Source organism: Coregonus clupeaformis, unplaced genomic scaffold (genome assembly GCF_020615455.1).
Source record: "Coregonus clupeaformis isolate EN_2021a unplaced genomic scaffold, ASM2061545v1 scaf0908, whole genome shotgun sequence".
Taxonomy (NCBI): domain Eukaryota; kingdom Metazoa; phylum Chordata; class Actinopteri; order Salmoniformes; family Salmonidae; genus Coregonus; species Coregonus clupeaformis.
Window position 1 is genome coordinate 102,226 of NW_025534362.1, and position 72,089 is coordinate 174,314.

A 72,089-nucleotide genomic window follows, 5' to 3' on the forward strand; every position below is an offset into this window, starting at 1 on the left:
TTCTATCTATCTAAGTTTGTGTTATTAATTCCAACTTATCACTGTGCATGAAAAGTTGCAGTAGAACTGTTTCATGATGAACTGTTTCAATGAGAAGGTAGATATTATTTCATGCTACTGACACTTACATGGTTTGACACCAGTATTGCCAGCATTTGTTTTATTCACTGGGCTATCTGGAGTGATCAGAGAGTAGACTAAAGAAGTGAAGTAGACAAACTGCCAAATTTTTAAAGTTCTATTAAATGAGTCTGTGTAGTTACTAACCCTTGTGATAGTGAGTGGAGGATGATATGGCTTCTATATCTGCATTGCTTGCTCTTTGGGGTTTTAGGCTGGGTTTCTATAAAGCACTTTGTGACAACTTCTGATGTAAAAAGGGCTTCATAAAATACATTTGATTGACATGTATATCACACCAACTGACTGGTTCTTCTGATGTTGTTCACACAGGAGACCATGTTGAGACATTCTCTACATCCAGCGAGCAACAGCAGGAAGATCACAGAGCTAAGAGGTCTCACCACTGCCCACATTGTGAGGAGATTTTCCCAATTCTATCAAAGTTAAAAATACACCTTAAAATACACACAGGAGAGAATCTGTATTTCTGCACTGACTGTGGGAAGAGTTTCACAACATCAAAGGCTATGACAGTTCATCAGAGAGTGCACACTGGAGAGAAGCCTTACTCCTGCTCTGACTGTGGAAATAGTTTCTCTCGACTGGGCTACCTAAAAATACATAAACGTATACACACAGGAGAGAAGCCTTACTCCTGCTCTAATTGTGTAAAGTGCTTCAAAACATCAACTGAGCTAAGAATTCATCAGAGAACACACACAGGAGAGAAGCCTTACTCCTGCTCTGACTGTGGGGAAAGTTTCTCTCATCAGAACAACTTAAAACGACATGAACGTATACACACAGGAGAAAAGCCTTACTCCTGCTTTGACTGTGGGGCAGGTTTCTCTCAACCTGGCAACTTAAAACAACATCAACGTATACATACAGGAGAGAAGCCTTACTCCTGCTCTGACTGTGTAAAATGCTTCACAACATCAGCTGATCTAAAAGGTCATCAGAGAACACACACAGGAGAGAAGCCTTACTCCTGCTCTGACTGTGGGGCAAGTTTCTCTCAACTGGGCACATTAAAAAAACATGAACGTATACATACAGGAGAAAAGCCTTACTCCTGCTTTGACTGTGGGGCAAGTTTCTCTCAACCTGGCAACTTAAAACAACATCAACGTAGTCATACAGGAGAGAAGCCTTACTCCTGCTCTGACTGTGTAAAGTGCTTCAAAACATCAACTGAGCTAAAAGGTCATCAGAGAACACACACAGGAGAGAAGCCTTACTCCTGCTCAGATTGTGGAAAGCGTTTCTTTCAAATGGGCACCTTAAAAACACATGAACGTATACATACAGGAGAGAAGCCTTACTCCTGCCCTGACTGTGGAAAGTGTTTCTCTCAAATGGGCAACTTAAAAACACATGAACGTATACATACAGGAGAGAAGGCTTACTCCTGCTCTGAGTGTGTAAAATGCTTCACAACATCAACTGAGCTAAAACTTCATCAGAGAACACACACAGGAGAGAAGCCTTACTCCTGCTCTGATTGTGTAAAATGCTTTACAACATCAACTAAGCTAAAAGTTCATCAGAGAACACACACAGGAGAGAAGCCTTACTCCTGCTCTGATTGTGTAAAATGCTTTACAACATCAACTGAGCTAAAAGTTCATCAGAGAACACACACAGGAGAGAAGCCTTACTCCTGCTATGATTGTGTAAAATGCTTTACAACATCAACTGAGCTAAAAGTTCATCAGAGAACACACACAGGAGAGAAGCCTTACTCCTGCTCAGACTGTGGAAAGAGTTTCTCTCGACTGGGCAACTTAAAAAGACACCAAGGTAAACATAAAGGAGAGAAGCCTTACCACTGATCTTAATGTGGCAAGAGTTTATCCTGATTTGGGCAATGTAAAAACACACCAACGGATACACACTGGAGAGAAGCCTCATCACTGCACTGACTGGGAGAAGAGATTCTACAGATTGGGCCATTTAAAACGACACCAATGTATAAAGGTGAAATCCTCATCAGTTCTCTCAGACCAGCTAAGATTAGTCACTCCACTTAATTCTCATCTCATAAAAGAAGTGGTAACTGTTAATTGGATCAAATGAAGAAAGCGTAGGACACTAGTGTAATCCTATTGTTTCTCACTGTGAGAGAACTGTGCAGAGGAAAGGGAGTGTTATAGAATGTTAGCATCTCTTTACTTTACTGATCTGTGTGCACCTTGTCAGTTTTGGTGTGTTTTGTTAGCTTAGGGTTGAATATCCTCTTTTGAGGCGTCTCACAATGGAGTCTGATGGTTGACTGGGTGGTACTGATTCCTTCTGCAGTTTTCTGTGGGAATGAGCTGTTAGACACAACATACACTGTGTGTACAAAACATTATGGACACCAGCTATTTCCATGACATTGACTGAACGCTATGATCCTTAATGATGTAGTTTTTGTATTTATTATAGATCCCCATTAGCTTTCAGCAAGAAACTGCAGTTGCAGTGGGCTATGGAATGAAAACACTGGACACTGGAGAATTTGAAAAGCATTGCCTGATTTGATGAGTTTCGTACTGATGGAAGGACTAGGGTATGGGGAAAAAACATGAGTACATGCATCCATGCTGTCTGTCAGTGTTTCAGGCTGGTGGTGATGGTGTGTTTTCATGGCACATATTGGTTCTCTTGATAAAAGTGCAGCAACTTTTGAATGCCACAGGATATCTAAACATCATTGCCAATCAGCAGTCTATCCATCTGTAAATTAATGAGGAAAAATGTGGAATTGGAATTTGGGTTACTTTGTGAATTGACTGTAATTGAAATGGAATTGACCCTGACATTTGCTAACCCTTGTGATAGTGAGTGGGGGATGATATTGCTAATCACTTTCAGAGGGAAGTTGTTTTTTAAGTTTCTGTTCTATATTAAGAAAGATAAGTCAAACATATTTAACACCTTTTTTGGGCACTAAGTACTTCAATATTTACTTCCACAAATGTTTTAAACCGGTACCTGCTACCTTCAGACACTTGTAGGCGTCCGATAGCGAAACAACAGACATGAACTTGTTGGTGAGTCTCACCTTTAGATGTGTAGGCCAAACTTCTCGGACGCTACAGACAGAAGTCTCCTGGTCTGACAAACAACACTGTAGTTCTTCCACCGCAGATGAGGAAGGCCGACCTCAGAGGATGTGGTGGATTGAGACGCAGCCCATGCAAAAAATCCATCTCTAGCTTAAACAGACAGATTTTGATGGGGATTGTTATTATTATGCTAATTTGATTTCCACAGGGGTGCTCTAGGGTTTCTTAAAGCACATCAACGTATACATAAAGAAGAGATGCCGGTAACACTTCCTTTTATGGGGTCCTTATTACAGTGTAATTACACGTGTAACTACACTGTAAACAAGTATTGTAGTTAACTGTAATGACACATAGTTACAATGTAATAACATGTACCTGGTAGTAATTGTGGTCTGTGATTCCGATTTATTAACAACTGTGACAAAGGTTGGGATCCCTTGCTGATGCTCTGGGTGTCTGAGATATTATAGCCTATGCTCAATAGGCTCTAATTAATATTTGCCAGCAATATACTCCCCTGCATCACACTCCTAGCTAGCCTCTGAAGCTAAGCAGGTTTGGTCCTGGTCAGTCCCTGGATGGGAGACCAGCTGCTGCTGGAAGTGGTGTTGAAGGGTCAGCAGGAAGCACTCTTTCCTCTGGTCAAAACAAATAACACCCCAATGCCCCAGGGCAATGATTGGGGACATTGCCCTGTGTGCCGTCTTTCAGATGGGACATGAAACGGGTGCCCTGACTGTCTGCGGTCACTAAAGATTCCATGCCATTTATCGTAAGAGTAGGGGTGTTAACCCCAGTGTCCTGGCTGAATTCCCAATCTGGCCCTCATACCATCATGGCCACCTAATCATCCCTAGCTTCCAATCGGCTCATTCATCCCCCATCCTCTCCGCTGTAACTATTTCCCAGGTTGTTGCTGTAAATGAGAATGTGTTCTCAGTCAACTTACCTGGTAAAATAAAAAATATTTTACTTAAACATGAATGTGCACAGTTCAAAATATATCTCCAGTCAATGTTGTTGCTAGCACTTGCCTCCAAAATAAAGCATCCCATCTGGGTTAACTTGGTTGAGCTTATGAAAACAGATCTAATACAAGTGTCTATGTATGAGGATGACTCAACACTATACATGTCAGCTACTACAGAGACTGAAATGACTGCAACACTTAACAAAGAGTTGCAGTTAGCTTTAGAGTGGGTGGGAAGGAATAAGTTAGTCCTAAATATTTCTAAAACTTGAAGCATTGTATTTGGGACAAATGATTCACTAAACCCTAAACCTCAACTAAATATTGTAATAAATAATGTGGAAATTGAGTAAGTTGAGGTGACTAAACTGCTTGGAGTAACCCTGGATTGTAAACTGTCATGGTGAAAGCATATTGATACAACAGTAGCTAAGATGGGGAGAAATATGTCCATAATAAAGCGCTGCTCTACCTTCTTAACCACACTATCAACAAGGCAGGTCCTACAGGCTCTAGTTTTGTCACACCTGGACTACTGTACAGTCGTGTGGTCAGGTGCCACAAAAAAGGACTTAAGAAAATTGCAATTGGCTCAGAACAGGGCACCACGGCTGATTAATAATATGCATGTCGATCTCTCCTGGCTCAAAGTGGAGGAGAGATTGACTTCATCACTACTTGTGTTTATGAGAGGTGTTGACATGTTGGGTGCACCGAGCTGTCTGTTTGAGCTACTGGCGCACAGCTCGGTCACCCATGCATACCCCACAAGACATGCCACCAGAGGTCTCTTCACAGTCCCCAAGTCCAGAACAGACTATGAGAGGTGCACAGTACTACATAGAGCCATGACTACATGGAACTCTATTCCACATCAAGTAACTGATGCAAGTAGTACAATTTAGATTTTAAAAAACACCTTATCAAACAGCGGGGACTGTGAAGCAACACAAATATAGGCGCAGACACATGCATACAGACACACACGATAACATACGCACTATACACACACGTACACATGGATTTTTGTTCTGTAGATATGTGGTGGTGGTGGAGTAGGGGCCTGAGGGCACACAGTGTGTTGTGAAATCTGTGAATGTATTGTAATGTTTTTTAAATTGTATGAACTGCCTTAATTTTGCTGGATCCCAGGAAGTGTAGCTGCTGCCTTGGCAGGAACTAATGGGGATCCATAATAAATACAAGTCCCAGATGAAGAATAAGACACTATTTCAAAGCATAATACATGTAATGTTAGCCAAGTACAATGTAATTACTTGTTGTTACACAGGATTTAGCTAGTTAAAATGAAGTGTATCTTTAGGAGTACTTGTAATTAATGTGTACATTACCCATCCGGACAACCTGGCCCTCAATTTAAAGCTTGTGGAAGTGACATCCAAGTGGGAGAATTAATACACTAGTACACCACTGATAGAAGAATTTGGTAATTACTAGTTATTACACTCCGATTCTTTGTGAAATGTGTTAGAATCATAAAACTACAATCTGATAATGTGTTTAGCTTAGTTAGAAGTAAAACAAGGGCTTTGGCTTATTGTTTTATCTATGCAAGCAGAATGCAACTGTGAAACCAATAACAGAAAACAGGATGTGAAACTAGACACTGAGAAACATGTCCCCACTGTATGTGCCTGTATAAGATGCATATTTGCCCAGCAACAGAGTATTTGTGTCTTCTGAAAACAGTGTGAAATAGATACAGGAAGAAACAACTAGGTTGCTGTGCAGCTTACAGAGAAATGTGACAGTTGCCTAAATATGGGCTAGGAGCTTTCTCATTGGCCCACTTAGGGGCATAGTAGAGGTATACAAAACGTTGTGCATTGTATGATTTTCAGAGCTCTCAATGAATAAAGAATGACCATTGCAGTAAGGGGTCTGTTTAATTTATTTAAACTAGAGATTTATACCTCTGGGAATTATTCAAAGATTTAAGAAGTGTTTGACTTCAACCATTGAGATAACAAAATTCTCGTGACAACCACAGAGTATCTGTATAGGAAAATCATTAAGAGCAAACTGTGCTGCCAATCACAGTGTAGGGCGCGACATTTTGCGGGTATGGAGAGCTCATTAGAGGATAGAGAAAGCTTGCATTGAAGAGCTGGGCATCGTGTTATGACCTGCATTATCTGAATTAGGCCCACAGAATTATACCTACAGAGGAGCGGCTTCTATGGAGGAACATTGAATGTCTTTGAACTTCAGAGTTGGTTTAACGTTGGACCAGAGCAAATGTTAGCTAGCTAGCTAACAACCTTGTTTGTGCAGTGCAGCACTAGAATTAAAAACAGGTCTTACCTTTTTGTCGTTAATAAATCCAATGTGAAACGTGGTGACTATAGTATCCTTAACTGGCATTGAAAAAGTTCATCCATTCTTCTCAAATTAAACATATCTCCCTAATTTCTGAATCATGCTTGTAACGTTGTCAGTAGGATACAGTAACCTATGCTTCAGAGGGGAGGAGCAGGTAGTTTCCACACGTACACCCACTGGCAAAGGTTTCCATTTCAGCTGGAAGGCAGAAACTGGAATACGTTTCTAGAGTGAGCTTTCCCAGCTAACAAAATTACGTTCCAGGACGTGACACGTTATTTTACTCCCTACATAAGTCATGATAACGTTATTGTGAAACGTTCCTTCTAGCTGTGGTGTCCGCTTATGTCCCAAGTCTTTTCAGGACGTATAAATTTGGGGAATTTTAAACCGTTAAATATGTGTATTTTTAAGTCAACCTCATAATGTTGCTAAACGTCAGAAAGTACGTTGAGAGCCCCATAAAATGCAGTTTCTGGTAACATAACATACGTACGTAACAGTGTGATGAGGACAAGGACATTCCGGCTGGCCAAACCCTCCCCTAACCCGGACAATTGTGCATCACCTCATGGGTCTCTCCAGACAGGTATCGAACCAGCATCTGTAGCAATGCAGCTTGCACTGCGATGCAGTGTCTTAGACCACTGCGCCACTCGGGAGGACCCTTAAGACACGTCATTTAATCTACCCTGAACATATACACAGTGTCCTGTCGGTAGGTGTCCACTGACGAAATATGCAAAATGCCAGAAAATAAGTTCTTTTTTTACTTAAACTGTATCACAATAGATTCGTAAACAAAATCACAGCAATAAGCTCAAAATAACAAGTCAGTAAAAACATGAACACTGCACTCCAATCAAGAACTGTAAAACTGCTTAAAGCTAAAAGTGAATAACTATGTTATGTTTATTCAGGTGCTGCTGCTCCATCCTCATCCACGGTCTCGTCCTCGACCCGCTCCTGGAAGTCAAAATAACACAAACTGGTCATTATTTTCCTTAAACAAATGATCAAAATGCCGGTTTAACGTCGACTCCCTACTACATTCCTTTTTTACTAGCACAATCATTTAGTTAAATTGACCGACTGGATTAAAGTGAAGTAAAAAACATCTAAACAACCATAAAGTGTTATTTTTAATCATACCTTTCTCTTACTCTTGAGCCGAGCTGGTGCATGTTTGAGAGCGTCTGCTATTTTGTCATCTACCTCTTGGTAGGTAGCCTTGGGGTGTGCTTTCAGGGACGCTCCTATGTTGTGAAAAAGAATTGTAAATGGTACATTCCATGTCATATCATTACTTTTCCACCTATGCTGGCTGAGACAGAGATTGGGTATTGTCCCTCTCGTCCCCCATAGGCAGTTTTGGCCATGAGACCTCTCTCCTTCACCTTTCCTTTGTCCTCTCTCTCCGATCTTAACAGGTGGTAGGATTTCACATTCATTGGTAACTGCCTTGTTACTGATTTTAATTCATTTGAAATGTTAATAAAAACACATTTGACTTACCATCACTTGACCAATAATACTATCTACTAAATAATAATAAATGAGGATCTAAACTTGTGCATTTACTTACTTGTGACAGCATCATAGATTGATAGCTCATTAAAGGCCCTCTTCCCCTTCCTGCCCTTCAATCAATTCAATCAATCAATTTTATTTTATATAGCCCTTCTTACATCAGCTAATATCTCGAAGTGCTGTACAGAAACCCAGCCTAAAACCCCAAACAGCTAGTAATGCAGGTGTAGAAGCACGGTGGCTAGGAAAAACTCCCTAGAAAGGCGAAAACCTAGGAAGAAACCTAGAGAGGAACCAGGCTATGAGGGGTGGCCAGTCCTCTTCTGGCTGTGCCGGGTGGAGATTATAACAGAACCATGCCAAGATGTTCAAAAATGTTCATAAGTGACAAGCATGGTCAAATAATAATCAGGAATAAATCTCAGTTGGCTTTTCATAGCCGATCATTAAGAGTTGAAAACAGCAGGTCTGGGACAGGTAGGGGTTCCATAACCGCAGGCAGAACAGTTGAAACTGGAATAGCAGCAAGGCCAGGCGGACTGGGGACAGCAAGGAGTCACCACGGCCGGTAGTCCCGACGTATGGTCCTAGGGCTCAGGTCTCTCAGTTGGCTTTTCATAGCCGATCATTAAGAGTTGAAAACAGCAGGTCTGGGACAGGTAGGGGTTCCATAACCGCAGGCAGAACAGTTGAAACTGGAATAGCAGCAAGGCCAGGCGGACTGGGGACAGCAAGGAGTCAAGGAGTAGCCTGTCCACAGCTCCTCTGTTCTAATTTTTCTCATCATTCGTCTGATTCCTGAGCCCAGGTCCAGGCCACAGCAGAGGGTCAGGTATCGAATCTGATAAAAAATAAATAAAGAAATCCCACTCATTTGTGTGTTCCTCAGCTAAAACAGCTGGCCATACAGTTCTGATTGATAGTAATGAGAAATCATTTTTGTAGTGTATCATGTAATCATGGGCTAAAACTTGTGTAAACAGGCAGAGGGCTGATCGTTTCTTCTTAAGATAAGTTAAGTGTTAATTGGGAAATCAATCCAAACACTAAATAGGCATATGGCATATATGACAACTGCATTTCGTTGACATTAAGATATTTGGATTCAATAATATTGCAGGTTGCAATTGTCTCTCAAATCTGGACACATTCAAGGGGCTCTTGATAAACAGCTAACTTATTTTTGTCAATTGCTTTCAAAATACTTGATATAGATTTCCCATTTTTTACAAACAGATCCATTTTAAATGGCCATCCCTACCATTTCCCTTCAATAGTGGGAGTCTTTAAGTGTTTCACAGATATCCTTTAGTTCCTCATTTGTTTCTGCAGGGTTTTGCAGCATTTCAAGTTGCCCCAAGGACTCTGACTCCTTTGGCTGCCGGGCCTCTATGGCCTCCATAACTTGGTTCAGAGCAGTCCTGAACTCTGTACGGATCATCTCCAGTTCCACCATTATCCTCTATGGCCTCCATAACTTGGTTCAGAGCAGTCCTGAACTCTGTACGGATCATCTCCAGTTCCACCATTATCCTCTATGGCCTCCATAACTTGGTTCAGAGCAGTCCTGAACTCTGTACGGATCATCTCCAGTTCCACCATTATCCTCTATGGCCTCCATAACTTGGTTCAGAGCAGTCCTGAACTCTGTACGGATCATCTCCAGTTCCACCATTATCCTCTATGGCCTCCATAACTTGGTTCAGAGCAGTCCTGAACTCTGTACGGATCATCTCCAGTTCCACCATGATCCTCTATGGCCTCCATAACTTGGTTCAGAGCATTCCTGAACTCTGTACGGATCATCTCCAGTTCCACCATTATCCTCATCTCCACTGCTTGAAGATCTGCAAAATAATAAACACTCAACAGTTTTGCTGCAAGTAGCGTGACAATACAAGCCATGAGTACCAGGCAGGACATGGATCAAGGCCATGTGAAATACCTCCATCAAAATATCCACCCTTCATATATATTAGTAGTATTGATAACCATGTATCTGCTGACAGCCAAACAATTTGGAATTGATGTTGACAATACAAGAGAAGCAACATGTTTTAACATATAGGCTAGCATAATATACCTTTAATGTATCCAGCAGGCATCTCAGAAGCCACAGGCTCATCAAGCAGGGATGGCAGCTCTTGGTCTAAAATATAAGAACAAATCATGCTGTTATTTAACCTTTCTACATTTACGATTTCGAGATCAATATCTTGATGGCTAAAGAAACCTGATTTTGATGCTCTGTCTTGGCCAGCTTCTTCCTGGCTGCCATTTGGACTAACTGAGAAAACAGAAGGAAAAATATGAAGACATACTTTGCTTTTGAAACTGGCACAGAACCAAACGTGAAGGGATGTCAGTCAGGAGCTCAGTGGGAAGGTTAATGAATCCCAACAAAAATACATGCTAAGCATTATTTATTTATTTATTATGCTTTTAGTTTGATGGCAAATACATCCAGATATTTACAAACATGGCATCACACTTGTGTTTTACCCCAGAAGAATAGGGTGATTTCACTACTGTTGTAAATACAAGTTTCACCAGTACACAGCACCATAACTATTTGGAAAGTTCTAACAGTATGCACAAAGTAGTAATAAGACTTTAAATAAAGGTTTGTAAAACTATAATACTTCATACAATTCAATTGTTTACCCTAAAACTAATTGTTTACCCTAAAACTAATTGTTTACCCTAAAACTACAACCAGACACTTACTGTTGCTCTGGCTTGAGGTGGCACATGGCCTCAAGTCCTCTGCATCTGCAACTTCAGAGAATATCACAGATGTCAAACCGTTACCACATTTATAGTACACACTTAACAGATTTTCCTGTTCATCCCATACAGTTGGTGTCACGATCGTTACATGATGAAGCGGACCAAGGCGCAGCGTGATGGGCGTACATACTTCATTAAATGTACAACACAAACCAAAACAAACGATACGTGAAGTCCTAGGTTAAACAACAAACCTTACGGAACAAGATCCCACAAAACATACATGCCAAAAGGCTGCCTAAGTATGGTCCCCAATCAGAGACAACGAGCTACAGCTGTCTCTGATTGGGCACCATACTTAGGCAGCCTGTTGGCACTTTTGTTTTGTGGGATCTTGTTCTGTATAGGTTTGTGTTGGTGAACCTTTAGACTTCACGTATCGTTTGGTTTGTTGTTTTGTTGTTGGTGTAAAGTACTGTTAGAAATTGCGTAATTCAAATCTGGTATTGGAATAAGAATCAAGAGATCTTCAATCCAAGCTTAATTTATTATATGCAAAATGTATGTATGATAAGTATGAAGGTTCGTATATACGGGTCCACCGAGATACCACGCAGGGCACTCTGAGAACTAGAATTATTGCTCTAAGTTGTTCTTCAAATACTCTGACAGAAAGCCTCCACTTCTTCTGTTGGCCAACCAGAGCAAAGGACTGAGTGTGGTCCAGACTCCATTTCAGCCAATCCGTTCCATTTGTTGCCAGGCATAGTTGCTATGATAATAACCTGCGGAGTCAGCACCGAAAATACACAAATCCACTGTAGCCATGTTCAAGGACAGTTCACAGACAACAAAGAGAGAGTGTTCTTATCAGCCTGTTATGTGAAACAATCCATATCAGTACAGTGCTCCTCATTAATGCATTCCTTCCAAGCTATTCATCACATACAGATCCAATTAAAAAATAAAACCCGACAGTACTCATTAAAAGACGAACGCCTATCACGCTGCGCCTTGGTCCGGTTCCTATAACAATCGTGACAGTTGGTAGGAACAGAACTTTTAGAAAGTAGGCTTGTTAATCAGACTTGAAACATTATGTACCTTGTTGTAGGGTCTTTTCAAAGACACTGGCACTTGAAGTTACTAGGATAGCCACATTAGCAGCTAATTAGCTTTTCATTTTTGGGTGATAAATGCAGGTGAATATATTGATCAAAGTCACCTTGTCCTAGAGAGATTTACACTGTTAGCAAAACGTTACGCCAGGGTAAGCCTATCTTCCACCCAATGTAAAGCTGGGATACATAAGATTTTTGTTGTTTTCTGTCCCTCACTGTTCAAATAAACCTACCATTAAAATTATAGACTGATAATTTCTTTGTCAGTGGGCAAACGTACAAAATCAGCAGGGGATCAAATACTTTTTTCCCTCACTGTAAGATACCCCGTTAAAAAAAAAAAATCTAAAATGTGAAGTTTTGTCACACAACACAATGCCCAGTGGTGTAAAGTACTTAAGTAAAAATACTTTAAAGTACTACTTAAGTAGTTTTTTGGGTATCTGTACTTTACTTTACTATTTCTACTTTTGACAACTTTTACTTCACTACATTCCAAAAGAACATGATGTACTTTTTACTCCATACATTTTCCCTGACACCTAAAAGTACTTGTTACATTTGAATGCTTAGGACAGAAAAATGGTCAAATTCACGTAATTATCAAGAGAAAATCTGAGTGTTGGTGTGCCCCTGGCTATCCATAAATGCAATTTAAAAAAGAAAATGGTGTCGTCTGGTTTACTTAAAATTAGGAATTTTAAATTATTTATACATTTACTTTTACTTTTGATAGTAAAGTATATTTTAGCAATTACATTTACTTTTGATAGTAAAGTATATTTAAAACCACATACTTATAGACTTTTACTCAAGTAGTATTTTACTGGGTGACTTTCAGTTTTACTTGAGTCATTTTCTATTAAGGTATCTTTACTTTTACTCAAGTATGACAGTTGGGTGCTTTTTCTACCACTGACAATGCCACAGATGTCTCAAGTTTTGAGGGAGCATGCAATTGGCATGCTGATTGCAGGAATGTCCACCAGAGCTGTTGCCAGATAATTTAATGTAATTTCTCTACCACAAGCCGCCTCCAACCTTGTTTTAGTGAAATTGGCAGTATGCCCAACCACCCTCACAACTGCAGACCATGTGTATGGTGGTGTGTGGCCGAGTGGTTTGCTGATGTCAATGTCATGAACACAGTACCCCATGTTAGTGTCAGGGTTATGGTATGGGCAGGCATAAGCTACAGAGAAGGAACAAAATAGCATTTTCTTAATGGCAAATTTAATGCACAGAGATACTATGACAAGATCCTGAGGCCCATTGTCCTGCCGACATCACGTCATATTTCAGCATGATAAGGCACGGCCCAATGTCACAAGGATCTGTACACAATTCCTGGAAGCTGAAAATGTCCCAGTTCTTCCATGTCCTGCATACTCACATGACATGTCACCCATTGAACATGTTTGGCAGGGCTGGATCGACGTGTACCACAGCTTGTTCCAGTTCCTGACAATATACAGCAACTTCACACAGCTACTGAAGAGGAATGAGACAACATTCTTAGATTCCAGGCTATCACAACCGGCCGTGATTGGGAGTCCCATAGGGCGGCGCACAACTGGCCCAGCGTCGTCCGGGTTTGGCCGGTGTAGGCCGTCATTGTAAATAAGAATTTGTTCATAACTGACTTGCCTACTTAAATAAAGGTTAAAAAAAATAACAATCAACAGCTCCATCAACTCTATGCAAAATAGAAGTGTCCTGGACCAGGAAGCGGCAGATACCCAGTTCTGATGTAATGGGGTAGGGCCCAGTGGTGCCAATTTAGCAATTTTGTTGCTAGATTTAGCAACCTTTCAGACAACCCTGCCAACTTCTTTTTCAAACAGCACCTAGCAACAAATTTAGCTACTTTTAAAAACTTATTTGGAACTTTTAGCAACTTTTGAAAAGTGACTCAAACGCTAAAATGCACAAATGTTCTCTCTAAATTACACAAAAACGATTTTCTCTGTCACACACTCAGTCACAACACACGTGCCTGAATGCAAAAGTGCATTGTGAGTGACGTCAGCAGCAGGCGCTCAGCTCGTGCACAGGCAGCAGCAGGCCAGCCAAGCAGCACAACAACCTGGAGAGAGCTGGAGAGAGATGCCTAGCACACACATCATTATTTGAGTTAAGTTGCTTGTTCAATAAGATAGCATATATATCTTGTTATTAGCTTGTACCTATAATTGTTGATCAGTCAGGTAGCATGTTAACGAACTACCAATACACTGCTTGAAACTATAATTGTTCAGAATGTCTAGGTTTACTAGTTAATAAGAAAATAAATAAAATGTAATTGTTCAATAATCTGTAATGTGTAATTGTTCAATAATTCAATGTGTTATGTTTAAAAATGAAAAATATCTGATCATATAAAATGTTATGTGTTTATATTACTTGAAGGAATACAAATATGTGATAATAAACAAACAAATCTAAACTAACAAATGTCAAATCATATTTGTCGCTGAGATGCCAGTCAATTTGATTGACGTTATTGTGTATTCTACGTAATGACGCGTTATTACGTAATGACTTCATCACGCGCACATTTCTTCACAATAAAAAAAGCTCTGTTATCAAGGATATAACCTTTGTGTCCGTTTCTATTTATTACTACAGGTATGTAATAGCACGATTAAACTTTCTAATGTCGAAAGAACATGTCATACCATGCTAGTTAATACATCCGTTAAGGTATTATCACGTTTGGTAAAGGTTTGATGTGTTATTTTTGTGTCAAACCGAGTGAGTGAAAGAACGTGATAAAAACGATTTTACAAGTCACATAGCTAGAGATTTTGGGTTTGTCTGAGTGAATGTACATAATTGTATCATGTTAGTTTAATAAATAATCAATTTATTTGAGATTTCTGAGTTCGTTTAGCATATTATTGGTTTAGTGTAAAATTCCCAAGTTGGTAAAATGGCGGCTACTCTCGGTCAGCGTCAACGGACTTCAGTGAGGACAGTGCGGGTGCATCAGATAGAGACAATTTCACGGTCGGACTACTGTTTTGAAGCTGAATGTAATGATTATCAGTTTTCTACATGTGTACTAATATTCAGACACATTCTGTTGTTTCTGTCTTTATCAATAAATGTTGCTATTGTCGCGTCGGCTGCAGGTGCTCTTGCTGTAAAACAAAGGAGTCTGCCTATGCTGCACTTTGATTTAAAAAGTATTTATTCATTATCACAAGCTTACAGCATAAGTTTACAGACTCGCGTGGTCTGGAGAGCAGTGGCCTCGAATTATAATAACTGCTCTGTCCGTTATTGTCTAAACCCTTCTTATATAGACAATGCCAAAATAAGGGTTACCCCCTCTTCTGGCCAATCACCAGTCTCCCCTCGGGCGTCACCCTCCAAACGGCACATTTCAAATAAGATCATAAAACCTCCCCCCTCTGGCCTAGAATAACCAACATTCCATTTCTTCATGAAAAACATTTAACACAGACATAATCTCCATATACAACACTATGGTGTGAACAGGAAATAAAATTGGTTTTTGATTGAAGTAATACAGTGAAGACAAGGTTATTCAGGAACATAGTACATAGTGCTGCCTAAAACATACAGTAACTTTACTACATGGTTTTTAAGTCATTTATGTGAATTTGGGAAATCTACTATAGGTTAAGTACACTTACATTGTGTAGCCTAATTTAAAGTGGGTACTTTGTCTAATGTTGCAAGGCAAGGTTATTCAGGAACATAGTACATAGTGCTGTCTAAAACAAACTGTAACCTTGTACTAAATGGATTTTGTGTCATTTATGCATTTATCTACTATAGGTTAGGTATTAGCTCAAAAGTATTGTGGAGCTCCTGCACCTTAATATGAACAGTACCGGCACCCAAAATGAGTATTGGCACCTATTTCAGTCCAAGTCAAACACTGAATTAGATAATTGAACAAGAAAAAAGTGAAAATATTTTTAGAGAATAAAGAAAGTGCCAGAACTGTCAACACTAACTTTTGTGTCTGTGCTCTCTATATTACTACTGGCCGATTTCAGTCTGAGGCCGGTAACATCAACAGTGAGGACAAACCCAGCCTGCCTCTCTCCTTCCACACTGAGTTCAAACCTACAGTCACTGGGTCCTGATAGTGACAGTGGAGTACAGTTTGCACTGCAGGATCCAGAGATGGCATCAGTGAAGCTGGAAGACTGCAGTCAAACACTGGAGCTGAATGTCAATATTAAAGATGAAGAAGAGGAGGAGAAGATTGGGAAATCTGTTTCTCAGGGTAAGAGCAGGTTCTATCTAACTAAGTTTGTTGGACATGATTTGGAAAGGCACACACCTGTCTATATACAGTGCATTCGGAAAGTATTCAGACCCCTTGACTTTTTTGACATTTTGTTACGTTACAGCCTTATTGTAAAATTGATTAAATTGTTTTTTTCCCTCATCAATCTACACACAATACCCCATAATGACAAAGCAAAAACAAAAACAACAACAACTGAACAATCATATTTACATTAATATTCAGACCCTTTACTCAGTACTTTGTTTAAGCACCGTTGGCAGTGATTGCAGCCAAAGTCTTAATGTGTATGACGCTACAAGCTTGGCACACCTGTATTTTCATATCGAAAATAGCATCAGATATTTCAACGCCATCCAATTCCTTTTCCAGATCCAATTTAGTGTCTTCTGAAGTAGAGGGAAAATCAAGACCTGACTAGTTCAGTTCTCAGGAGATTCAGAGTTGTAAAGTGTGTTGTAGTAGGAAGCAAATGTTTGGTTTATTTCTACAGGATCCATTGATAATTCACCTTGTAAATTATGAATTGCATTAAAGGCTGAATTTTACTTCTTATTGTGCCAGGCCAGCAATTTACCAGGTTTTTCACCTTGATCATAGGACTGTTTCAGCCTAGTTAAGCTGTTTGCAGCCTTAGAGGTGGGAAGTTCTTCATACTGAGCTTTAAGACCAAATCATTCCTTGTTTACTTCTACTGAGTTATCCAAAAAAGCTTCCCTCTCCAATTCTCTCATTTTGATGTCCATCTCTCATTTTCTAATTTATTTGATTTGAAACTGGTAAAACGTATAATTTGCCCCCAAAAATGTGCTTTGAAAGCCTCCCATCTGGTTCTCGCTGACGTTTGGTGAGTGTTCAATGTCAAATAAACATCTATACGCACTCCAACGTAATGTCTGGGTCCTGTAACCATCTGAGATGCAAACGCCATCTAGAGGATCCTTTTACTAGTTTTGTATCCCTATAGAATAATCACACAAGGGAATGGCCATTCAAAACAATAGTATCATATCCATTTCCTGTTACATTGGGAAGCAATATGCAAGAAACTAAAAAGTAGTCTACATGAGAATATGATTTAAATGTTGACGAGTAACATGAATACTCCCTTTTACTCGGGTTCTGAGTCCTCCAAGGTTCATTTTTATTCATTTTAGAAACACTTAAAATAAGGGCTGTGTTTTGTGTAGGCTTAACCTGGCGTGACTTTTAGCAACATACTCGGCTCTATTTCCTCTCAGATTATAAAACACTAATTATCATCAAAGTAGACGTCATGAAAAACAACAAATCACTGCAATCTCCTGCACGTCATCTCTAGCTGACACCTTTGCTAACAGGTATTGTGTCAATTTAAAACTTGCACAAGACAGTTCACAGAATTGACCATTTAAATAAATGTAGCCTATTTATTCATTACTAAATTTAGCTAACATTAGATAGTTAACCCAGAGATCCTTACCTTTGACTTGATTCAGCAATTTTGTCCAGAATATAATAGCATTTGTAGTTCTTTATGATAGCCACATTAGCAGCTAATTACCATTTCATTTTTGTAGGGGTAAATACAGGCAAATATTTTGATAAAAGTCACCTTGTCCTAGAGAGATTTACACAGTTATAAAATCAATAAAAAAAGTGGAATGGGGGATTGCAGTGGGGGATGCACAAACCTTCTGGAAGATCTGATGAAGGAGAAGGTGGTGGATATGGACAAAGGAGAAAAGTGGAATATGTTTTGAGTGAATATGGAATGGAAGATCACACAGAACTTTTAGAAGAGCTACAGGAGGAAAGTGAACGTGGCGAGAGTGAGGATGAATTACCTGCGGTGAGGAACTCCGAGTTCGGGCCTCGTTCCAAGGATGATAAGGATGATTCTGGCCCAGTGGGAGTGAGATTTGTAGTGAGTGGTATCGGTGGAGAAAGTTCTGTGTGTTAGTTGTGGGGGTGCTAACGGGCTGGAGATCTGAGGTGTCAGGTGAGAGAAAGGCAGATTGAGGTTGCCAGGGTTACACTAGTACAGAAAGTGTTATATGCCGAAGCAGTGAAGAGAGTGGTAGAGGAAGATGGGTACAGGGTGAGGGATCTTGAGAGGATTCCTGTGAGTAGGCAGAGACCAAGAGAGAGTGATGGGAAGAATATGTGCTTCAGTAAGGTGGGAGTTTTAGCATTTATAGCAATGGTTGTCAATTGTACTGCAGAAATCGATCTAAAGTCCCAGAAAATAGAGGCAGTGGTGGCAGCGGCAGAGAACTACTTGGGATTGCGAGGATTTACAGCAGAACAGCTGCAGGGGGTGTTGAGTGGTAGTGGTCTGGCGTAGGACTAGATGGGGTTAAATAGTGGAATGGGGTGGTCGGTTTTTGTCGTGGAAAATCGGCACGAAGGGACTGAAAGTCAAACTTAAATGAATAATCATTTTTTATCAGCAAGCTGGAGAGGTTCCAACAAATTTAAAAGCACCATAGTACACGTCGGTCGGGAGCTCTGCCGGGGCAGTCCCGTTAGTTGTCCTATATACTGCTTACACAGACAAGTTATATTTGCATGATTTTAGCTTTATTAATAATTAATTCATCATTAACATTTGGTTCCTGCATGTGACCGACCAATACCTCACAAGGCTTCTTCTCTCCAAGCTGAGACCTTGAAACTGAGATATCCCTTTTGGATCCCAGAACAATGTTCTGGGCGTACTGCCAATTGGTCTTAGAAGGTCAGTCACCTGCTCAAACCAAGAACATTTTCCCTCACATTTTTTAGAGTGGGCTAATACTTGGCAGGGCAATTTTGTATTCATTACCGTATCAATGGATTTAATGTGTGTAGGCTGTGAATGGCCTCACACACCAGAACAGTAGGTGGCGGTGTATGCACCTAAAAGTTGGATGCACTTCGCCAACCAAATCCCAAAGAAGAAGAAGGATGCAAATGTACGTCGCTTGACCCGTATGGAGAATGTGAAAAAGGAGCAAAGTTCATCTTTATTATTGATGTTGGATGAAGAGTATCTACCACCCTATGTAAAGCTGGGATATATAATATACCCCATAAGAGAGTTTGTGTAAAACCTGATGCAATGCAAGAAATGTAAAAAGTTTGGCCACATGTCAAGTGTTTGCAGACGGAAGGAATATGTTATTGAAGAGCATGTGAATGTAAAATGTTGTAACTGTGGTGGGGGTCATATTCCTGAATTCCCAGAGTGCCCTGTTAGGGTGAAAGAGGTTGAGGTGTCAAGGATCAGGGCTGTACAGCCAATCTCCTATGTGGAGGCGGTGAAGAGAGTTATAGTAGCAAGAGGCCACAGTTCTGAAGAAGATATGGCGGTGGATGCACTGCAACCAGTTGCAAATGTTCCAGACACAAACTTATATCTAAAATGTTGTGCACAAATTTGTTTACATCCCAGTTAGTGAGCATTTCTCCTTTGCCAAGATAATCCATCCACCTGACAGGTGTGGCATATCAAGAAGCTGATTAAATAGCATGATTATCATTACACAGGTGCACCTTGTGCTGGGGACAAGAGTAGCTGAGTAGGTGCTTGGCAGCATCTAATGGGGATCCCTAACAAATACAAAAATGCCACTCTAAAATGTGTAGTTTTTCCACACAAAACAATGCCAAAGATGTCTCAAGTTTGGAGGGAGCATGCAATTGGCATGCTGACTGCAGGAATGTCCACCAGAGCTGGTGCCAGAGAATGTTAGGTTAATTTCTCTACCATTAGCTGCCTCCAGAGAATCTTGCAGTATGCCCATCCAGCCTCACAACTGCTGACCATCATGTATGGCGTTGTGTGGGCGTGCGGTTTGCTGATGTCAATGTTGTGAACAGAGTGCCCCATGGTGGTATCGGGGTTATGGTATGGGATGCCATAAGCTACAGATAACTAACACAATTGCATTTTATCGATGGCAGTTTGAATGCACAGAGATACCATGACAAGATCCTGAGGCCCATTGTCCTGCCATTCATCCACCTCCATCACCTCGTGTTTCAGCATGATAATGCACGACCACATGTCGCAAGGATCTGTACACAATCGAACATGCTGAAAATGTCCCAACTCACCAGACATGTCACCCTTTGAGCATGTTTGGGATGGTCTGGATCGACGTGTACCACAGCTTGTTCCAGTTCCCGCCAATATCCAGGAATTTTGCACAGCCATTGAAGAGGAGTGGGACAACATTCCACAGGCCACAATCAACAGCCTGATTAACTTTATAGAAAGGAGAAGTGTCCCGGAGGAGGCAGCGGCAGCTACCCACTTCTCCAGTGCTTCATTTGTAAATTGGGCGGTGCCGGAACCAAAAGTGAGCCCGAGAGGGGGGTGACCTGGGGGGCTCTGAGGTACCAGAACGGATAAAAACAAACAATCTTTATAACAAAGCATTGCATGCATTATCATGGCTTTCGCGTACGGGCATAGAGCAGTGGTCTGGAGACGCTTGCAGAAGTTACACACATGGAATATATTTTTTGTAGCCTAGAGTTTGGGAAAAACATGTTATTTTTATAAATTGATTTCATGCAATTCTACATCCTTTTAGATGACTGGAGACTTTCGCAGTATCTTTTTTAATACCTCACAAATGACCAAAATGACAGGCTACTTTGACACTGAGAATCTGAGATCAATTAAAACGACCTTGTCTTGAATCCATCAATAACCGAGGCCCCTAAGTGTGCAGAGAAACACATTGTACAATATGAAGAGGGAGATATTGTCCTGAAAAAGCTTTCCAGTTTCACTGACTCACCCAATGATGTGCAGCTCACTCACCGGCCAAAAGCTTATCTCTCTCTTGCTTTACTTTTTAAAACAATGCTGTTGGCTCAATAGGCCTATTTGGAAGTTGATAACTTGGTAACACACAGGAGGAGTTGGAGGGAGTAGTCGTGCTGTACTTCGCTCCGCAGGTAATATTACATTACATTACAACGGAACGATTTGATTAGTGTAATGTTAGCTAGCTACATAGTTGTCTTTGTTGTCTTTGTATCAAAGATAAAGGTGTAATATAGATTAACTATCGAGGTTAGCTAGCCAGCTACATTCGTTCGCAGCGACGCCATTTTCCATACAAAGTCAACACCGCAGCCACTGCTAGCTAGCCAACATTACCAGTTAGCAGTACTGTAGCAACTAAATACATTACAACAGAACGATTTGATTAGTGTAATGTTAGCTAGCTACATAGTTGTCTTTGTATCAAAGATAAAGGTGTAGTATAGAGATACTATCAAGGTTAGCTAGCCAGCTACATTTTCAAACAAAGTCAACACCGCAGCCACTGCTAGCTAGCCAACAGTACCAGCTAGCAGTACTGTAGCATTTTAGTCATTGAGAATTTTGCAACGTAAGCTTCACTTTCTGAACATTCGAGATGTGTAGTCCACTTGTGTAGCTAGCATGACTGACTTTGTGCTAGCTAGCCAACGTTTAATTACTTCTGCGTTATGAAAGGAATTAGACACGGACACGAATTATCCATTGGTAGTTTGTTGTAACCAAGTATTGGTGCTAAACCGTGTGTTATTGGATGCTAGCATGCTAGTTAGCTATGGCGTCATATGATACAGTGTCCTGGGCGGTTTTCACGGAAGAATACTGTACCAAGTTAGCTGAATAAACTAAGTTAGTCTATTCCTGGAAACATTGTTTACAAGAATTATAATTTCTAAAGTGGAAGCTGGAAGAGTTATATTTGAGTGTTTCAGTGAAAGTTTAGTGAGGGAGGCCCCGCTCTCTCGCTTCCCCAGATGTTTAGTTAATATCATTCCGATCTCCTTTGTATTAGTGTAGCCTTTTCTGTAGCCTGTCAACTATGTGTCTGTCTATCCCTGTTCTCTCCTCTCTGCACAGGCCATACAAACGCTTCACACCGCGTGGCTGCTGCCACTAACCTGGTGGTACCTGCGCGCACGACCCACGTGGAGTTCCAGGTCTCTGGCAGCCTCTAGAACTGCCGTTCTGCGGCCAGGCAGAGTTCATCTCAGCCTATGCTACCCTCCAGTCCCTCGACTTCTTGGCTCTGATGGAAACATGGATTACCACAGAAAACACTGCTACTCCAACTGCTCTTTCCTCGTCTGATCATGTGTTCTCGCATACCCCGAGAGCATCTGGTCAGCACGGCGGTGGCACAGGAATCCTCATCTCTCCCAAGTGGACATTCTCTCTTTTTCCCCTGACCCATCTGTCTATCTCCTCATTTGAATTACATGCTGTCACAGTCACTAGCCCATTCAAGCTTAACGTCCGTATCATTTCTGAAGCCTTCCAGGTTCCCTTGGCGAGTTCATCGATGAGCTTGACTCCTTGATAAGTTCCTTTCCTGAGGATGGCTCACCCCTCACAGTTCTGGGTGACTTTAACCTCCCTACGTCTACCTTTGACTAATTTCTCTCTGCCTCCTTCTTTCCAATCCTCTCCTCTTTTGACCTCACCCTCTCACCGTCCCCCCGTCCCCCCCTACTCACAAGGCAGGCAATACGCTTGACCTCATCTTTACTAGATGCTGTTCTTCTACTAATCTCACTGCAACTCCCCTCCAAGTCTCCGACCACTACTTTGTATCCTTTTCTCTCTCACTCTCCTCCAACACTACTCACTCTGCCCCTACTCAGATGGTAATGCGCCATCGCGACCTTCGCTCGCTCTCTCCCGCTACTCTCTCCTCTTCCCTCTGCTCAATCCTTCTCCCTCCAATCTCCTATTCTGCCTCCTCAACCCTCCTCTCCTCCCTTTCTGCATCTTTTGACTCTCTATGTCCCCTATCCTCCCGGCCGGCTCGGTCCTCCACTCCTGCTCCGTGGCTTGACGACTCATTGCGAGCTCACAGAACAGGGCTCCGGGCAGCCGAGCGGAAATGGAGGAAAACTAGACTCCCTGCCGACCTGTCATCTTTTCACTCCCTCCTCTCTACATTGTCTTCCTCTGTTTCTGCTGCTAAAGCCACTTTCTACCACTCTAAATTTCAAGCCTCTGCATCTAACCCTAGAAAGCTCTTTGCCACCTTCTCCTCCCTGCTGCCCGCTTGACCCCATCCCCTCCTCTCTTCTCCAGACAATTTCCGGAGACCTTCTCCCTTACCTCACCTCGCTCTTCAACTCATCCTTAACTGCTGGCTATGTCCCTTCTGTCTTCAAGAGAGCGAGAGTTGCACCCCTTCTCAAAAAACCTACACTTGATCCCTCCGATGTCAACAACTACAGACCAGTATCCCTTCTTTCTTTTCTCTCAAACTCTTGAGCGTGCCGTCTTTAGCCAACTCTCCTGCTATCTCTCTCAGAATGACCTTATTGATCCAAACCAGTCAGGTTTCAAGACTTGTCATTCAACCGAGACTGCTCTTCTCTGTGTCACGGAGGCTCTCCGCTCTGCTAAAGCGAACTCTCTCTCCTCTGCTCTTATCCTTCTAGACCTATCTGCCGCCTTTGATACTGTGAACCATCAGATCCTCCTCTCCACCCTCTCCGAGTTGGGCATCTCCGGTGCCGCTCACTCTTGGATTGCGTCCTACCTGACAGGTCGCTCCTACCAGGTGGTGTGGCGAGAATCTGTCTCCGCACCACGTGCTCTCACCACTGGTGTCCCCCAGGGCTCAGTTCTAGGCCCTCTCCTATTCTCTCTATACACCAAGTCACTTGGCTCTGTCATATCTGTCATATCCTCACATGGCTACGCAGACGACACACAATTCATTTTCTCCTTTCTGATAACCAGGTGGTGAATCGCATCTCTGCATCTCTGGCAGATATATCAGTGTGGATGTCGTATCACCACCTCAAGCTGAACCTCTGCAAGACGGAGCTGCTTTTCCTCCCGGGGAAGGACTGCCCGCTCCATGATCTCGCCATCACGGTTGACAACTCCATTGTGTCCTCCTCCCAGAGTGCAAAGAACCTTGGCGTGACCCTGGACAACACCCTGTCGTTCTCCGCTGACATCAAAGCGGTGACCCGATCCTGCAGGTTCATGCTCTACAACATTCACAGAGTACGACCCTACCTTACACAGGAAGTGGCACAGGTCCTAATCCAGGCAGTTGTCATCTCCTGTCTGGATTACTGCAACTCGCTGTTGGCTTGGCTCCCTGCCTGTGCCATTAAACCCCTACAATTTATCCAGAACGCTGCAGCCCGTCTGGTGTTCAACCTTCCCAAGTTCTCTCATGTCACCCCGCTCCTCCGCACACTCCACTGGCTTCCAGTTGAAGCTCGCATCTACTACAAGACCATGGTGCTTGCCTACGGAGCTGTGAGGGGAACCGCACCTCCTTACCTTCAGGCTCTGATCAGACCCTACACCCATAAGAGGGTACTACGCTCATCCACCTCTGGCCTGCTAGCCCCCCTACCTCTACGGAAGCACAGTTCCCGCTCAGCTCAGTCAAAGCTATTCACTGCTCTGGCACCCCAATGGTGGAACAAGCTCCCCCACGGCGCCAGGACAGCGGAGTCACTGACCACCTTCCGAAGACACTTGAAACCCATACCTCTTTAAGGAATACCTGGAAAAGTATAACAGTAATCCTTCTACACCCCCCACTCCCCCAGTGGTGGTTGTCCCACTGGCTATCCTAAGTTGAATGCACCAATTTTTTAGTCGCTCTGGATAAGAGCGTCTGCTAAATGACTTAAATATAAATTAGTCTTTTATTTTCAGCAGGATCCATTTGCTTTACAACCTGTTTTCCAGCGATTGTATTAGAAATATTTGCAAAACGCCTGTTTTGGCTGCATGCTGTTAACTGACAGATTTGCCACACGTTAGGCATGCCTTGTGATTTGGCTACACACAATCCACAGCTAGGCTATTTTTTAAAATTAGCTATGGATCCTCTGTGGCGAAGTTCTAGGCTTACTCCTGGTATAGTATTGGGAATCATTTAATTTCTTTCTGAACAGACTGCAGAGTGCTGCAGCACCTCCAGCACACTTCCCACAGCTATTATTCTATTAGGAGATAAATGATGAAGTGCAATGCTGGAGAGAAGAGAGTTGCCGGCTTATGTCTATAACAGCACAGAGAGGGAGAGAGATCATAGAAAGTGAATGTCATTGTATTTCTGTGAGAGATACGGGCGTGATTCTCTCTCTCACCACAGCAATGGCCACGCCTTGGTCTAGGCTACAATGTTGCGCAAACCATAAACCCAGGACGGCCCAACATTAACCAATTCTTAGAATATCATGCACGTTTTCACATTACGTTTTTTTAGGGGGCATGACAGAGGAATCTAAATGTAATTACTCTGATTGCTTTTATTAGGATTTTTACATTGCAAACAGTGGAAATTATTTTTCTTGCCACAAGAGGGAGGCTACCCGATCCTGGTAAATGGGTTCCGGAATCATAGACTACAAAACTGAGAGGTACCGGAGGATCCAGCTCAAATTAAGCACCGTCCTTCTCATATAATGGGGTAGGGCCATCCCAAGGATCCCTGAACGCACGCACGATTGCACCAAATATTTCTTATAACTAAACCAAGATAGACCACAGCTGGTCGTTTCCAATGGGAACAGATGAGTCATAGTGGGCAGATCCAAGCACGAGCTAGCGAGATCCTATTGGTGTGTTCTAGCACACATCTGCATATTTCTGTTAGGGAATGCCTCCTCTGTGAAGCGCTCGTGTGCAATAACTCAATTCGCCTTTGCGCTCCTTCTAAATAACGTGATTTAAAAAAATATTTGTCCACAAACTTAGTCCACTCTGTGCATAGCAGATTTTAGTCTTGGGAACAGAACTGTATTAAGATCAGATGTTTCATTGATTAGAACATTTGCAGAATGTTGGCCAAAATCCATCTCCTTCCATCTTCTCCCACTGCCAGCCAGTGGGCTTCCTCTCACTGCCATATTTGGTAGTGAGTGGAAACGCCAAGCGGATGCTTCACAATTATACATCCAGTGAAATATCTGTCTCATTGTTCTATCTGTGGCTGCACTGTGGTAGTGGGGGAACAGGAAGTTCCAGGCAGGCACGCACCATTCTTCAGTAAAAGAAAGCGCCAGAACTGTGATGTCAAGAAGATAACCTTTGTGTCCGTTTCTTTTTATTACTATAGGTATGTGTCATGACGAGTTTCTCTGGCATCAAGTAATTCAGTGTGCAAGAGAATAGTTCAACACTTAGATGGAGAGTTGGTTCAAAGTATTTAATATTACAGTACCAGATTCACATGACAAGCGGTACAGGCGTAGCCTATTGTCATCTGAATGACTTACATAGAAAACCTCTTAGTTTATATAATGCTTTTCAGAGCTAATTCCATCCAACAGTTGCCAACCATTATTGAGTGTCACTCCTCGCCACATATAGGATCACCCTATATGGTATCGTGTTGCACCCTAGTCAGGATATTCCATCACGTACTCCTTCTAAGATTAGCACCAGTGGCCCCCCAGCTATCTTGGCCCACATACCTTCTGGCACCCACCAGTGACAGAAATTAATACATGGAATGTATGTCATCCTCCAAATCCTTATGCAGCTCTCAATATTCCAAACATTAACTAATACTTTATAAAAGACGTAATATCAGTATGTAATAGCACGTTTAAACGTTCTAATATCGAAAGAACATGTCATACCATGCTAGGTAACAAATCCGTTAAGGTATTATCACGTTTGGTAAAGGTTTGATGTGTTATTTTTATGTCAAACTGAGTAAACCTGGTAACTATTTTTCAAGTCACATGGCTAGATACTTTGGGTTTCTCTGAATGGATGTACATAATTCCCTCAAGGTGATTTCATAAAGAATCCATTTATTTTTGATTTCAGAGTTTGTTTTGCATTTTTGGTTTTGTGTAAAATTAACGAGCTGGTAAAATGGCGCCGCCCACGCGGTCAGCATCAATGGACTTCAGTGCAGCAGAGAGACAATTTCAGGGTTGCACTACTGTTTTGAAGCTGAATGTAATGATTATAAGTTTTCTAATAATAATATAATATGCCATTTAGCAGACGCTTTTATCCAAAGCGACTTACAGTCATGTGCGCATACATTTTTACGTATGGGTGGTCCCGGGGATCGAATCCACTACCCGTTCGTTACAAGCGCCATGCTCTACCAATTGAGCTACAGAGGACCATGTGTACTAATATTCAGTCACATTCAGTTGTTTCTGTATTTATCGATAAATGTTACTATGGTGTGAACAGAAAACACAATTGGTTTTTGATTGAAGTAATACAGTGAAGACAAGGTTATTCAGGACAATAGTACATAGTCCCACCTAAAACAAACAGTGACCTTGTACTAAATGGTTTTTGTCATTTATGCATTTACTGTACCAGTCAAAAGTTTGGACACACCTACTCATTCAAGGGTTTTTCTTAAATTTTACTATTTTCTACATTGTCGATGTCACGGTTTCGGCCGAGACTGCTCCTCCTCCTGGTTCGGGCAGGCATCGGCGTTCGCCGTCCCCGGAGTACTAGCTGCCACCGTTGGATGTTTCATGTGTGTTTGCTTTGGTCTGTTTTGTACACCTGTGTCTGTTTGTGTGCTGATTGCGTGTCCTATAAGTTCCCTGTTTTGTAGAGTCTAGATTGTGTGTTGTTGTTCGCCTGTCGTTGTGATGCGTGTTTTGTTTCTTGTTTGTTGTTTTAGTGTTTTTACGCATGGTGCGTAAATGCTCGCCTCTGATTGTTTTGAGGACGTTTGTCATACCGTTTCCTTTTTGGATTATTAAGTAAACTCTGTTGGACTGAGCCTCGGTGTCCTGCGCCTGACTTCCACACCACTTACACCTCACCACATGACAGAACAACACACCATGATGGAGTCAGCAGGAGCAGTGGCGGCACCCAGGTCGTTGGAGGAGAGGATCAGCGACCAAGACACCATGATCCAGCGACTTGGGTCCGCCATGAATGAGGTTTCTAACATGCTGCGCCGTTTGATGACTAGGGAGGAGCCCACGCCTTCGCACACCATCCCATCACCAACGGCCAGTCCTCCTCTCTCAGCACCGGAACCCAGTGCTATTCGACTCTCGCTCCCGAGGGCATATGACGGTTCTGCAGCCGGGTGTCAGGGATTTCTGCTGCAGGTGGAACTGTACCTGGCTACTATACACCCGGCGCCCTCGGGATACGAGAGCGTCTCCGCCCTCATCTCCTGTTTATCCGGCAAGGCGTTGGAATGGGCCAACGCCGAATGGAGGGGAATAGACGCCGCAACCATCACCTACGCAGAGTTCTCCCGCCGCTTCAGGACTGTCTTTGATCATCCACCGGAGGGTAAAGCGGCTGGAGAGCGTCTGTTCCACCTCCGACAGGGGAAGAGGAGCGCCCAGGACTTCGCACTGGAGTTTCGGACACTAGCAGCGGATGCGGGGTGGAATGAGAGGGCCCTCATCGACCACTACAGGTGCAGCCTACAAGAGGACGTTCGTCGTGAGCTGGCCTGCAGGGACACCAACTTGTCATTTGATCAGTTGGTGGACATTTCCATCCGTCTAGACACCCTGCTGGCTACCCGCGGACGTCCCGAGTGGGGGTCGTCCATTCCGCCCTCCAGCACCTCCGAGCCGATTCCTATGGAGCTCGGGGGTGCTGGCGCTAGAGAGAGGAGAAGAGGGAACCCGAGGGGAGCCATCCCCTGCACCACCTGCGGTCGTGGAGGGCACACCGCGGCCAGGTGCAGGGGAGGGTCTCTTGGGAGAGGTGACAACAGGCCACGCACTTGGGAGTCATTTCAGGTGAGTAGGCGCCCCACTTACCCAGAGCTTTCTGTTGGTCACATGAGTATTCCTGTGAGATTTCCACCGGTGGCACCTCATTCCCAGCATAAGGCGCTAGTCGATTCAGGCGCAGCTGGGAACTTTATTGATCGAACATTTTGTTGTAGGTTAGGAATTCCCCTTCGGCCGGTAGAAACTCCATTCCCTGTCCATGCTTTAGACAGCCGGCCGTTGGGGTCGGGTCTGATCAGGGATGTCACAGCACCGCTAATTATGACGACGCAGGGTGGTCATGAGGAGAGTATTCAGTTTTATCTGATTGACTCTCCTGCGTACCCAGTGGTGTTGGGCCTTCCCTGGTTAAGTACCCATGATCCTACCATAGCGTGGCAACAGAGGGCTCTTATGGAGTGGTCTGCCCAGTGTGTAGGGAGATGTCTAGGTGTTTCCGTAGGGGCGACCTCGGTCGAGAGTCCGAACCAAGTGCCCGCACTGCGCATTCCCCCCGAGTATGAGGATTTAGCACTCGTGTTTAGCAAATCGAGGGCAGCACGGCTACCTCCTCATAGACAGGGGGACTGTGCGATAAATCTCCAGACAGGAGCAGCTTTTCCCCGGAGTCATGTGTATCCCCTGTCTCAAGAGGAGACAGCGGCTATGGAAACTTACATAGCCGAGTCCTTGGCACAGGGATACATACGACCCTCTACTTCCCCGGTCTCCTCGAGTTTCTTCTTTGTGAAGAAGAAGGACGGGGGATTGCGCCCGTGTATTGATTACCGTAGTCTCAATCAGATCACAGTGAAATACAGTTACCCACTTCCTCTGATTGCGACGATGACGGAGTCATTACGCGGAGCGCGGTTCTTCACAAAGTTGGATCTCAGGAGCGCGTACAATCTGGTGCGCATTAGGGAGGGGGATGAATGGAAGACAGCATTTAGCACCACCTCGGGTCATTACGAGTATCTCGTCATGCCATACGGGTTAATGAATGCTCCTTCAGTCTTCCAATCCTTTGTTGACGAGATTTTCCGGGACATGCATGGGCAGGGGGTGGTAGTGTATATCGACGACATCCTGGTGTACTCTTCCACCCGAGCCGAGCATGTAGCCCAGGTGCGCCGAGTGTTGAGAAGACTGCTGGAGCATGACTTGTATGTCAAGGCAGAGAAATGCCTGTTCTTCCAGGAGTCCGTCTCCTCTTTGGGTTATCGGTTGTCCGCATCTGGTGTGGAGATAGAGGTAGACCGGGTATCGGCCGTGCGTAATTGGCAAACCCCAACTACTGTAAAAGAGGTGCAGCGGTTCTTGGGTTTTGCTAATTACTACCGGAGGTTTATTCGGGGTTTTGGACAGGTTGCAGCTCCCATTACATCTCTGCTAAGGGGGGGTCCGGTTCGTCTGCATTGGTCGGCTGAGGCGGACAGGGCATTTGTCAAACTGAAAGACCTGTTCACCTCGGCTCCGGTGCTGGCACATCCGGATCCCTCTTTACCCTTCCAAGTTGAGGTGGACGCGTCCGAGACCGGTATTGGGGCAGTTCTTTCACAACGGTCCGGCACGCCACCTAAGCTCCGCCCCTGTGCGTTCTACTCAAAGAAGCTCAGCTCGGCGGAGCGCAATTATGATGTTGGGGATAAGGAGCTGTTAGCCGTAGTCCAGGCCCTAAAGGTGTGGCGGCATTGGCTTGAGGGGGCTCAACACCCTTTCCTCATTCTGACAGATCACCGTAACCTGGAGTACATCCGGGCAGCTAGGAGATTGAACACTCGTCAGGCAAGGTGGAACATGTTCCTAACCCGTTTTGTTTTTAAGATCACATACATCCCAGGGTCCCAGAATGGTAAGGCAGACGCTCTGTCCCGGCGGTATGACTCAGAGGAGAGGTCCAACGAGCCTATTTCCATATTGCCGGAGTCTTGTTTGGTGGCTCCGGTGGTATGGGAGGTCGATGCGGAAATCGAGCGGGCACTGCGTACCGACCCTACTCCCCCCGAGTGTCCTGTGGGGCGGACGTACGTCCCGCGCGAGGTTCGTGATCGACTTATTTATTGGGCTCATACATCACCCTCCTCTGGACATCCGGGTATTGGCCGGACAGTGCACTGTCTTAGCATGAAATACTGGTGGCCCACGTTAGCTAGGGATGTGAGGGTTTATGTCTCCTCCTGCTCGGTATGTGCCCAGTGTAAGGCGCCTAGACATTTGCCCAGGGGTAAGCTACATCCCCTGCCCGTTCCACAACGACCATGGTCCCACCTATCGGTGGATTTCGTAACCGATCTCCCCCCTCCCAGGGGAATACCACCATTTTGGTCGTTGTGGATCGGTTTTCTAAAGCCTGTCGTCTCCTTCCTATGCCGGGTCTCCCTTCTGCCCTACAAACCGCTGAGGCCCTATTCACCCATGTGTTCCGGCACTATGGGGTCCCCGAGGATATTGTGTCTGACCGAGGTCCCCAGTTCACCTCCAGAGTCTGGGGGGCGTTTATGGAACGGTTGGGGGTCTCGGTAAGCCTTACCTCGGGGTACCACCCAGAGAGCAATGGGCAGGTGGAACGTGTCAACCAATGCACACATTTTACCTCTAAATGACACTAAATGACCCTAAAACGATTTTATCTGTCACACACTCAGTCACAACACACCTGCCTGGAGGCCCTCTTCCCCTTCCTGCCCTTCAAGGAGTAGCCTGTCCACAGCTCCTCTGTTCTAATTTTTCTCATCATTCGTCTGATTCCTGAGCCCAGGTCCAGGCCACAGCAGAGGGTCAGGTATCGAATCTGATAAAAAATAAATAAAGAAATCCCACTCATTTGTGTGTTCCTCAGCTAAAACAGCTGGCCATACAGTTCTGATTGATAGTAATGAGAAATCATTTTTGTAGTGTATCATGTAATCATGGGCTAAAACTTGTGTAAACAGGCAGAGGGCTGATCGTTTCTTCTTAAGATAAGTTAAGTGTTAATTGGGAAATCAATCCAAACACTAAATAGGCATATGGCATATATGACAACTGCATTTCGTTGACATTAAGATATTTGGATTCAATAATATTGCAGGTTGCAATTTTCTCTCAAATCTGGACGCATTCAAGGGGCTCTTGATAAACAGCTAACTTATTTTTGTCAATTGCTTTCAAAATACTTGATATAGATTTCCCATTTTTTACAAACAGATCCATTTTAAATGTCCATCCCTACCATTTCCCTTCGATAGTGGGAGTCTTTAAGTGTTTCACAGATATCCTTTAGTTCCTCATTTGTTTCTGCAGGGTTTTGCAGCATTTCAAGTTGCCCCAAGGACTCTGACTCCTTTGGCTGCCGGGCCTCTATGGCCTCCATAACTTGGTTCAGAGCAGTCCTGAACTCTGTACGGATCATCTTCAGTTTCACCATTATCCTCTATGGCCTCCATAACGTGGTTCAGAGCAGTCCTAAACTCTGTACGGATCATCTTCAGTTTCACCATTATCCTCATCTTCACTGCTTGAAGATCTGCAAAATAATAAAGACTCAACAGTTTTGCTGCAAGTAGTGTGACAATACAAGCCATGAGTACCAGGCAGGACATGTATCAAGGCCATGTGAAATACCTTGATCAAAATATCCACCCTTCATATATATTAGTAGTATTGATAACCACGTATCTGCTGACAGCCAAACCATTTGGAATTGATGTTGACAGTACAAGAGAAGCAACATGTTGTAACATATAGGCTAGCATAATATACCTTTAATGTATCCAGCAGGCATCTCAGAAGCCACAGGCTCATCAACCAGGGATGGCAGCTCTTGGTCTAAAATATAAGAACAAACCATGCTGTTATTGAAACTTTCTACATTTACGATTTCGAGATCAATATCTTGATGGCTAAAGAAACCTGATTCTGATGCTCTGTCTTGGCCAGCTTCTTCCTGGCTGCCACTTGGACTAACTGAGAAAACAGAAGGAAAAACATGAAGACATACTTTGCTTTTGAAACTGGCACAGAACCAAACGTAAAGGGATGTCAGTCAGGAGCTCAGTGGGAAGGTTAATGAATCCCAACAAAAATAAATGCTAAGCATAATTTCTTTATTTTTTTATTATGCTTTTAGTTTGATGGCAAATACATACAGATATTTACAAACATGGCATCACACTTGTGTTTTACCCCAGAAGAATAGGGTGATTTCACTACTTTTGTAAATACAAGTTTCACCCATACACAGCACCACAACTATTTGGAAAGTTCTAACAGTATGCACAAAGTAGTAATATGACTTTAAATAACCTAATATGCAAAAATATGATGGTAATTGTATTCTATTGAGTGGCTTTGAAAGGTTTGTAAAGCTATAATACTTCATACAATTCAATTGTTTACCCTAAAACTAATTGTTTACCCTAAAACTACAACCAGACACTTACTGTCCCTCTGGCTTGAGGTGGCACATGGCCTCAAGTCCTCTGCATCTGCAACTTCAGAGAATATCACAGATGTCAAACCGTTACCACATTTATAGTACACACTTAACAGATGTTCCTGTTCATCCCATACAGTTGGTAGGAACAGAACTTTGAGAAAGTAGGCTTGTTTATCAGACTTGAAACATTATGTACCTTGTTGTAGGGTCTTTTCAAAGACACTGGCTCTTGAAGTTACTAAAAAATAAAAAAATAAAGAACTGTTACACTTTTGGTCACTAAATAATAAAGTATGTCAAGATCAGATGGGTGTGGTAATTTCTTGTCATATCAACTGTCATTAGGTCATGATTTCATGCCTTCTCAATTTAAGACTAGTACTTGCATTATCTGTAAGCTTTTCTTCACCCACATACTTGAATGTGTGTAAAACTTAGCATCAACTTGCTGATTATACATTCAATGACCTAGTAGCCTAATGCAGGATCTTACCACTAGGGGCTGGTGGAAGCTGTGGCACTGTACGCTGGGCTTGTCTGGGTTCATTTGTCTTTTTCTGGAGTGCTTCACTTCCATCATCATCTTACGAAGGACAATACAAAAAAAACCTCATTTATTTCATCTACTTCCTGATGCATGTAATACACACAATGGAATAAGAGCAGTTAAGAAATCCTCACCAGGTGGCTCTACACGGAATCTGATTGGTTTAGTCACCGCCCTCTTCGCTGGTTCCTCGTCAGATTCAACATTGGAGGTGTCAACCCCCCGTTTGGCTCGTTGCTCTGCCACAGAGTAATTGTCTGTACGTGCAATAAACATTGTCATAAATAGTTTCCTATTAACACTGGCAAACCGGCTATTGAGTATTTGTAATTCACATAGTAATACTTTCAGCCAATACATATAGTACTTAAGAGGGGGAAGTTCCTGACTCTACTGACCAGGAGTGGGTTGCACCAGTTAGACGATAAGGTGGAAGAGATAAGTTGGACCTACCTACGCCCGACGTAATGATTTAGAAAATTGAACAAGATGCGACATGACTAGTCATGAAACACTTACCTTGGAAACTAGTTATAGATATATTCTATACGTCTACCCCACATTACACTTGGTTTTTACACCCTGGCGTAGCAAAAGCTATTACTTACAACCAGGTGGTGACACAGGTTTACGCCTGGCTTAGAACATATTCTACGTTGTAACTAGCCTTACGTGTAGGAGTATGTTCAACTGATGCAACCTGCTCCAGAGCCACACAACCAAGCATACATGGCAATATAAACGGGAGTGGATGGACAGTAAAATATTATTTTACCAGTTGATGAAAAGATGGAAATTCTGTACTACTCCCATAATATTTTGTCAGGCCGGTCTCCTCTCTTAATGGCATTTCTTGGCCAGTAGCAACACAGGACCTGCAGGATATGAGACACTGTTTAAAGTGAACTATTTATCCATCTCTTTGCCTAAAAAGGGTAAACCATTTAACTGATCAACTCACCCCATCTCTCTTCTCCACCCACTGCTCTGGTACAACTTCAACATTGTTCTCTTTTACTAAATGTACAACATAATAATGCTGTATGCCCTGTGCAGAAAAACAAAACACCAATTCCACACTGTTCAGTCTCTTGATTTACCAGCCAAGATAGTTTGCATAACTAATACAGCTTGTGAACTTGGCTGTAGCTAAATGGGTCTTGCTACAGGCTGTGCAAGATGGTAAGCACAACACGAGTACCATGGTCCTCCTCAAGTATAATAGCTTGCTTAACAAGACTGCTCTTTGCAATGAGATGCATTTGTGTGCTCCTCGTAGTGGTGCGGAAAGTCCAATACAGTCTTGAGTCACAAGGACTCAGTGTGTAAGATTCCAGATGCTGAAACACCCTGCAGAGGTAAGTATCAGAGGCATCTTCTTGACCTATCATTAAGTATGTAGGCATTGTTTGGCCGTCTCATGTTGATGACCTGTTGGCGGGGAGAAGCTCTAACTGTTCGTTCTTGCACAAGTGGCCGCCTCCCTGAACGGACCATCTTCTTTAGTTGTTGCAAGTAGTTCTCAAACTTGAAAGCACTACAGTTGTCAAGGCAGCCAAGTTCTTCAGCATCAGCAGTGAGGTGTAGGAGGGAGGGAACATTATACACGAGAAATGTGTCTCCATACAAAACCCTTCCCTGCTCCACAAAGAAGTTCAGTAAAGCATGAGCATAGGCACTGTGGATTGAAGAAAGTTGAGGAGAAACCAAAATGCACATGGCCACACTGAAGGCCATGAAGTGTGTGTACTGTTCTTTAGACAAGATTCTTCTCAGCACTACTTTCCCAGTATAGAGTAGAAACTGTCTAAATTCCGTGGCCTTCCAACGGTCAAGGTCATCCAATCGCCGTTGTTTGCGAGCAAAGCAGTCTGGAATTGAATCCTTTAGTTGGTTTAGCTGTTGACTGACCTCCTTGACTTGCACCAACGCCAACCTGGCCCCAGTCTTTCCCCTAGTCCACATCATCAAGAGCTTCCGGGTTACTCCGAGGCAACAAAGGTGCATATAGTCAATTGGGAATGAATTCACCATATCAATGGGGAGGATGCAAAAAGGAGAGGTTTTCCCTTCATGGTGATGTTCTGGCTGTACCAATTCCCTAAAGGATTTGTCAGTTCTGAGACACAGGTGTTTTACCTGTGGGTACGTCATCCTCCCATCATACCTGCCTTTTTGTGTGCACCTGTCACAGCCATAGTAGCCAGAATACATCTTTATGCATTTTACCATGGCTTTTGCAGGTGCATCACATGTTACAGAACAAACTTTCACTTGCAGTATTGTGTCTCCCCACTTCAAGCCGGTCTGCATCAACTCTTTAAGCTCCAGCAAAGTGTCATTGAGGAATTCCAGGGAGCTTGGTTTCCATGATGCCATTGCAAGTGACAGAGGAAACACTGTGGGTGGTGAGAGATTGATAGAGCACAAAAGTGGCCATAACGACATATTGGTACTTTTGAACAAAGGGAGACCATCCAGATTAAGGGATATTTCTAAAAGATTCAAATCTCCAACCACTGATTTAGGATAGATGCTTAGATGTTTCACTAACTCCACCTTCACTTTAAATCTGACAAACTCCACATTAGACTTGACTTCAACAAAAACATTGGTGGTTTCTAGGAGAGTTCTAGCAGTGGAAGGCAAATCTGGGTGACCATTAGACTGCAGCATCTTCAGAAGTGCATCAACAGCATTGTGTTTCACTTGGGAATCAATTATCCAGGTTGCCAGGTCCTCTCTGAAGGTAGAATCTTTTTCAACATCATCATTGTCAGAGTCAGTTGTCTCCTGAATTGCACAACCAGCATTGACTTCAGTCTCTGAATCTATGTCACTGTGTGATGGCAGTCTTGGCTTAGTACCACCTACTGCCTCAAGCTCACCATCTGACTCTTCCTCAGCGAGTGTTGGCAGTCTTGGAGGAGTACCACCTACTGCCTGGAGTTCAGCATCTGACTCAATTTTGCTGTCAGATTCAGTAGAACTGGTATCTTCACTCTTGGTGTCAGACTAGCTGATGAGACTAGATCCACTTTCATTGTCATTGACTTCCTTCTCTACCCTTTTTTTCTTACAGTTGGTTTTCTCCCATGACAATTTAATCCAGATTCTCTCTTTCTTGAAGTACTCGACATCCGTATTACACCAGAGGATTTAACAGTCTGAAAATGATTAAACAATGATATGACAATGGCTCTACACATACAGTGGGGGAAAAAAGTATTTAGTCAGCCACCAATTGTGCAAGTTCTCCCACTTAAAAAGATGAGAGAGGCCTGTAATTTTCATCATAGGTACACGTCAACTATGACAGACAAATTGAGAAAAAGAAATCCCGAAAATCACATTGCAGGATTTTTAATGAATTTATTTGCAAATTATGGTGGAAAATAAGTATTTGAATAATGTTATGTGTTATAGAACGGATAAATTGCACTTTTCATTATCTGGATTGTTTAAATTTAGTCAGCCCTTTAGTAAAAATGTATCAAGCCGTAGCATGCATTATATATTTTTACGTGCTTATGCTAGTAATAGACCAATGTTGTTCTTCATCAGGACCTAAGAACACGATTACTCAGCCCTGTAACACAGGCAGTGGTTACACGCGGCACTATCCAAGTAACGTAGCTAGGCTAAACTATCTATTAGCCAACTGGCTAATTAGCTAACTGGCAAGCTTCCCCGCTAGTTAGATAGCCTGACATCATCAACATGTCTTTATCTGGGGAGCTGGGAGTACACTAAGTTACTTGGTTTAAATAGTACACGCCGGATAACTTACCTTTCGTAAAAACTTCCAAGAGGTGAACTGTGTTCGGTCAGTCGGTGTCAATGGCGTCTTCGCTGTTCAGCTGTGTTGTTTCACTTTTACCAATTAGTACGGTAGGTGTTTCTTTCTGGCTCCAGCCTCAGTATTGTTAGTTCCCACACCCACTTCTATATTTGCAATGACGGATAATGGAGTCAAAAGGAATATTCAGGTTGAACCGTCGTCGTGCCACCACTACTGCTAGCTGCTTTATAAAAATTATTATAGGCTACATTCAGAAATTAATATAATAAAAAAATATTATTTGTAGGTATCGTTCCCTCTTCCATAGGCCTATACTGAGGTCAAAATGACATTATTAATTTCCATACATTTATTAAATCGGTAGAATTATGGAAAAATATATTGCGGAGGGGAAGAGCTGGATCCACTTCCTTTATGCTGGCCCCAATATCTTGGGATCTAAAGTACTTATTTAGAACCTAACAAATGTTCCTACACACTTAGAAAGACAACGTTACAAGTGTACCACCACTTGACTTACAGACAACGTTACAAAATGTATTTCTATCATTCTGATTGTAACGTTACATGAAGACAAAAACCATAGCTCTAAATGTAACGTTATGAAATGTTCCTAATAACATGATATTCAGAACCTTTCATGGACTACCAAGGAACGTTTTTAAAGTTCCCATGATGTCCGTATAGCGACCAGATATTTATAACCTCTATAATACTTATTAGAAACGTTATGAATGTGCCTGTAATGTCCCAAACAGGCTATGACATTCAGTACCTCTGGAAGACTTAAGGGGAATGTTACAAATGTCTCAGTTACGGTCCTTGTTACCTGGGTTGTTGCGATTTTTGTGGGACTAGAGAACAAAATGCCAGGAAAGTAAAATAAGGTTATTACATGGATTCCATGCTTTTAAAATAACGGCTATTACTGAAAAGTATATAACACTTTAGTTTCCGGTTCATTTTCGGGAGAACCGGTTCAAACCCTAGATTACAACACATGTAGAAAACTGCTGGACTTTACATTCAGACAGCTTCAAAATAGTAGTGCAACCGTCAACTTCTCTCTCTCTCTAATGCATCCGCACTGTCTGCAGTGAAGTATGTTGATGTAAACGAACTCAGAAATCTCAAATGAATTGATTATTTATTAAATTATCTTGACGAAATGATGTACATTCAATCACGCAGACAAACCCAAAGTCTCTAGTTAGCTATGTGACTTGTAAAATAGTTTTTATCATGTTCTTCACTCACTCGGTTTGACACACAAATAACACATAGCTAAAACCTTTACCAAACTTGATAATACCTTGACGTATTTGTGACCTAGCATGTTATGAAATGTTCTTTATAAATTAGAAAGTTGAAACGTGCTATTACATAACTGTAGTAATACATTTGAAACGGACACAACAGCTATTGTCTTGACAGCACAGTTTTAGCGCTTTTTTCTTTATCTGAAGAATGGTGCCCGCCTGACCACTGAGGTATAAGAGGTAGAGACTGTCTCCAAGATGGCCGACCGTTGTTTTCAACGTAATCTACTCCCGTTCGCATCAGGCCAGGGTTCTGGTGGGGAAGTAGCCATCCTATGTACCTAGAGGAGACTGGCGGTAGGGTACTAGGTGGTAACTCGCCCCCCCTAAGAACAATGTCTAATTGCTGACACACACAAAAAAAAATAGGTGTGGGGGGGGGGCGGGGGATTATGTGGATGAAGGTCATGCTTAGGCTAATAAACTATAAAGGGAAATAAATTGCTACAGTTTACACTTTTTTAGTTATTTAATGAAATGTTGTTTTTAGAAAAGGGGCGTTTTTTTTAAGTCGCAGGATAAGTGCCCCCCTTGAGGCAGAAATCTTTCTGATTGAGAGGGGGTCAAATACTTATTTCCCTCATTAAAATGCAAATCAATTTATAACATTTTTGACATGTGTTTTTCTGGATTTTTTTTTGTTATTCTGTCTCTCACTGTTCAAATAAACCTACCATTAAAATTATAGACTGATCATGTCTTTGTCAGTGTGCAAACGTACAAAACCAGCAGGGGATCAAATACTTTTTTCCCCTCACTGTATACCTTGTTATTAGCTTGTACATATAATTGTTGATCAGTCAGGTAGCATGTTAACTAACTACCAATACACTGCTTGAAACTATAATTGTTCAGAATGTGTTAGTTTACTAGTTAATAAGAAAATAAATAAAATGTAATTGTTCAATAATGTGTAATGTGTAATTGTTCAATAATTCAATGTGTTGTGTTTAAAAATAAAAAATATCTGATCACATAAATGTGTTGCGTTTCAAATTACTTTTACAAATAAAAATATGTGATAATAAACAAACAAATCTAAACTAACAAATGTCAAATAATATTTGTAGTCAAGATGGCCAGTCAATTTGAATAACGTTATTGTGTATTCTACATAATGACGCAATTTTATGTTATAACGAAAAATGTATGCACTCACTAACTGTAAGTCGGTCTGGATAACAGCGTCTGCTAAATGACTAAAATGTAAAAGTAATGATGTCATCACGTGATGACATCACAACGTAATTTAGCAACTTTTAGCAACAAATTGACCTGCCTCTAACAACTTCCCCTGAAAATTAGTTGGCAACCCTGCAGGGGAGTTGCTCTTTCAACTTTCAAATTTCTCTTAGACTTTCCAACATAATAATAGCCACATGGGCACATCAGGAAATATACCACACATTTTGTTTTACAGGAAATTCTACCCATGACATACATTTTATTTCCAGTATGAGGGTGAAGAAAGAAATCCCCCTTGGTCATCACATTACAGTTCTCACAATGATTTGAGGGGAGGGTGGATAGGAAATGCTGTGGGGGAACATATTCATCTGCTCTTACTAGGCTGTCCTTTAGGTTTCTAGCATGTTTAAAAGAGAATCGAGAGATATTCTGAAAAGCCCAGCCCACAGAGGGATCCCAGTCCTAAATAGAAGTCAGAGATCAAACTCCTGGTTCTCCCCTGTTCCTTCCACACGCCCTCCCATTGTACTGTATGAACACATTTTGAACAATGGCTGCCTAAAATGCTGTGGTGCTTACAAACACAATAGGAAAGGTTGTGGTAGACGTGGGCCATCACAGGTGACTTCACAGCTCTTTTACTCTGAGCATTTATATAAATGACTCACCCTCAGATGGACCATCAATGCCAGAGTTCTACAAGACTGTTTACATAATCAACTGGGCATTTCAACAGTCTGTCCCTCAATATAGTCCTGGGCATATATTGTTTATCTTACTATTGTTATAACTGCTAACTTTTTAGCATTTGTGGCACAAATCCATTGCAAGTCAATGGTACGTATACAGTCACAGTGAAAGTCTACACACCCCTTTACATTTTGCAAGCTTAAATCTTAATAGAGATTCAATATAGTGTTTATCCTGCCGACCTACAAAAACTATTCCACATTTCCAAAGTGTAAGAAAATTGTAGAACAATTTTACTTCTACAGATATCCAGTAGTTTTGATTACATATATTTTCACACCCCATGAAAGAGTTCTACAGCAACTTTACATGTGTGTTGTGGCTTGTAACTTGCTAGGTAGCAGTTTAAGACATGGTTTGAATCCTAATCAACCCATCCAATGTGAGCACATGTTGAAGTACAGTAGATTAATAAAGCTACAGTACTGCAGCTGGTGACAAAGCTGCGTATATTGAAAAAGCTTGTTAGTGCATAGGTCAAATGTATCTTTGTGATGCTCATTTCAGGTCTTTTATCCAGCTTTAGACAAACACTAAATATTTAGCTTAAAACATAGTTTTGTTGTATTTAATGATAGAGAAGAGAAGAGTTTGACCAACACAGATTCATGTCCAATCTTTGAGGACGTGTCTACATTGTTAGAGTGGTCACATGCCAATCTGTTCCATATAATAGACAGTCTTTGGAACAGTGGAAAGCTGCATGGCCCCTTGGTTGTTGCTAAGCAGGCATTCTTCTTCTATGGTGTTTATTGGTGGTGTTCAGACCAACGTTAAAGGTGCATCACTGCCACATTCAGGGCTGGAGTGTGATAGAGACATGTGGTTCTGTCCTGGTGAGATCACAGGGTCAAAGAAAACTTGGTATGACTGTAGTCACTCCAGGCACTCAGTCCATGAGAACCATTCATACTGTCAGATCTAATATGGAAGAACTGAATACAACCATAAGAACCATTCTTACTGTCAGATCTAATATGGAAGAACTGAATACAAAAGAGAAGGAGAGGTTGACCAGTACAAATTAATGCACTAATGTTATTTTTCATTGGCAGATCAATGCAGTTTTCCAAACATAATCATCATCAGTTGTTTTGTAATATTTTAACTAACTGAACAAAAATATAAACACAACATTCAACAATTTTACTGGGGTACAGTTCATATAAGGGAATCAGTCAATTGAAATACATTCATTAGGCCCTAATCTATGGATTTCACATGACAGGGGCCCACCCATCAGCCAATAAGAATGATTTTCCCCCACTAAAGGGCTTTATTACAGATATAAATACTCCTCAGTTTCATCAGCTGTCCAGGTGGCTGGTCTCAGATGATCCTGCAGGTGAAGAAGCCAGATGTGGAGGTCCTGGGCTTGCACGGTTACACGTGGTCTGCGGCTGTGAAGCCAGTTGGACGTTCTGCCAAATTCTCGGTAGAGAAATGTACATTCAATTCTCTGGCAACAGCTCTTGTGAACATTCCTGCAGTCAGCATGCCAATTGTGCACTCCCTCAAAATGTAGACATCTGTGGCATTGTGTTGTGTGACAAAACTGCACATTTCAGAGTGGCCTTTTATTGTACCCAGCACAAGGTGCACCTGTGTAATGATCATGCTGTTTAATCAGCTTCTTGATATGCCACAACTCGCAGGTGGATTGATTATCTTGGCAAAGGAGAAATGCTCACTAACAGAAATGGAAACAAATTTGTGCACCAAATTTGAGAGAAATAAGCTTTTTTGTGCGTATGGAAAATAGCTGGGATCTTTTATTTCAGCTCATGAAACATGGGACCAACACTTTACATGTCAAGTTTATATATTTTTTCAGTATAGTTTTAGAAGACAATTAACTAAATACGTAGTCATTTCATTTTAATTGTCACATGCTTGGTAAACAACAGGTGTAGACTAACAGTGAAATGTTGACCAACAATGGAGAACACAATTAAACAATTATAATAATAGGAAAAAGATTGTAGTACGAGGAATTAATACACAATGAGCAATGGTAGCTTGGCTATATACATGGGGTGCCAATACCTAGTCAATGGTAGCTTGGCTATATACATGGGGTGCCAATACCTAGTCAATGGTAGCTTGGCTATATACAGTGCAATCTGAAAGTATTCAGACCCCTTGACTTTTTCCACATTTTATTACGTTACAGCCATATTCTAAAGTTGGTTAAATCATTTTTCCCCTTCATCAATCTACACACAATACCCCATAATGTCAAAGCAAAACACAGGTTTTTAGACATTATTCCTAATTTATTAATAAAAAATGGAAATATCTAAGTATTCAGACCCTTTACTCAGTACTTTCTTGAAGCACCTTTGGCAGCGATTACAGCATCGAGTCTTCTTGGGTATGATGCTACAAGCTTGGCACACCTGTATTTGGGGAGTTTCATTCATTCTTCTCTGCAGATCCTCTCAAACTCTGTCAGGTTGGATGGGGAGCGTTGCTGCACAGCTATTTTCTGGTCTCTCCGGAGATGTTCAATCGGGTTCAAGTCTGGGCTCTGGCTGGGCCAGGTGAACCTTCGCCCCAGTCTGAAGTCCTGAGCACTCTGGAGCAGGTTTTTATCAAGGATCTCTCTGTACTTTGCTCCGTTCATTATTCCCTCGATCCTGACTAGTCTCCCAGTCCCTGCCTCTGAAAAACATCTGCACAGCATGATACTGCCACGACCATGCTTCACCGTAGGCATGGTGCCAGGTTTCCTCCAGAAGTGACGCTTGGTATTCAGGCCAAAGAGTTCAATCTTGGTAACAACAGACCAGAGAATCTTGTTTCTCATGGTCAGTCCTTTAGGTGCCTCTTGGCAAACTCCAAGCGGGCTGAACTCTGGTGCTCTGTCAAAGTGATCATCGGGTTCTTGGTCACCTCCCTGACCAAGGCCCTTCTCCTCCGATTGCGCAGTTGGCCGGGTGGACAGCTCTAGGAAGAATCTAGGTGATTCCAAACTTCTTCCATTTAAGAATGGAGGAGGCCACGGTGTTCTTGGGGACCTTCAATGCTGCAGACATTTTTTGGTACCCTTCCCCAGATCTGTGCCTCATCACAATCCTGTCTCGGAGCTCTACGGACAATTCCTTCAACCTCATGGCTTGGTTTTTGCTCTGACATGCAATGTCAACTGTGGGATGTTATATCGACAGATGTGTGCCTTTTCAAACCATGTCCAATCAATTGAATTTATCTCAGGTGGACTCCAATCAAGTTGTAGAAACATCTCAAGGAATATCAATGGAAACAGGATGCACCTGAGCTAAATTTCGAGATTCATAGCAAAGGGTCTGGAATACTAATGTAAATAAGTTTTTGCAAAAATGTCTAAACCTGTTTCCACTTTGTCATTATGGGGTATTGTGTGTAGATTGATGAGGGATTTTTGTTGCTTTTGTTGTTTGTAAAAAAAAAAAATCATTTTTACAATAAGGCTGTAACTTATTTTTTGGTTGAAAAAGTCAAGGGGTCTGAATACTTTCAGAATGCACTGTATAGACACTAACTATTTCACTTTAAACACTTTGTTATATTTATGCACAAGAGAAGAAGAGGTTGCCCAGCACAAATTAATGTACAAACATGATTTTTCATTACATATTTGTAATTTAGCAGATGCTCTTATCCAGAGCGACTTATAGGACCAATTGGGGTTAATTGCCTTGCTCAAGGCCACAATGACAGCTTTTTGACCTAGTTGGCTCGGGATTCAAACCAGCGACCTTTCAGTTACTGGCCCAACACTCTTAACCGCTAGGCTACCTGTTAAATACATAACACAATACGTGACATAAGTAGAATACAGAACACTTGAAACATTACAGGACATTTTTCATGATGGAAATTTAAATATTAAAATGTGATTTAAAAAAAGCAGTGGGTAGTGGCGTTTCGCAGGCGGTTTGTACGGGCAGTTATACAGGACAGTTTGTGGCTGTTTCTCAGGAGCCTGGTGGTGCAGTTACCTCTTCTTGGAGGGAGCAGGTCATTCAGTGGATGGTCAAGAGTGTGCATGTCCTTCACCAGGTGCACTGCAGCCTGTTCTCGCCTGCTCTGCAGTGACGGGAGCTGTGGTTGGACTGCTCCACCTCTGGAGATGATCCTCAAGGCCCTCCTCTGCACCCTGTCTCATTGGGCCTGCTGCTTTTTACTGCATCCAACTAACAGCACTCCACCGTATTCCAGAACAGCCAAAAAGGCGATTCGAGGCCTTTCTCACTGGCTGCTCCACATGTCACCACTGAGGTTAGAGTCTAGATTAAAATCAAGATACTTGGTTGTTGTTACCACTGGTACTTCCTGTCCTCCTAGGATTAGTGGTGCAGGTTGTGGATGGTCCTCTGACCAAGGGCTAAATGTGCCAGTTGCCATCACCCTCTGCCCTCTTTCGGTGGTGTAGCTGTGGAGCCAGGCTAGTAACCTTGGACACAGTTCAATGTCAGACAGATGTTGCCGGAACCTTTTTTCCGCTGCACCTCTCTTCTCCCTCCTGATGTTGTGTTTGGAGAGAACAGCAGACATTTGTGATCACTGGATCCGAGAGGAGTAAGTACAGTGGGTTGTGTTGATCAGATCTAGGATGGAGTCCCCTCTGTGGTCTTGTCTTCGGCCACTTGTTTCATGTCTGGATGGGAGTTTGTCAGCATCTTGATGGGCAGGTGATTAAAGTCTCCACACAGGATGAGACCCATTTGGGGAGAGGACATCCTGATCACATGGACAGTGATTATGAGATAATCCAGTGTTCTGCTGCAGTGTTTTGTCATGTGCCCATGGTGGATGTTAGAGCACTCCACTACCAGAGATGAAACTGAGCTGGGGTGTTGTTTAGGACGGAGCTGAAGACACTCAAACTCTTCTTTCTCTAGGTCAGTTATTCTTCTCTTTGACTGCCAAGGTGCACACTGATCAGTAAAGAGATGCTAAAATTCTACAACTTTCCCGTTCCTCTGCACAGTTCTCTCACAGTGAGAAACAATAGGATTACAATAGAGTGTATCCAATCCACTACCACTTCTTATGTATACGTTGGTGTCTTTTTAAATTGCCAGATATGTAGAATCTCATCTTACAGTCAGAGCAGGAGTAAGGCTTCTCTCCTGTATGTATACGTTCATGTAATTTTAAGGGGCCCAGTTGAGAGAAACTCTTCCCACAGTCAGAGCAGGAGTAAGGCTTCTCTCCTGTATGTATACGTTCATGTACTTTTAAGGAGTCCAGTCGAGAGAAACTCTTCCCACAGTCAGAGCAGGAGTAAGGCTTCGCTCCTGTGTGTATACGTTCATGTAATTTTAAGGGGCCCAGTTGAGAGAAACTCTTCCCACAGTCAGAGCAGGAGTAAGGCTTCTCTCCTGTGTGTATACGTTCATGTAATTTTAAGTGGGACAGTTGAGAGAAACTCTTCCCACAGTCAGAGCAGGAGTAAGGCTTCTCTCCTGTGTGTATCCTTTGGTGCAATTTTAAGCCGTCCTGTCGAGAGAAATTCTTCCCACAGTCAGAGCAGGAGTAAGGCTTCTCTCCTGTGTGTATACGTTCATGTTTTTTTAAGCTGCCCAGTTGAGAGAAACTTGCCCCACAGTCAGAGCAGGAGTAAGGCTTCTCTCCTGTGTGTATACGTTCATGTCTTTTTAAGATGGAAAGTTCAGAGAAACTTAACCCACAGTCAGAGCAGGAGTAAGGCTTCTCTCCTGTGTGTATACGTTCATGTTTTTTTAAGCTGCCAAGATGAGAGAAACTTAACCCACAGTCAGAGCAGGAGTAAGGCTTCTCTCCTGTGTGTATACGTTCATGTTTTTTTAAGCTGCCAAGATGAGAGAAACTTAACCCACAGTCAGAGCAGGAGTAAGGCTTCTCTCCTGTGTGTATCCTTTGGTGCAATTTTAAGCCGTCCTGTCGAGAGAAATTCTTCCCACAGTCAGAGCAGGAGTAAGGCTTCTCTCCTGTGTGTATACGTTCATGTTTTTTTAAGCTGCCAAGATGAGAGAAACTTAACCCACAGTCAGAGCAGGAGTAAGGCTTCTCTCCTGTGTGTATCCACTGGTGTGATTTTAAGCTATCCTGTCGAGAGAAATTCTTCCCACAGTCAGAACAGGAGTAAGGCTTCTCTCCTGTGTGCACTCTCTGATGAACTGTCAGAGCCTTTGATGTTGTGAAATTCTTCCCACAGTCAGTACAGGAATACAGATTCTCTCCTGTGTGTACTTGTAGGTGTATTTTTAACTTTGATAGAATTGAGAAACTCTCCTCACAATGTGGGCAGTGGTGAGACCTCTTAGCTCTGTGATCTTCCTGCTGTTGCTCGCTGGATGTAGAGAATGTCTCAACATGGTCTCCTGTGTGAACAACATCAGAAGAACCAGTCAGTTGGTGTGATATACATGTCAATCAAATGTATTTTATGAAGCCCTTCTTACATCAGAAGTTGTCACAAAGTGCTTTATAGAAACCCAGCCAAAAACCCCAAAGAGCAAGCCTTGCAGATGTAGAAGCCATATCATCCTCCACTCACTATCACAAGGGTTAGTAACTACACAGACTCATTTAATAGAACTTTAAAACATTGGCAGTTTGTCTACTTCACTTCTTTAGTCTACTATCTGATCACTCTAGATAGCCCAGTAAATAAAACAAATGCTGGCAATACTGGTGTCAAACCATGTACAGTGAGGGAAAAAAGTATTTGATCCCCTGCTGATTTTGTACGTTTGTCCACTGACAAAGACATGATCAGTCTATTATTTTAATTGTAGGTTTATTTGAACAGTGAGAGACAGAATAACAACAAAGAAATCCAGAAAAATGCATGTAAAAAATGTTATAAATTGATTTGCATTTTAATTAGGGAAATAAGTATTTAATGGGCCTCAGGATCTTGTCATGGCATCTCTGTGCATTCAAACTGCCATCGATAAAATGCAATTGTATTAGTTGTCTGTAGCTTACACCATGCCATACAGTGGGGAAAAAAAGTATTTAGTCAGCCACCAATTGTGCAAGTTCTCCCACTTAAAAAGATGAGAGAGGCCTGTAATTTTCATCATAGGTACACGTCAACTATGACAGACAAATTGAGATTTTTTTCTCTCCAGAAAATCACATTTTATGATTTTTTATGAATTTATTTGCAAATTATGGTGGAAAATAAGTATTTGGTCACCTACAAACTAGCAAGACTTCTGGCTCTCACAGACATGTAACTTCTTCTTTAAGAGGCTCCTCTGTCCTCCACTCGTTACCTGTATTAATGGCACCTGTTTGAACTTGTTATCAGTATAAAAAGACACCTGTCCACAACCTCAAACAGTCACACTCCAAACTCCACTATGGCCAAGACCAAAGAGCTGTCAAAGGACGCTAGAAACAAAATTGTAGACCTGCACCAGGCTGGGAAGACTGAATCTGCAATAGGTAAGCAGCTTGGTTTGAAGAAGTCAACTGTGGGAGCAATTATTAGGAAATGGAAGACATACAAGACCACTGATAATCTCCCTCGATCTGGGGATCCACGCAAGATCTCAGCCCGTGGGGTCAAAATGATCACAAGAACGGTGAGCAAAAATCCCAGAACCACACGGGGGGACCTAGTGAATGACCTGCAGAGAGCTGGGACCAAAGTAACAAAGCCTACCATCAGTAACACACTACGCCTCAAGGGACTCAAATCCTGCAGTGCCAGACGTGTCCCCCTGCTTAAGCCAGTACATGTTCAGGCCCGTCTGAAGTTTGCTAGAGTGCATTTGGATGATCCAGAAGAGGATTGGGAGAATGTCATATGGTCAGATGAAACCAAAATATAACTTTTTGGTTAAAACTAAACTCGTCGTGTTTGGAGGACAAAGAATGCTGAGTTGCATCCAAAGAACACCATACCTACTGTGAAGCATGGGGGTGGAAACATCATGCTTTGGGGCAGTTTTTCTGCAAAGGGACCAGGACGACTGATCCGTGTAAAGGAAAGAATGAATGGGGCCATGTATCGTGAGATTTTGAGTGAAAACCTCCTTCCATCAGCAAGGGCATTGAAGATGAAACGTGGCTGGGTCTTTCAGCATGACAATGATCCCAAACACACTGCCCGGGCAACGAAGGAGTGGCTTCGTAAGAAGCATATCAAGGTCCTGGAGTGGCCTAGCCAGTCTCCAGATCTCAACCCCATAGAAAATCTTTGGAGGGAGTTGAAAGTCTGTGTTGCCCAGCGACAGCCCCAAAACATCACTGCTCTAGAGGAGATCTGCATGGAGGAATGGGCCAAAATACCAGCAACAGTGTGTGAAAACCTTGTGAAGAATTACAGAAAATGTTTGACCTGTGTCATTGCCAACAAAGGGTATATAACAAAGTATTGAGAAACTTTTGTTATTGACCAAATACTTTTTCCCCCACTGTACCATAACCCCGATACCACCATGGGGTACTCTGTTCACAACACTGACATCAGCAAACCGCACGCCCACACAACGCCATTACACGGTGGTCAGCAGTTGTGAGGCTGGTTGGGCAAAATTCTCTAAAACAACATTGGAGGCAGCTAATGGTAGAGAAATTAACCTAACATTCTCTGGCAACAGCTCTGGTGGACATTCCTGCAGTCAGCATGCCAATTGCATGCTCCCTCAAAACTTGAGACATCTGTGGCATTGTGTTGTGTGAAAAAACTGCACATTTTAGAGTGTCATTTTTGTATTTGTTAGGGATCCCCATTAGATGCTGCCAAGAACCTATTCAGCTACTCTTGTCCCCAGCACAAGGTGCACCTGTGTAATGATGATCATGCTATTTAATCAGCTTCTTGATATACCACACCTGTCAGGTGGATGGATTATCTTGGCAAAGGAGAAATGCTCACTAACAGGGATGTAAACAAATGTGTGCACAACATTTTAGAAATAAGTTTGTGTCTGGAACATTTCTGGGATCTTTTATTTCACCTCATGAAACATGGGACCAACACTTTACATGTTGCGTTTATATGTTTGTTCAGTGTATACAGTATTTCAAAAAAATCATACAAACTATCAATAACTATATTAAAATTGAACTAAATCAGCCTGCTTTTCTGTTCTAATCAGGTCCCTACACAGGCTCAGAAGGATCCTGTGAGGGTGGAACATTTTCTGGCTACAGTAGACCTTGCAGGGCTTCTGCCGTGAAGTCTTGGAGGCCCAAAAACTTCTCAGCTGCAGATATAATGATGTCCAGCTTCTTGGACTTATTGTGCAGTAAAATTAATAACTGTGGCTATAAATACTAAAAAATCCACCTTCAAAAATAAGTGTATTCAGATCACTTGATTGACGTACAAACTTTGCAACTGGTTGCAGTGCATCCACCGCCATATCTTCTTCAGAACTGTGGCCTCTTGCTACTATAACTCTCTTCACCGCCTCCACATAGGAGATTTGCTGTACAGCCCTGATCCTTGACACCTCAACCTCTTTCACCCTAACAGGGCACTCTGGGAATTCAGGAATATGACCCCCACCACAGTTACAACATTTTACATTAAAATGCTCTTCAATAACATATTCCTTCCGTCTGCAAACACTTGACATGTGGGCAAACTTTTTACATTTCTTGCATTGCATCAGGTTTTACACAAACTCTCTTATGGGGTATATTATATATCCCAGCTTTACATAGGGTGGTAGATAATAATAAAGATGAACGCTGCTCCTTTTTCACATTCTCCATCCTTCTTCTTCGGGATTTGGTTGGCGGAGCGCATTCAACTTTTAGGTGCATACACTGCCACCTACTGTACTGGTGTGTGAGGCCATTCAGAGCCTATATACATTAAATTCATTGATACGGTAATTAATACAAAATTGCAGTAATAGCCTGCTCTAAAAAATTTGAGGGTAAATGTTCTTGGTTCGTGCAGATGACTGACCTCCTCAGACCAATTGGCAGTACGCCCAGAACATTGTTCTGGGAACCAAAAGGGATATCTCAGTTTCAAGGTCTCAGCTTGGAGAGAAGAAGCCTTGTGAGGTATTGGTCGGTCACATGCAGGAACCAAATGTTAACGATTAATTAATTATTAATTAATAAAGCTAAAATCATGCAAATATAACTTGTCTGTGTAAGCAGTATATAGGACAACTAACGGGACTGCCCCGGCAGAGCTCCCGACCGACGTGTACTATGGTGCTTTTACGTTTGTTGGAACCTCTCCAACAAGGGACTCATTTGACTTGGAGTCCCTTTGTGGCGATTTTCCACGACAAAAACCCACCACCCCATTCCACTATTTAACACCATCTAGTCCTACGCCAGACCACTACCACTCAACACCCCCTGCAGCTGTTCTGCAGTAAATCCTCGCAATCCCAAGTACTTCTCTGCCGCTGCCACCACAGCCTCTATTTTCTGGGACTTTTTGATCCATTTCTGCAGTACAATTGAAAACCATTGCTATAAATGCTAAAAAGCCCACCTTACTGAAGCACATATTCTTCCAATCACTCGCTCTTGGTCTCTGCCTACTCACAGGAATCCTCACCATGTACCCATCTTCCTCTACCACTCTCTTCACTGCTTCTGCTACAACACTTTCTGTACTACTGTAACCCTGGCAACCTCAATCTAATAATAATAATATATATTTAGCAGACGCTTTTATCCAAAGCGACTTACAGTCATGTGCGCATACATTTTTACGTATGGGTGGTCACGGGGATCGAACCCACTACCCGTTACAAGTGCCGTGCTCTACCAATTGAGCTACAGTTGAGCTATAGAGGACCACAATCTGCCTTTCTCTCACCTGACACCTCTCAGATCTCCAGCCCGTTAGCACCCCCACAACTAACACACAGAACTTTCTCCACCGATACCACACATTTCTTCATCTCATGCCCTCCTGCACACTTGTCACATCTAGGCATCTCACGCCTACACACTGCTGCAACAGGCCCATAAACTTCACCCCTAAAACAGTGTAGTATTTACGGAACAAAATCGCTCACGGGATAACTGACACTTCCTACCTTGATCTTATCTGGCAGAGACTATGCATCAAAATCCAGCATGACAGATAATGTATTCTCTGTTTCCCCACGCTCTACACTGGATCTACGTCTCACCAAACGGAGGGTGTCACAGACACCTGGAATCTTCCATTTCAACTGCTCATCCTCAACACTTAAACCTAACCCCGTTATCACTCCTTTCAATGCCACACTGTTCCGGAGAGCAATTCAAGTCACAATTCCTGTCCCTAATCACGTAATCCGCAGCGCCCGCTCCCTCTGGACAGAGGAGAAACAATAAATCATCACGAGTCCACTCAGATACCTTCACCAACTCAACAGTCCCCAACCTCTTCTCCACCTAACCTGACACCACATATGGATCCATTCTCTCTACAAATCTCACTACCACTGGGCCAGAATCATCCTTATCATCCTTGGAACGAGGCCCGAACTCGGAGTTCCTCACCGCAGGTAATTCATCCTCACTCTCACCAGGTTCCATCTCTGAGCTACTGGAGGACGTATCCCTCTTTTTACACTAGACGATAACCTCCCTCAACAAACTGCTTCTCTCTACACTCAGCTCCTTCTCGGCGTTCATCACTGCACCTGCCACCACAGTTAATTCGTTTTAAATTGACACAATACCTGTTATCAAAGGTTACAGCTAGAGATGACGTGCAGGAGCTTGCAGTGATTTGTTGTTTTGCATGATGTCTACTTTGATGATAATTAGAGTTTTATAATCTGAGAGGAAATAGAGCCGAATATTGCTAAAAGTCACGCCAGGGTAAGCCTACACGAAACACAGCCATTATTCTAAGTGTTTCTAAAATTAATAAAAAGGAAAAATGATTGGAACCATTTCCCTGTTTGATCGCTAGGTGTTATGACACCATTTTTGCAAAAATAATAAATAAAAACTGTATTCAGACTTTACTCAGTACTTTGTTGAAGCTCCTTTGGCAGTGATTACAGCCTCGAGTCTTCTTGGGTATGACGCTACAAGCTTGGCATACCTGTATTTGGGGAGTTTCTCTGCAGATCCTCTCAAGCTTGTCAGGTAAGATGGGTAGTGTCGCCGCACAGCTATTTTCAGTTCTCTCTGTACTTTGCTCCGTTCATCTTTCCCTCGATCCTGACTAGTCTCCCAGTCCCTGCCACTGAAAAACATCCCCACAGCATGATGCTGCCACCACCATGCTTCACCGTTGGGATGGTGCCAGGATTCCTCCAGACGTGACGCTTGGCATTCAGGCCAAAGAGTTCCATTTTGGTTTCATCAGACCAGAGAATCTTGTTTCTCATGGTCTGAGAGTCCTTTAGGTGTCTTTTGGCAAACTCCCAGCGGGCAGTCGTGCCTTTTCATGAGGAGTGGCTTCCGTCTGGCCACTCTACCATAAAGGCCTGATTGGTGGAGTGCTGCAGAGATGGCTGCCCTTCTGGAAGTTTCTCCCATCTCCAGAGGAACTCTGGAGCTCTGTCAGAGTGACCACCGGCTTCTGCTGACCAAGGCCCTTCTCTCCGGATTGCTTAGTTTGTCTGGGCGGCCAGATCTAGAAAAAGTATTGGTGGTTCCAAACTTCTTCCATTTAAGAATGATGGAGGCCTTTTGATCATATCCTTGGACTAAAATGATTGACACTCAGGTGCAAGCCTAACATCATGTGCAAAGGGCCTTTGGGTAACGTAGCACATATTCAATGATCTCTTTTAAATTTTTTCTCACATAGGCTTACATTTAGTAGTGAATAAATGGTAGCTACTAGCAGCAGACCCTGTGTTGTGGATCATCTACCACTATTTTGGACGGTCCATACTGTAACGTTAACGTTAGTCTCAGGCTTCACTAACTAGCGTTACTGTTTTAGGTGGAGCTATTCTTTGCTACTTTTCAAACAAATACTACGTGATATTTCACATTTCATCTTGCTAGAGAGGCCTTTTGTTGTGATATTTCACATATCATCTTGCAAGATATGTATTTTGTTTTGTTCGTGAGAAGTAATGGCAGAGAGAAGGCAGGAGACACTTTGTTTTGTTTAGCGTCACTTAGGTTAGACTGCTCTCTTTAATGGATCAGTCGTCCACCAGGCTACACGCTACGATTAGGGGGAGGTGGGAGAGGAAGCTTTGGTTGTCTCGGTTAGGGAGACAGTGGAATGGGGTTCAGTGTTTTACTGTTAGGAAATATCTATGTTTGTTTCAACAGATCTTTACATATTTTCCTCACTACAAAATATTAATGCGGTCTTTGTGGTTACTAAACTGATTTTAGATATGCCTTTATGCTATAGCTTATTCCATGTTTACATCTTTGGTTAAATGACTTCAAATGCAAAACTTAAATGTACTTTGTGGAATGTCTGTGGAGTTTGTAAACTATCCAAGCTTAAAACAGGTTATTACTAGGCTTAAACAACTTCATTCATCTATTGTGTTCCTACAAGAAACTCACTTGTTGAAGGATGAGCTACTTAAAGTATGCAGGAGATGGCAAGGGCAAGTAGTAGCATCCTGTTTCTCCTCTCATTCTCATGGTGTTATGGTTTTAATTCACTAATCTGTTCCGTTTCAAGTGGATCCTATTATAACTGATACAGCTGGTAGATACATTTTGATGCAGGGAACTCTTTTGAATGAGCATATTAATCTGGTTAATGTTTATGGTCCTAATGATGATAATCCCAAATTCTTTGAGAATGTATTTTCCATTGATAGCCTCCATTCCTGGTAAGGTCCTAATGGCAGGGGACTTTAATTGCACTCTTGATCTTCATCTAGATCGCTCCTCTGGTTCAGACACTTCCCACTCGCAGAGTAGAAAGAAATTACAGCATTTCATTAAGGACTTAAATCTATGTGAACCTTGGAGGACTCAGAACCCGAGTAAAAGGGAGAATTCATGTTCACATTTAAATCATATTCTCATGTAGACTACTTTTTAGTTTATTGCTCATTGTTTCCCAATGTAACAGGAAGTGGATATGATACTATTGTTTTGAATGACCATTCCCTTGTGTGATTATTCTATAGGGATACAAAACTAGTAAAAGGATCCTCTAGATGGCGTTTGCATCCCAGATGGTTACAGGACCCAGACTTCTTACATTACGTTGGAGTGCATATAGATGTCTATTTGACATTGAACACTGACCAAACGTCAGCGAGTACCAGATGGGAGGCTTTCAAAGCACATATTTGGGGGCAAATTATACGTTTTACCAGTTTCAAATCTAATAAATCAGAAAATGAGAGAATTGGAGAGGGAAGCATTTTTGGATAACTCAGTAGAAGTAAACAAGGAATGATTTGGTCTTAAAGATCAGTATGAAGAACTTCCCACCTCAAAGGCTGCAAACAGCTTAACTAGGCTGAAACAGTCCTTCTATGATCAAGGTGAAAAACCTGGTAAATTGCTGGCCTGGCACAGTAAGAAGTAAAATTCTGCCTTTAATGCAATTCATAATTTACAAGGACAATTATCAATGGATCCTGTAGAAATAAACCAAACATTTGCTTCCTACTACAACACACTTTACAACTCTGAATCTCCTGAGAACTGAACTAGTCAGGTCTTGATTTTCCCTCTACTTCAGAAGACACTAAATTGGATCTGGAAAAGGAATTGGATGGTGTTGAAATATCTGATGCTATTTTCGATATGAAGGGAGGTAAAGCGGAAGGTCCAGATGGGCTCCCAATAGATATTTAAGGACAAACTTCTAGGTCCACTTTTGGATATGTACAGTGCATTAGGAAAGTATTCAGACCCCTTGATTTTTTTCCACAATTTGTTATGTTACAGCCTTCTTCTGAAATTAATTAAATAAAACAATTCCTCATCCATCTACACACAATACCCCATAATGAAAAAGTGAAAATAAGTTCTTAGACATTTTTGCAAATGTATTAAAAACTACAAAAATATATTGTTTACATAAGTATTATAATAAACACCCTTTGCAATGAGACTGAGATGAATGAGATCAAGGTGATCATGGTTTAGACCAGGGTTCTTCAATTCCGGTCCTGGAGGGTCGAAACACTTCTGTTTTTTATTTCTACTTGGTAGTTAATTGCACTCACCTGGTGTCCAAGGTCTGAATTAGCCCCTGATTAGAAGGAGAGGATGAAAAACAGAGGTGTTTCGGCCCTCCAGGACCGGAATTGAAGAGCCCTGGTTTAGACACTCGCAGAGTAGAAAGACATTTTGAAATGTGATCGTTCAGATGTTGTTTTTGCAACAATTGAACAAAAACCAGTTTTGGCTTTATCATTATGGGGTATTGTGAGTAGATTGATGAGGGAAAAAAACAATTTTATCTATTTTACAATAAGGCTGTAACGTAACAAAATCTCAAAAAAGTCAAGGGGTCTGAATACTTTCCGAATGCACTGTATATAGACAGGTGTGTGCCTTTCCAAATCATGTCCAACAAACTTAATTGGATAGAATCTGCTCTTACCCTGAGAAACAGATTTCCCAATCTTCTCCTCCTCTTCTTCATCTTTAATGTTGACATTAAGCTCCAGTGTTTGACTGCAATCTTCCAGCTTCACTGATGCCATCTCTGGATATTGCGATGCAAACTGGGCTCCACTGTCACAATCAGGACCCAGTGACTGTAGGTTTGGACTCAGTGTGGAAGGAGAGAGGCAGGCTGGGTTTGTCCTCACAGTTGATGTTACCGGCCTCAGACTTATCTGAATCTGCTAGTAGTAATATAGAGCACAGACACAAAAGTTAGTGTTGACAGTTCTGGCAATATCTTTATTCTCTAAAAATATACTTTTTTCTTGTTCAATTATCTAATTCAGTGCTTTACTTGGACTGAAATAGGTGCCAATACTCATTTTGGGTGCCGGTACTGTTTATATTAAGGAGCAGGAGCTCCACAATACTTTTGAGCTAATACCTAACCTATAGTAGATAAATGCATAAATGACTCAAAATCCATTTAGTACAAGGTTACAGTTTGTTTTAGACAGCACTGTGTGCTAATTTCCTTAAACCTTGTCTTCACTGTATTACTTCAATCAAAAACCAATTGTATTTCCTGTTCACACCATAGCAACATTTATTGATAAAGACTGAAACTAGTGAATGTGTCTGAATATTAGTACACATGTAGAAAACTGATAATCATTACATTCAGCTTCAAAACAGTAGTGCGACCATGAAATTGTTTCTATCTGATGCACCCGCACTGTCCTCACTGAAGTCTGTTGACGCTGACCGAGAGTAGCCGCCATTTTACCAGCATGGGAATTTTACACAAAAGCAATAATATGCTAAACGAACTCAGAAATATCAAATAAACTGATTATTTATTAAACTAAAATGAGAAAATTATGTACATTCACTCAGACAAACCCAAAATCTCTAGCTATGTGACTTGTAAAATAGTTTTTATCACGTTCTTTCACTTACTCGGTTTGACACAAAAATAACACATCAAACCTTTACCAAACGTGATAATACCTTAACGGATGTGTTAACTAGCATGGTATGACATGTTCTTTCGACATTAGAAAGTTTAATCGTGCTATTACATACCTGTAGTAATAAATAGAAACGGACACAAAGGTTACCTTCTTGACTGCACAGTTCTGGCGCTTTCTTTATTGTGAAGAACATTGGATGGGCGCGCCTGCCGGAACTTCCTGTTCCCCCACTACTACTGTGCAACGGTCCGTGCATTTCGGGATCCTTGGGACGGCCCTACCAGTGTTGCCAACTCATTTTCAGGAGAAGTTGCTAGAGGCAGGTCGATTTATTGCTAAAAGATGCTCAATAACGTTGTGATGTCTTTGCGTGATGAAGTCATTACGTAATAACGTAAAACTGCATCATTGCATAGAATACACAATAACGTTAATCAAATTGACTGGCCATCTCCGCTACAAATTTAATTTGACATTTGTTAGTTTAGATTTGTTTGTTTATTATCACATATTTGTATTTGTGAAAGTAATATAAACACATAACATTTATATGATCAGATATTTTTATTTATAAACACAACACATTGAATTATTGAACAATTACACATTACACATTATTGAACAATTACATTTGATTTATATTCTTATTAACTAGTAGTGTATTGGTAGTTAGTAAACATGCTACCTAACTGATCAACAATTATAGGTACAAGCTAATAACAAGGTATATATGCTATCTTATTGAACAAGCAACTTAACTCAAATAATGATGTGTGCGCTAGGCATCTCTCTCCAGCTCTCTCCAGGTTGTTGTGCTGCTTGGCTGGCCTGCTGCTGCCTGTGCACGAGCTGAGCGCCTGCTGCTGACGTCACTCACAATGCACTTTTGCAGCCAGCCATGTGTGTTGTGACTGAGTGTGTGACAGATAAAATCGTTTTAGTGTCATTTAGAGGTAAAATGTGTGCATTTTAGTGTTTGAGTCACTTTTCAAAAGTTGCTAAAAGTTCCAAATAAGTTTTTAAAAGTAGCTAAATTTGTTGCTAGGTGCTGTTTGAAAAAAAAGTTGCCAGGGTAGTCTGAAAAGTTGCTAAATCTAGCAACAAAATAGCTAAGTTGGCATCACTGGGCCCTACCCCATTACATGAGAATGGGGTATCTGCCGCTGCCTCCTCCTCCTCTGTGACACTTCTACTTTGGATAGAGTTGATCAATCTGTTGATTGTGGCCTGTGGAATGTTGTCCCATTCCTCTTCAGTGGCTGTGCGAAGTTGCTGTATATTGGTGGGAACTGGAACAAGCTGTGGTACACGTATGCCTGCCCATACCATAACCCTGACATGAACACAGGGTACTCTGTTCATGACATTGACATCAGCAAACCGCTCGCCGACACACCACCATACACTTGGTCTGCAGTTGTGAGGGTGGTTGGGCATACTGCCAAATTCTCTAAAACAAAGTTGGAGGTGGCTTATGGTAGAGAAATTACCATTAAATTATCTGGCAACAGCTCTGGTGGACATTCCTGCAGTCATCATGCCAGTTGCATGCACCCTCAAAACTTGAGACATCTGTGGCATTGTCAGTGGTAGAAAAAGCACCCAATTGTCATACTTGAGTAAAAGTAAAGATACCTTAATTGAAAATGACTCAAGTGAAAGTGAAAGTCACCCAGTAAAATACTACTTGAGTAAAAGTCTAAAAGTATTTGGTTTTAAATATACTTAAGTATCAAAAGTAAAAGTAAATGCAGAAATCGTTTCAAATTTCTTATATTATGTAAACCAGACGACACCATTTTTTTTTTTTTATTGTATTTATGGACAGCCAGGGGCACACTCTAACACTCAGACATCATTTACAAACTAAATGTGTGTGTCTAAAGGAAAGTAGTGGGCGTGTGGAAAGGAGTGGGTGTGTCTAAAGGAAAGTAGTGGGCGTGTGGAAAGGAGTGGGTGTGTCTAAAGGAAAGTAGTGGGTGTGTGGAAAGGAGTGGGTGTGTCTAAAGGAAAGTAGTGGGCGTGTGGAAAGGAGTGGGTGTGTCTAAAGGAAAGTAGTGGGCGTGTGGAAAGGAGTGGGTGTGTCTAAAGGAAAGTAGTGGGCGTGTGGAAAGGAGTGGGTGTGTCTAAAGGAAAGTAGTGGGCGTGTGGAAAGGAGTGGGTGTGTCTAAAGGAAAGTAGTGGGCGTGTGGAAAGGAGTGGGTGTGTCTAAAGGAAAGTAGTGGGCGTCTGGAAAGGAGTGGGTGTGTCTAAAGGAAAGTAGTGGGCGTGTGGAAAGGAGTGGGTGTGTCTAAAGGAAAGTAGTAGGTGTCTGGAAAGGAGTGGGTGTGTCTAAAGGAAAGTAGTGGGCGTGTGGAAAGGAGTGGGTTTGTCTAAAGGAAAGTAGTGGGCGTCTGGAAAGGAGTGGGTGTGTCTAAAGGAAAGTAGTGGGCGTGTGGAAAGGAGTGGGTGTGTCTAAAGGAAAGTAGTGGGCGTGTGGAAAGGAGTGGGTGTGTCTAAAGGAAAGTAGTGGGCGTGTGGAAAGGAGTGGGTGTGTCTAAAGCGCTATAGGTTAGATGGTTTTGATTGAGCTGTGTTTTTTCTCGTCCATTTCTTACCATGCAACTACTGTATTTTTTCTTATAATGTCATTGATTGGCTAAATAGAAGGCAGTACCCATACAACATGATGATTACATCACCAGTTAGGTACCTAGCCAGTAGCCACATTGCAACATGGTAGACTCCCAGCAAGGGACTAGCTAGCTAGCTAATTCAGCATGTTTTTGATGACATCATTTATGTAAAGATTTGCCAGTGGATATATGTATTGGTAGACTCTTTAATTCCTGTTTAGCTATAAACCTTTTTCTGATGTGATGTCATTCTTCGGATTTCATCACTCAATTATCTAAGGTTAGCTAATGTCACCCATATAGCTACTAATGTCAGACATTGCATTCATCCTAGCTACTGTACTATCAACTGGCTTGGTATATTAGGTAGCTCTAGATGCGAGGGGAAACTTCATATATTTGTATTATCTATAAAGATTATAAAAAGGCCATTAGGTAGCTAGCTAGGTTGAAACTGCTGGGGAATAGCTATCTAGATAGCTAACTCCCACTATCAACTGAGTTCATCAATGTATCTAGGGATATATTTCTAGAAATAAACAATATATGTTCTAGTCATATTTTAAAGACGTAAGCACATAACACCCAGACAGATGTAGAACTTCAGTGACCCGAGCATCAGGAAAATCTCCCTGTTCATCAGGTTTATTCTGGAGTTTATTCAGGAAGGCACACATGTTAGATAAAAATACAGGTAACTAGGGTCTCCTGAGTGGCGCAGCGGTCTAAGGCACTGCATCGCAGTGCTTGAGGCGTAACTTCAGATGCGGGTTCGATCCCAGGCTGTGTCACAACCAGCCGTGACCAGGAGTCCCATAGGGCGGCACACAATTGGCCCAGCGACATCCGGGTTAGGGTAGGGTTTGTCCCAGGGGAGCTTTACTTGGCTCATCACACTCTTGCAACTCCTTGTGGCGGGCTGGGCGCCTGCAGGCTGACTTCAGTCGTCAGTTGAACAGTGTTTCCTCCGACACATTGGTATGGCTGGCTTCCGGGTTATGGGCATTATGAAGCGCTGTTTGGCAGGTCATGTTTCGGAGGACGAATGACTCGACCTTCGCCTGTCCCGAGCCCATTGGGGAGGTGCAGCGATGAGAAAAGATCGTAATTGGATCGCAATTGGACATCAAGAAATTGGGGAGAAAAAGGGGCAAAACTATTTAAACACTTGAGTAAATGAGGGATACGAAGTATATTGAAAGCAGGTGCTTCTACACAGGTGTGGTTCCTGAGTTAATTAAGCAATTAACATCGTATCATGCTTAGGGTCATGCATACAAAATGCTGGGCAGGCCATTTTTTTGGCCCCCATATGATGACAATGCCCCCATCCACAGGGCATGAGTGCCTGAATCGTTTGATGAAAACTATACAAACCATATGCCATGGCCGTCACAGTCACCATATCGCAACCAAATTGAACACTTATGGGAGATTCTGGAGCGGCTCCTGACACAGCATTTAACACTACCATCAACAAAACACCAAAGGATGGAATTTCTTGAGGAAGAGTGGTGTCGCTTCCCTCCAATAGAGTTCAGACACTTGTATAATCTATGCCAAGGTGCATTGAAACTATTCTGCCTCATGGTGGCTCAACGCCCTATTAAAGACACTATGTTGGTGTTTACTTTATTTTGGCAATTACATGTAGATCCACACATGTTATTGTCTATATCATGCAGAATTGTCATCTCATTTTTCCTTAGGGAGCTCGTTCTATAATACAGACGTTGGTGATTTCTGTCCCAGGTAGTTGCAAAAATCTGGTAACTTTCCCCAAATTCCCTTGTTTTCCAGAAAACCCGGTTGGAAGGTTTCCTGAATCAGGAGGGAATAAACAGTAAATCTGGAATCTTCAAACAGGATTTCTGGAAAACCTGGGGATTATGGGAAAGTTGGTGGATTTTTGCAACCCTAGTCCCAGGAGACTGAACTGTGGGCACGTTTTTATTCCTGCCTAGCACAAACATCTCATTCAACTAATCATGGTCTTCCATTTAGACCACAATTAGTTGAGTGAAGTGTTAGTAGAGTGCTGGAACCTGGACACTCCTGTGTAAACTGTGGCTGTCTTGACTACAATTGTCTAAATACAGGTGCCATGTTTTCTTTTGCTAATCCATGCAGGTTTGTCATCTCATAAGGAGTGGAGAAGCCCTATGCACCATAAACCTTAATACTGGAGTAACTTCCTGTCAGAGAAACTGTGATTAGAGGGTTAGACAGGAGGCCCTGGGCCAATGGGAGGTCACGGGTGAGGGCTTGGGGGTCAGAGAGAGTGGGCTAGTATGTTAGACCATTCCATTGGTCCTTATGTGAAATCTCCACCAATCTGCGGCACCGAGCCATGCAAAATGAACTGACCCAGTAAGAGGGGACATTACAGACATGAAGATAGAACTCCCCCAACACTCCTCACATTGAGTTGCTGCGTCTGATTTAAAGGCCCCCTTATAGTCCTCAATAATCAACAATGTAATACTTATTACAGGTTAACTCTCTTGCTTTCTTTCAAGCACACTCAGTACTTCTATCCATCCCTCTCCAGGTGCTAGAGACAGAACATTCCAAGGACCTCCAGAGCAGTGGTGTAGTGGTCCCTGGAGAAGTGGGTATACTCTCAGTATTCACCTTTTTTTTTTTTAAGTAGTCCAGAAAAAAGCCCTGTTTTAGAAACAGTGACATGTAAGACTATGATTTAGTTTACCCAAAAATATGTAATTTCTACTTGCACACTATTATAAAATGATCATGACTTGATTAGGAGCAGTTTGTAGTTACTACTGGTCACAAGAGCAGCCTGGATGAATGTAAAATGTATTTATCATGAGGCAAACAGGAAATGGTGTTTCGATTATTTTTGCACATTTATTTAAATAAAATACTTCAAATCTGAAGGTGACAATGCATCCTTGTTCATATTGCTATATGCTTTGTTTTGAACATGTTCATTTACCGGTAAATCATTCAACAAAATATGTTACAACAATATTTAGTTAACAATTAACAAAAATATATGCATTAACAACACATCAACAGTGATATACTCTCTCAACCCAGCACTGGGTTTCTGACCTTTGCTCATACTACAGTATATTCCAGACAAATTTGCTTTCTGCAGGAGCTTTCACACTGCACTGTCTAGAACGCACCGAAGAGGCAGCACGATGGCTCTTCAACCAGGTCCTTGTATATTTTCTAGGATCAAACTTGGAAGTTGGTGGGCCGTTGATATTAATCATCATCAAGTTTGATATGTTTGAGATCAGAAGGACAGCCCTCTTGTCTGAGCTTATATTGTTCATAAGGCTAAAATTCCTCTCACACTCTGCTGTACCGACAGGGAATGTTTTCATACAGTTCATAAGTGGTTTTAGGTCCTTGGGCTCACTACTGGGCTCTTCCAGTAGGTCCCGCATCCCATTCAGTGCTTGGTCTGTGCACAAGTTAAATCGCTTGCACAGTCGCTTAACTTGTTCTTCACCATGGCGGATGCTGGGCTTTGATGGCCACTTACTCTGATCAAGGATGCTGAGGTCCATGATGGTCTCATCTTCAAAAGACAAGCGTTTCTCCAGATTGTTCACAAGGCTTTGTAAGAACTGGCCTGGATTGATAGACTTCAGCTTTGCATTTGTTTTCAGGGCTATAGACCGATACTCCCCAGTCTGTTTTGCTTCTAAAGCCTCACTATATTTCTCACCTGGACTCTCTTTGAATGACTGGATCACTCTGATTGAGCGTTTCAGCAGATGCTCTGCTCTGAGGAGCGTTATAGAACGAGACTGAAGCTCCTGTGACAGGAGACTTAGTTCATGGAGAGTGTCGTACATGAGGCCAAGGTCACAAATGAATTCTGGACTTTGAACACGGTCTAACAAACCTCTGTACATCTGCCTCTCTTTGGTGGACCTCATCTCATCACTGCAAGCATTTTTAAAGTGCTGCACAAGAGCTCCCAGGGATGTCCAAACAGCACGAACAGTCCGAAAGCTACTGGCCACCCAGCGTACATCCAAGATTCTGCCAATGCGAAGAAGTTGTGAGCCTACTTCAGCTGCTGCATTAACAAGTTCACGTTCATTTTTGTTTGACACACTATACAGAGAGTATAGCTTCTGGATAAAAGTTTTAAAGTGATTGACAGAGTTTACCTCATCAACTGCATCTGACACAGCAAGTTCAAGTCTATGGTTCATGCAGTGCCATACAAAAAGCTTTGGGAATCTCAAAGTCAGTCTGGTTGCTACTCCTGACTTCTTTCCTAGCATGACACTGGCTCCATCAGATACAAATGTTACCCAGTTTTCATGAAGCCACTCTTCTGTAAAGCCAGCATTAGTTAAACAGGTGAGTAACGCCTGTAATATGCCATCTGCTCTCTGATTTTCCAGTTCAACAAGTTCCAGGAATATGAACTCAGGGCTTTCTTCTTGAATTGATGCTTTAATAGAAACTGTCATGACAGCTTTGTGACTTAAAGAAGATGCCTCGTCAATTAGGACAGCTAACTTACTGGATGATGCTATAATGCTACTGATGATTTTGCTCTGCATCTCACTAGCAACATGTTGTATTATTTGTGTTGCACTGTAACGTGAATGAAGTATTGAGCCCATTTTTACACCATTCAGTTCCTGCAGCTCAATGAGGCTCTCATGGTCAGAAAAGGGTCGGTTCTTTTTGGCCAGATGGTAGGCTGTTCGAAACACAGCTTCAGTTTCCTTCATGTAGGACTCAGTCATAGTCTCCACTGCATTCTCAATGGCAGCTTCTTTCTGTTGCTCTGCCACCTTCACAGCCTGAGTGTGGGCCTTGGACAACGCATGTTTCCTCACCTTATTTCTCAAGATTGACAAACTTGTTGTTCTACTTCCCTGGCCAGACACTTGAATTTCAAAGTTCATCCATTCTCTTGAGAGCGATACACCTTGTCCTTGCTCCTTGTCGATCCCAATGGAGTTCACACTGCTACAGACCAGACATCCTGCGAAGCATAAACAAACAATGTAACTACTCCTGTATCCACAGCTGTACGTGTGCATGGTCCTTTACACACACACACACACACACACACACACACACACAAAGTTATCTGTGCCCACTGTTTCAGAAGTTACCCAAACTAGCAATCTACCTAAACTTACCCAATTTTTTGTTTTTGGATCCCAACCAGGGGTTCTTGGATTTGAAGTCTTCTGTTTGTTTAGCACTCCACAGGTCTGGCCAGTCATTATTGATGTCTACAGACAACAACAAAACTAATTATGCATCTCCCTGTCTCTCTCTCTCTCACACACTTACACACACACACACACACACACACACACACTACTGTGATCACAATAGTCATCAGCAAGACATGGGTCCCCCTCTTTACATTAACAATCTGCATAACCAAGTGGAAATATTTTCAGCAAGTGAAGCTGAAGCATACAGGAGATTAGTGAGTGAAATACTTGGGAGAGTTTATTTAACAAAAAAACAACAAATTTAACACAAAATGTTATATAACAGTAGCATTGTAAAAAACAAACATGGATACAGACAAAATAAATAGAAGGGCAATAAAATAAATAACATCACACAGAAATTCAAAATGAGGCTTAATCTGTCAAAATCACCTTTTGTTACAGTGTGAGGCTTCACTTTTCAATAAACTGGAGATGCAATTTACTGCCTGTGTGTTCTGACCTGGTGGTGGTAGACTGGATCCTTCTCTATGCTCACACTGACTTGCCTGGCTAGCTCCCGGTTGAGAGCTGCCAGGGCTGCTGGTTTTAGGGGTGGGGTCTGCCTGGGCCTGATCTGGGCCTGATTTGTGCCTCTTTACAAAAAAAGTCTGCAATATCTCCCTTCCTTTTCATGGTTACCTGTCCCTATACAAAATAAGACAGCCTGATTAGACCTCAATATTGTTTTAGGCTGAATCTTAAACTATTTGTCCCCATTCTTGTGTTTTAACTTACTTAAAAATCAACTACCAGCTTAGCTACTATGCAATTAAACTAGATCATATAGGTTAGTTAGGGCTAAGTAACTTGGCTAATGTTATAATTTAGGGCTTAGTAACTTGGCTAACGTTATAATTTAGACCTTTACAATAATAAACAAGCTTCATAAACATTGAGATAATCAGTTTCATCAGTCTGGTATGAAATTCTTATGAACTGGGTTGATTAAACACTTACTGAAAACCAACAATGCCCCGGTTTCCCCACATTATCCCAATCTACGTAGCTAGCTTCATAACGTTAGCCGACTCGCACTAACTATTGGCGGCAACATCTCTTCTCCTCTAAATGTGCAGTCACTGGCAATTTGCCAGTAGTTTAAAATAATGATTCATTTGGAAACCACCTTAAAATTTACCTCAGAATGATGTCTTCCATCAACTGGGGTGGCACACCGCCGCTTGTGTCCTTTCTTCATCCGTTGTTTGGTCTGCTGCCGTTATCGTAGTCAAGTGGCACCGGCACCTGAGTTTTTTTTTTTTTTTTCACTGGCACCTGAGGTATTAGCGATATTTTCCTCGGCATGACCCGCCCTACTCTGCCTCTGATTGGCTCATCAGTCCTCATGCCTAAAGTTAACCAATCTAATCAGTGAAAGCAGCGAGTACCAGCCAATTAGAGGCAGAGGAGGGTGGGTCATGGCTTCACTATCCCCGAGGAAGAAAATAGGCAATCTGACTCACAGATATTACTGAATGATGCGCATCAGGGGGGATTTAGAAGTGGGTATACGCAATGCTGACTGAAAAATAAGTAGGTATACGCCGTATACCAGCGTATACCCTGGACTACACCTCTGCTCCAGAGCCTTCTGACCAATTACCTGCCATCTCTCCAGAGCACAGAGAAGTAGGCTCCATTTGTAATAGTATACTGATGCAACTTCACTAGTGCTGTCTGTGTGATATAGCAGATAATCAAGGTCTTCACTAGTGCTGTCTGTGTGATATAGCAGATAATCAAGGTCTTCACTAGTGCTGTCTGTGTGATTTAGCAGATAATCAAGGTCTTCACTAGTGCTGTCTGTGTGATATAGCAGATAATCAAGGCCTTCACTAGTGCTGTCTGTGTGATATAGCAGATAATCAGGTCTTCACTAGTGCTGTCTGTGTGATATAGCAGATAATCAAGGCCTTCACTAGTGCTGTCTGTGTGATATAGCAGATAATCAAGGTCTTCACTAGTGCTGTCTGTGTGATATAGCAGATAATCAAGGTCTTCACTAGTGCTGTCTGTGTGATATAGCAGATAATCAAGGTCTTCACTAGTGCTGTCTGTGTGATATAGCAGATAATCAAGGTCTTCACTAGTGCTGTCTGTGTGATATAGCAGATAATCAAGGTCTTCACTAGTGCTGTCTGTGTGATATAGCAGATAATCAAGGTCTTCACTAGTGCTGTCTGTGTGATATAGCAGATAATCAAGGTCTTCACTAGTGCTGTCTGTGTGATATAGCAGATAATCAAGGTCTTCACTAGTGCTGTCTGTGTGATATAGCAGATAATCAAGGTCTTCACTAGTGCTGTCTGTGTGATATAGCAGATAATCAAGGTCTTCACTAGTGCTGTCTGTGTGATATAGCAGATAATCAAGGTCTTCACTAGTGCTGTCTGTGTGATATAGCAGATAATCAAGGTCTTCACTAGTGCTGTCTGTGTGATATAGCAGATAATCAAGGTCTTCACTAGTGCTGTCTGTGTGATATAGCAGATAATCAAGGCCTTCACTAGTGCTGTCTGTGTGATATAGCAGATAATCAAGGTCTTCACTAGTGCTGTCTGTGTGATATAGCAGATAATCAAGGTCTTCACTAGTGCTGTCTGTGTGATATAGCAGATAATCAAGGTCTTCACTAGTGCTGTCTGTGTGATATAGCAGATAATCAAGGTCTTCACTAGTACTGTCTGTGTGATATAGCAGATAATCAAGGTCTTCACTAGTACTGTCTGTGTGATATAGCAGATAATCAAGGCCTTCACTAGTGCTGTCTGTGTGATATAGCAGATAATCAAGGTCTTCACTAGTACTGTCTGTGTGATATAGCAGATAATCAAGGTCTTCACTAGTGCTGTCTGTGTGATATAGCAGATAATCAAGGTCTTCACTAGTGCTGTCTGTGTGATATAGCAGATAATCAAGGTCTTCACTAGTGCTGTCTGTGTGATATAGCAGATAATCAAGGTCTTCACTAGTGCTGTCTGTGTGATATAGCAGATAATCAAGGTCTTCACTAGTGCTGTCTGTGTGATATAGCAGATAATCAAGGTCTTCACTAGTGCTGTCTGTGTGATATAGCAGATAATCAAGGCCTTCACTAGTGCTGTCTGTGTGATATAGCAGATAATCAAGGTCTTCACTAGTGCTGTCTGTGTGATATAGCAGATAATCCAGGTCTTCACTTGTGCTGTCTGTGTGATATAGCAGATAATCAAGGTCTTCACTAGTGCTGTCTGTGTGATATAGCAGATAATCAAGGCCTTCACTAGTGCTGTCTGTGTGATATAGCAGATAATCAAGGTCTTCACTAGTGCTGTCTGTGTGATATAGCAGATAATCAAGGTCTTCACTAGTGCTGTCTGTGTGATATAGCAGATAATCAAGGTCTTCACTAGTGCTGTCTGTGTGATATAGCAGATAATCAAGGTCTTCACTAGTACTGTCTGTGTGATATAGCAGATAATCAAGGTCTTCACTAGTGCTGTCTGTGTGATATAGCAGATAATCAAGGTCTTCACTAGTGCTGTCTGTGTGATATAGCAGATAATCAAGGTCTTCACTAGTGCTGTCTGTGTGATATAGCAGATAATCAAGGTCTTCACTAGTGCTGTCTGTGTGATATAGCAGATAATCAAGGTCTTCACTAGTGCTGTCTGTGTGATATAGCAGATAATCAAGGTCTTCACTAGTGCTGTCTGTGTGATATAGCAGATAATCAAGGTCTTCACTAGTGCTGTCTGTGTGATATAGCAGATAATCAAGGTCTTCACTAGTGCTGTCTGTGTGATATAGCAGATAATCAAGGTCTTCACTAGTACTGTCTGTGTGATATAGCAGATAATCAAGGTCTTCACTAGTGCTGTCTGTGTGATATAGCAGATAATCAAGGTCTTCACTAGTGCTGTCTGTGTGATATAGCAGATAATCAAGGTCTTCACTAGTGCTGTCTGTGTGATATAGCAGATAATCAAGGCCTTCACTAGTGCTGTCTGTGTGATATAGCAGATAATCAAGGTCTTCACTAGTGCTGTCTGTGTGATATAGCAGATAATCAAGGTCTTCACTAGTGCTGTCTGTGTGATATAGCAGATAATCAGGTCTTCACTAGTGCTGTCTGTGTGATATAGCAGATAATCAAGGTCTTCACTAGTGCTGTCTGTGTGATATAGCAGATAATCAAGGCCTTCACTAGTGCTGTCTGTGTGATATAGCAGATAATCAAGGTCTTCACTAGTGCTGTCTGTGTGATATAGCAGATAATCAAGGTCTTCACTAGTGCTGTCTGTGTGATATAGCAGATAATCAAGGTCTTCACTAGTGCTGTCTGTGTGATATAGCAGATAATCAAGGTCTTCACTAGTGCTGTCTGTGTGATATAGCAGATAATCAAGGTCTTCACTAGTGCTGTCTGTGTGATATAGCAGATAATTCAGGGTCCCTGGTTGGGTTTATTGTACTTCAGAACTCATGCTCTCTCCCTCTAAAAGTCTCTCAGACTTGAATAAAAATGTGTTCTTCCCCCTGTCCCCAAGTGTGTCTGCTTGGCCATGGAACTCCAGAGCAGCATATCAAAAAACATGCCACCCTGATGCCAGCAGGCCGTTCCCTGAGGAAGGATGCAACGGTCAAGGCTTTCAATGGTCACATTTGGGGGATGACTAAATGCAAAATAACTTTTTCATAGCATATTGGTCTTCACATTTTTACCACGGTAACTTAAACAACATGCAGACTTTATCAACCAAGACAACACTTAGAGCTTATAATTCAAAAGTTCAGAAATCATGTCTCATGTCCAGGGTGAATAACACTTTTATTCATGTATATCAGACATGACATGCGTCAACTAAAATATACACTGAATGTACAAAACATTAGGAACACCTGCTCTTTCCATGACAGACTGACCAGGTGAATGCTATGATGCCTTGTTGATGTTACCTGTTGAATCCACTTTATATCAGTGTAGATGAAGGGGAAGAGACAGGTTAAATAAGGATTTTTAAGCCTTGAGACAATTGAGACATGGGTTGTGTATGTGTGCCATTCAGAGGGTGAACCGGCAAGAAAATATTGAAGTGCCTTTGAACAGGGTATGGCCTTTAATGTAAAACAGTGTGTGTTCGTTTTTCATGTTATTGGTTTTGTGTAAACATGTATAATCTTACGAGCTGTTAAAATGGCGTCCTCCATTCTGATGTTCGTTTAAAGTCCACGTAGAAGATAATGCCCCCTATCAGATATTTATGTAGTTGGTGCAGTATATTATTTTACTGTAGTAAATATACATTGTGTGGTCGGGGTTGTTCGAGCCCTGAATGCTGATTGGCTGAAAGCCGTGGTATATCAGACGTACACCACAGGTATGACTAAATATATATATATATTTTTTACTGTTCTACATATGTTGGTAACCAGTTTATAATAGCAATTAGGCGACTCAGGCAGTGCATCGTGCCTAACAGCCCTTAGCCGTGGTATATTGACCATAACATACCTCCTCGGGCCTTATTGCATAAATATTCATGAGTTCTCTCTTGGAAAAGTATTTATTAGCTTACAATTGTACAATTTATGCTTTCTGCATATAACCACGAAGACGGCCGGAAAGGCCCTAAAGCAAGATCGTAAATGGTGAGCCTGCTGTAGCCTACAGTCCATGGTAAACTGGTGCGAACCAAGTTGGACTATACATTTTAGTATTTGATTTGGAGAACCTCAAACCCAACTTTTAGAACAATATTACAGTATTATAAAAATGGATTTATGAGTTTGTAATTTGTGAATGTTTTCTGGGGGTGCTCAAGTTAATATTATATGCATTTCAAGCATTGAGAAATAGCTGCTATATGCCCATTAACGGACTTCAGTGCAGTAGCTCTCAAAATCCCTTCTCCGTATGTAGGGTTTTCAGCCATTACATTCGTCCACATTTGGCTCTGTGTAAACTACAATTCCTATGCTCTGTTTTAACATTGAGAAAAGTCAATACTCATCACTTTCACAAACATACAGTGAGGGAAAAAAGTATTTGATCCCCTGCTGATTTTGTACGTTTGCCCACTGACAAAGAATTGATCAGTCTAATTTTAACGGTAGGTTTATTTGAACAGTGAGAGACAGAATAACAAAATAAATCCAGAAAAACGCATGTCAAAAATGATTTAAATTGGGAAATAAGTATTTGACCCCCTCTCAATCAGAAAGACTTCTGGCTCCCAGGTGTCTTTTATACAGGTAACGAGCTGAGATTAGGAGCACACTCTTAAAGGGAGTGCTCCTAATCTCAGCTTGTTACCTGTATAAAAGACACCTGTCCACAGAAGCAATCAATCAATCAGATTCCAAACTCTCCACCATGGCCAAGACCAGAGAGCTCCCCAAGGATGTCAGGGACAATATTGTAGACCTACACAAGGCTGGAATTGGCTACAAGACCATCGGCAAGCAGCTTGGAGAGAAGGTGACAACAGTTGGTGCGATTATTCGCAAATGGAAGAAACACAAAATAACTGTCAATCTCCCTCGGCCTGGGGCTCTTGGGCTCCATGCAAGATCTCACCTCGTGGAGTTATAATGATCATGAGAACGGTGAGGAATCAGCCCAGAACTACACGGGAGGATATTGTCAATGATCTCAAGGCAGCTGGGACCATAGTCACCAAGAAAACATTTGGTAACACACTACGCCGTGAAGGACTGAAATCCTGCAGCGCCCGCAAGGTCCCCCTGCTCAAGAAAGCACATATACAGGGCCGTCTGAAGTTTGCCAATGAACATCTGAATGATTCAGAGGAGAACTGGGTGAAAGTGTTGTGGTCAGATGAGACCAAAATGGAGCTCTTTGGCATCAACTCAACTCGCCGTGTTTGGAGGTGGAGGAATGCTGCCTATGACCCCAAGAAC

General features: G+C 42.2%; 1 protein-coding gene and 1 long non-coding RNA gene across 4 annotated transcripts; both read right to left on the reverse strand.

The window, feature by feature from the left end:
- Window positions 1–9,840: 9,840 nt before the first annotated feature.
- Window positions 9,841–32,996, reverse strand: LOC121562541. Its single transcript, XR_006659190.1, has 3 exons — window positions 32,764–32,996; window positions 10,106–10,171; window positions 9,841–9,869 (listed from the first exon to the last, which is right to left on the reverse strand). It is a non-coding gene; the product is annotated as an uncharacterized LOC121562541 (long non-coding RNA).
- A 29,818-nt stretch (window positions 32,997–62,814) lies between these two features.
- LOC123485952 (E3 SUMO-protein ligase KIAA1586-like) lies at window positions 62,815–66,774 on the reverse strand. 3 transcript variants are annotated; one of them, XM_045217077.1, is made up of 3 exons: window positions 66,325–66,774; window positions 65,100–65,195; window positions 62,815–64,939 (listed from the first exon to the last, which is right to left on the reverse strand). In XM_045217077.1, the coding sequence occupies exon 3, from the start codon at window positions 64,857–64,859 to the stop codon at window positions 63,039–63,041; it is 1,821 nt and encodes a 606-aa protein (XP_045073012.1). In that variant the 5' UTR covers window positions 64,860–64,939; window positions 65,100–65,195; window positions 66,325–66,774; the 3' UTR covers window positions 62,815–63,038. The 3 variants fall into 3 exon arrangements, with proteins under 3 accessions (XP_045073012.1, XP_045073014.1, XP_045073013.1); XM_045217079.1 differs by lacking the exon at window positions 66,325–66,774 and adding an exon at window positions 65,647–66,313; XM_045217078.1 differs by lacking the exon at window positions 66,325–66,774 and adding an exon at window positions 65,577–66,313.
- Between the last annotated feature and the right edge of the window lie 5,315 nt (window positions 66,775–72,089).

Excerpts from the sequence above, each read along its gene's own strand:
- LOC123485952 (XM_045217077.1), bottom strand. The coding sequence starts at position 64,859 with ATGAACTTTGAAATTCAAGTGTCTGGCCAGGGAAGTAGAACAACAAGT.